Source organism: Nycticebus coucang, chromosome 13, assembly GCF_027406575.1.
Source record: "Nycticebus coucang isolate mNycCou1 chromosome 13, mNycCou1.pri, whole genome shotgun sequence".
Lineage (NCBI taxonomy): Eukaryota > Metazoa > Chordata > Mammalia > Primates > Lorisidae > Nycticebus > Nycticebus coucang.
In genome coordinates this window covers 8152295-8224383 of record NC_069792.1, presented here as the reverse complement: position 1 = coordinate 8224383, position 72089 = coordinate 8152295, and the positions used below count along the sequence as shown (strand labels likewise).

Genomic DNA, 72089 nt, shown 5'->3' with positions numbered 1-72089 from the left:
AGTCACCTAAAGCACATCCATTCACTTCTAGACATCACGCCACCCTTGCAATCCAATTATATATATTACTTATCATCAAAACTCAGGTTCCTTCACATTAAGGTGTTGGTGTTCATGGGGAGCCGAGGTAACAGGGTTATTTTCAGTGTTTTAGCAGGTGTGGGTAGGTGCGTCCTCTGATTTCTGATCAAATGGGATAGAGAGGTGTATTGAGAGGACTGTTAGGCATTTGAGATATTAATTCTTTGCGCAACTAGGCCCGACTCAATCTACAAAAAAGTGCAACAAAGGAGTAAGTTAACAGGAAAAACTCCAACTCTGTAAAATAAAGAGTTTTATTCTGAGCCTATTATGTGTGGCCATGGCCCAGAACACATGGCCTCAAGCAATCCTGAGAAAGTGTGTGCCTCAGGCAGCTGAATTACAGTTTGGTTTTACACATTCATGGAGATAAGAATTGTACATCAAATCATAAGTCAATACATGGAAGGTATACATCAGTTTGTCCCCCCAACAACAGGACTTTCAGGAGGTATTGCAGATTTAAAGATTCTTTGAATGATGAAATAGACTTTTGTCTGCAGGCTTGTCATATTTTAAGTTATGACAAGGAAGTCTGTTAATCAAAGACAAGCTACAATACACTGATTCAAGTGATCTCTGAAGCAAATTGACAGCCTGCAGACAGTTTCACCTTTCCTTGCGTGGCCTCAGATCCTGTTAATAAGTTAGTACGTTATTGTCCCAGGAGTGTCAGGTCCAACCTTCCCTCCCTTCATGGCCAGGAACTGTTTTAAAGTGGAGGGATCCCATTGGCCAAGAAGAGGCCCATTCAGTCAGTGGGGCTGGGGTGAGAGTTTTATTTTAGTTCCCAAGTACTAGAATAGAGCAATATAACAAGTGCTGTTGAGAGGTTTGGCTTTGGAGGGGTCATGAGGGATGAGTAAATAATAAAGGTTGAATGATGTGCCTCAGAGGAACAATGAGGTTGGTGATGCAGTTTCTCCCAATAGGTGCCTGGGTTAGTCCCAAACCACAACCCCAGGTAATATGGATGGTGAGGTGCACATTTCTCTTCACACCCTACCGCCAGAAGGCTAAAAGATAGCCACCCTCAGGGCTAAGGTAAGAAAAGACTGAGACATACTGTTGGTATCTTAAGGCTGGGGAGGAAAGGAGGTCTCTTTTAACATAGTAAAAATAAAAATAGCTATGATCTGTTCTCCAGCATTACACTTACGACTCACAGGTCTTAACTTTCACTGTAGACTTCTTGGACTCATCTTGGCCCCTGAACTAAGAACCTTGTCCCTTCACCCTTTCCTGCTAGTAGATTTTTTCTTTCAATATAACTTATTGATTTCTGAATGCTTAAGTGCATAGACCATCAATTTTGAGATTCAGAATTCTTACATCTCAATATTCACTAATATTTCATTAAGAAAGTTACTTCTAGGCTGGGTGTGGTGGCTTACTCCTATAATCCTAGCACTCTGGGAGGCTGAAATGGGAGGATCACTTGAGCTCAAGAGTTCAAGATCAGTCTCAGCAAGAGCAAGACCCTGTCTCTACTAAAAAAAAAAAAAAAATTAGTGGGTGCTGTGGCAGGAGGCTGAGGCATGAGGATTGCTTGAGCCCAGGAGTTGGAGGTTGCTGTGAGCTATGATGACACCCCTGCACTCTAACCTGGGCACGACAATGAGACTATGTCTAAAAAAAAAAACAAAAAACAAAAAACAAAAAAAGGTTACTTCTAATTTGCATATTGCAAAAAGAAAATTCATCTCCAAACCCAAGGACATCTAGATTCTCTTCTATATTATCTTATAGAACTTTTATAAGTTTGAGTTTTATATCTAGGTCTATAATCCATTTTGAGTTAGTTCTTCTTTTTTTGCAGTTTTTGGCAGGGGCTGGGTTCGAACCTGCCACCTCCAGCATATGGGGCTGGCACCCTACCCCTTTGAGCCACAGGCACCACCCCCATTTTGAATTAGTTCTTGTGAAGGTTATAAGGTCTGTGTCTGGATTCATTTTTTCATTCATTTTTTTTTTTTAGACATGGATGTTTAGCTATTCCAGCAATATTTGTTGAAAAGACTGTCTTTTCTCCATTGTTTCACCTTGCTTAAAGATCAGTTGACTTTCTCTATATGTGTTTATTTCTAGACACTCTGTGCTTCCCCTTTAATCTATTTCTCTATTCTTTCACCACTAGCACAGTGTCTTTATTACTGTAGCTTTATATAAAGTCTTCAAGTCAGATAGTGTCAATCTCCCATTGAAAGTTTCTCTCTTTCAGTGTTGTGTTAGCTAGTCTAGGTCTTTTGCTTCTCCATATAAAGTTTGAAATCAGTTTGTCAATATCTACAAAATAATTTGCTGGAACTTTGTTTGGCATTGCGTTGAATCTGTAGATCAAGTTGGGAAGAACTGTCATCATGACAATATTGAGTCTCTCTATCCATGAATATGGAGTGTCTCACTAACATTTCTATTTTAAAATTAGAAAATAGGTTTAAAGTATATGCTGCTAAATTTCTGCTGACTATGTGGACAAACTAGAAAATGTATGGCAAAGGCAGCACATCTGGCTGGGTGCAGTGACTCATACCTGTAGTCCTAGCACTCTGGAAGGCCAAGGTGGAAGGATTGTTTGAGATCAGGAGTTCAAGACCACCCTGAGCAGGAATAAGACCCTATCTCCACTAAAAATGGAAAAATTATTTGTGGCAAGCCCTTGTAGTCTCAGCTACTCTGGAAGCTGAGCCCAGGAGTTAGAGGTTGCTGTGAGCTAGGCTGACACCACAGCACTCTAGCCTGGGGAAACAGTGAGACTCCGCCTCAAAAAACAAAAAAGGTAGCTAGCACTTCTTACATTTGATTTTATTTCTCTTCTCTCCACAATTCAGACTGGCCTCAGACCCAGAAACCTATAGTAGAAAAGGAGGAAACGTGGGTAGGTCATCATTCTCCTAGCACTAGCTCAACACAGAGGGAGAAATAGCTGTGAGGGTTTATATGCTGGTGCTGTGGTTTGGCTCTGCTGCTCTCTGGGTGGCAGAGGCCAGACTCTGGATTCTCTCCTTGGGCACTTTTCTGGGTTCTCTTGAGACCACCAAACCTATTCTTTCTGCTGGGAAACTTTGACCCCAGTTTCATGGTGTGGGTGATGTGTTCTCTAGTCTCTGCCTAGGCAGCTTCATCTCAAAGAGGTCCTTGTCAATCACCTCATCCCACCAAGAGATCCCAGCCTGCCTACTCCTTGGCACCACTTTGTCCAGGGAAGAAAACCCAACTCTGTGGGCCAAGGCCAGTCCACACAGGCCTCTGGTGGGTTTGCTTTCTCAAGTCTCCCGTGGCAAATTTTCTCCTTTAGGCTTTTCTACTCCCTGCGCCCTTACACTCCAAGTGACTCCATCTGAAGCTCTCTCATTCTGTCTAAGGTAGAGACGTGGGGATGGCGGTATGAGCGTATCCAGTAACTAGCGTTAGAGAAATTCTCACTCACACTCACCCACCTCCTCTAATCACACGCCTATATTTACAGGTGGGAGGGAATCATTAGTCAGGTTTGCTAGCGACCCCGACAGAGAGTCCAGGGACATGATCTGGCTTATTCTATGTTGAGAATGAGTGAGCAACTCTCAGCCTTTGTTCTCAGCTTCTGAATCTCAGCTAAAACTACAAGACAAGAAGAAAGCTTACATCTAATGTCCCTTGAATATGGTTATTATATGGGCAATCCCCTCTCATTTTTGGTGCAGGTACAAGGCAGCCCGTTATCCATTCACAACTACATCTGGCTAGGTCTGTGGCAGGTACTGAGGAAGTTATAAGAGATGACTAGATAACCAGATTGCAAACCCTAATCATTCTAATAAATAAAACAAACGGCTTTAATTTAAAATATATTAAGTTAACAGCAGAATTGTGCCAGTTGGCACAGTCTTATTAGGCTGGTTAGACCAGGCACATGAAAATAGGGTTTTAGGAGCTGCCTCTGAGGCCAGAGTCCCTGGAGGGGCAGTGGGAAGTGATGTCACCATGGTCATGGAGTATCCTTTAACAACCCACAGGACAGGGGTCCCACAACCAAAGGCAAGAAGGGGACAGGGCACAAGGAAGGAAAGTAGGGAGCAGCCTGCCCAGCCATGCTGGCTAATAAGGAAGAGGTCAAATACAGGAAGCAGACACAAGGTCACATCAGCCTTACCTGGGTCTCCACTTCTTCAAGGAAGGGACTTCCTCAGTCAGGGAAAGCTGACACGTATGTTCCAAGTGTCAAGGAAAGGGAATGGAAGAGTAAAACATGGCCTTCCCAGTGTAAGAAATGCAAGTAAAGAATGAGAATTTGGGGGAAGCAATCTTTTTGGTTGCTGGACTGTTTCTTTGCATGAGAAGACCATGTTGGTGACGTGTTATAAGTGCTGTGTACAAATAATTAGGAAGATAATGGAGTGCTAAGTGGGACAAAGATTATGAGCACAGCAGAAATTCTGAAGAGTGTGCTGGTAAGTGTAGACTGGAGTGGAGAGGAGACCAAATTCATGGGGCTAGAGGACACTTAAATTTGGTTAGGTCAACAAGGGCAGCGAGATCGCACATGCCAGGAGAGAAAACCATGCTAGTAACCAAAGTAACACCATTGTCAAAAATCTTACACCAGTTAAGAAAAACAAAACACTGTAATTTTCATGCACGTCTTTGTTCTCTCTTTAGTCTCAGCCTCAGCAGCCCTTTCCTGAGCGTGGTGGTTTCAGCTGAAGTCTGCCCGAAGCGCTCCAGGTAGGAAAAGTAGTGTGCTTTATCCCCTCCTGTTGGCCTGTACCTGCTGCAAGGGATGTAGGTGTGTGGCGTTCGTTTTAAATGTTGCTCAAGGTTTTCTTAATTCAGGTCAATCTTTGAAAGACCTTAGGTCACAAGCGCAGCCAAACTGGGACTTCTTCCCCCTCAGAATTAAGTTTACCAATTTTAGGTGTACAATGTGATAAATTTTGGCAAATATGTAAAGTCACCCACCATCATGATACAGAAGGTTTCTGCCACTCCAGATGTCCCCTCAGAGGCCCTGCAATCAATTCCCTTCTCCCAGCTCTGTCCCTAGGACAATTTTGTTCCATTCTTAAATATGAAGAGGGATGTTAGTCTAATAATAGGATGGTCGTGTAAATATCCCCTAAGGTTTCTCATTCTTAATCCTCAGTGTTTTCTGTCTGCTAGTCCCTTCCTAATTGACATGCTGAACAGTCAGAAATCATTAACATCCATCCACCTTTCCCCCGCTTATTAGAAGCCACCAGCTGTATCCATCGGCTTCTTGCCTTGATCCATGTGTATCAAAGCAATGTCAGCGTAACTGACATCCCCTCAGCGGCTGAAAATGAGCACTCCAAGCTTACGGAAAACAAAACGTGCAATTGCAATTAAATGTAGTAAAGCCATGTTTCGTCTCCTGCTACAAGTCCTTTAAAAAATGCTTTAGGGGTGGCGCCTGTGGCTCAAAGGAGTAGGGCACCGGCCCCATATACCGGTGGTGGTGGGTTCAAACCCGGCCCGGGCCAAAAACTGCAAAATAAAATAAAATAAAATAAATAAATAAATGCTTTAGGATCTTGATCCTACTTGTCTAAAATTTCCACTGAAATCTCTTTTCTGCGCTGATCCGGACACAATGGTTTTGGCACCCATTGAGTGAAAAGTTTGCTCAACTTCAGGTTTTCGGTCACAATTGTATAAGCTGAACCGACTGAGATGGGGTTAGCTACAGTTTCTGCTGTTAATCATGGGTCTTCTTCAATTAGGGTATGAAAAAAGATGAATTTTTCCTCACAAACTGATATGAATGGACTGTTGCTGGGGGCTGCATATTTAAGACCATCTTCTCCATTCTTAAAATGAATTACCCATTTATAAACTAGTCATTTCTTTGGGGTGTTGTCCCCTCAAAGCTTTTCATGCAGCATCAGTGATCTCACCATTCTTCCACTCAAGCTGCACCTTCCATTTGGTGTTTGTTCTTGCTTCAATGTTTGCAGAATCCATGTTGCTCTGACAGGGGATCTTCAAACTGAATCCTGCTCAGACATGTTCTAACAAGTTAGTAGGAGTTTATTTTGACACAGAAAAATCTTTAAGTTCCTGCGTGGTTTTTTCATAGTACATATTTTCCATGAACTTTTTGAAGAACTTACGTGACGAGATGAAAAAACGCATTATAAATTACTCATATTATGTGTCAGGTGCAATGCTGGGTTCTGGGATATCAAACCAGGTTAAGCTGTGAGTCCTGCCCACAAGTTTACAGCCCAGTAAGGGAGGCAGCCAGGGGAGCAGGCAGAGACATAAGTGATCTGTGTAACGACAAGGACAAACACTGCTTGCCACGGGAGCACACACAAAGAAGAGGAGGCCCAGTCTCATGGTCAGGGAAGCTTCCTAGAGACTGTGATCTAAAACTAGGCTAGAAAAACATAAGAAATATGAAACCTGAGAATTTGTTTGTATGTGGAGGACATTTAAAATTATGTAGCACCATTCAGAAGCACTCAAGAAGTGGGCAAAAAAAATTAAAAGTATAATCTATATCAGATCATGTGCAAATATAAAGAGATCAACTTGAATTGTAAAAACACAGAGCAAGAGACAGTGAATGAGAGAGACAAGAAGAACACAATGTGTTCCACCTCCATGGAACAGGCCTTCCGACAGGGGGGTCAAAACCCAGGTGCTGTGTTTGAGGGGCTGACACATGCTACCTTCACTGGGGGATTACCATCTATCTCTGGACAGCTGGCAGAAATCGTGCTAAAGAGTCCTCTAACTATGGCCCGCGGGCCACATGCGGTGGTGTGATTGTATTTGTTCCTGTTTTGTTTTTTTACTTCAAAATAAGATATGTACAGTGTGCATAGGAATTTGTTCATAGTTTTTTTTTTTTTTTAACTATAGTCCGGCCCTCCAATCATCTGACGGACAGTGAACTGGCCCCCTGTTTAAAAAGTGTGAGGACCCCTGCAGGCTTCCCATCCGGCTCAGTCTTTGAGGAACTCAGTTGACTCACGCAAAATCAAAAGATGGAGCTAAATTATCTCTCTAGCGCCCTAACCTCCCAAATTTTCTCACTTGACTTTCACTTGGCAGGTGTTTACAACTTTGTCATGAAGTATAAAGATGTGAAGATATTTGTAGGGAAATTATTTAGAGGGGTCATGGTGCTGATATCCACCCATGGTTGTCTTCAAAGGAGAGCAACATTAGGCAATTCTGTTTCTTCAAGTTGCGACGGCTTTTTGCACGCGTGTGCATATAAAATGAAAGTAGCCCTGCTACCCTGGCTGACATACTCCACTAGATCCAAAGACACCTCTGTAAATAGACGTGAGAACGCTAACATGCCGAGGAGCTTGGCATGAAACACAACCAATAGGAGCCACCCAGCGAGAGCTCATCATGCTGGTGTGAACATGACGCACCGAAGAAAAGGTGGGTAACTAGAGCTGTTTTCGTGTTCTTCCTGACTGCAAGCCGTTCTGTAAACACTTCACGAGAGCTGAGCAATACAGTTTTTGAAGCGCTGAGACACAGGATGACTCCACAGTTACCGAACACGCTCCTCGGGTTCCTCCTTAACTGCAGATATTCTTACACAAACCCCCCTCACCAGAGCAGGTGTGCCTTTTCTTTTCTAAACTATGAAAACCACAGGGGGAAGCAGGAGGCTGCCTGCGTCTGAATGAGGCTTATGGAAGACAGATGAGTAAGAAGCTTATTTGTGCCAAAGGAATAGGTGATTCAGGGAGATGAAGCATAATACAGAATTAGCTATTTAATGCTGCAGATCTACGTAGGTTCTATTGGCTTTGGGATGAAGATGAAGGAATACATTAGAAAAGTGGGTTTTAGCACTCAATTAACTTGCGTTGGGTTTTATTTATTGACTTCTGAGTAGAATTTTCTTCAAACTCATGAACTTAGGTTTTGCTATAAGAAAAACTAGCTTTGCTATTGATCCCTTTGGGGTCAATGGGTGGGCATGGTAAGTAGTCTGTATATGAAATAACATCATCTGGAAAAATGTGTCTTATTTTATGATTCAATTTTGCTTAAAAATCGAGGGGAGTTACAAAAATTCTGAGTCATCTCTGAAGAAATCTGGATTTTTAAAAAATGTCCTCTCTCTTGGGATTATCCCTTAACTTTCAAGTGTCTCTTTTTCTTTTTCTCTTAACTTGAGGGCATAGTGAATTCTCAATGGGGACAAGATTAAAACCTTGCATGGAGTGTACAGAAGGGTTTCCAAAATGTGGAGAATGTGACTATCAAGAATGTGAAAGTTCTGAGGTTTTACCCTACTTGCAAGCTAAGAGGTGGGCCTGCTAATTTCACAGATAAAGTCACCAGACTCTAGACCAGTGATTTTCAACCAGTGTGCCATGAGAAGATATATATTGATATATATTTTGTTTTACTCTTTTTTTTTTTTTTTTGCAGTTTTTGACCAGTGGGGCCAGCGCCCCACTCCTTTGAGCCACAGGCACCGCCCGACTTTTTTTTTTTTTTTTTTTTTTTACTCTTTTTAAATCAACATATTTTAAGCGTGCCACGGAAGTTTAACTATAAGTTGAAGTATGCCGTGAGATTAAAAAATTTGAAAAACTCCGCTCGGTGCTTATAAGCAAAGCCATTGTGGCATTCAGAGTGTCAGGACTTTCACCTGTTCCTCAAGCCCCAGTTTCCACTGGGCGACACTCAGAGGGCCTCCACTTCTGCACATACGATGGGATGGAGGAGGAACATTGAGTTTAGGGATCCTGGATATTTTACACTTGGCAATTACCAGATGACCTGCCTGACCTTTGCCCCTGAGGGAGCTTTTATACATTATAATATTATATAAATGAAACCAGCTTGTCCTTTGCTCTAGACAAAGGGAGACATCATTTCCGTTTTTCTAAGACTGCTATACAAACATCCTTGGAAAGGCAACATCCTTTAAAAGGGAGTCAGTCCTTCTGCAGGAGAGACCGACAGAAACAGAGGAGACTGTAAGAGAACTGTTTCCCAGCAATGACCCACTAATCAACTTAAAGGATTTAAAAACATGTAAGAATATTTCATGTAGTAAGGGTAAATGCTGCTTAGTAAAGCTTTTGTTGCTATCTCTACATGTGAAATATAAAATTTTTCACCTTTTATCGCTGGCAAGAAGTTTGGAAAATCTGCCCATGTTTGCTGACTTCTTATTTTCCAAGTGGCATGACTTGAGTTATTTTATATCCAAATCTGTGTGATACCAATATGCATTATATTGGAATTCTTCTGAAACATAAATCAGGTGCACACTTCCATAAACTAAGTACCCTAATCATGATTGATGAACACAAGCAAATGCAATTCTCTGCAGATTAAAAAAATTCTAGGTGCCACACCTAAAAAATTCTAGGTATTTTTTAAAATAGATGAAGTTTTAAGAAGATAATTTTACCTCAGGTTTCAAGTAGATAGCAGGCAAAATGTGTCATGTAAGTTCAGATTACCTAGAGAATAAAACAGAATGTGGTAAGATTTACATTTCTGATTGAATTGATGCTTTGCTAAGGATTAGGATTTAATGAAGAGGACACACAAAAAGTAACAAATACTTATATCTTAACAAAGCAAAAACAAATACGTATTTCAGCTTACTGGTATGCTGGTGAAACAAGTGTTTTAAACAGACAAAATGAGTTCTGGGTCCTTAACGTATTTATTAAATTCAATTTTTTTAAGACATCCTTTATATGATAGCCAACATTTCATTAAAACTAGTTTTTAGAAGTCCAGTTTCATGAATAATTTCTGAGTTCTTGCTCTATGCAAAGGAGTTATGTCAGAGGATATAAAGATATATAAAATCTCTACCTGGCTCCACCCTATGCAATTTCAAAGGGTTGTAATTATATCCAGTTTTCTGTTGTATAAATAGTTGGTGACCTTCCATATCCATGGGTTCCACATGCATGGACTCAACCAACTAAATCAAAAATATTTGAAATAAAAACAACTAAAAATGCAATAAAAGAATACAACATTTAAAAATGTAGTATAATGATCATTCATACAGCATTATATCAGATTAGGTACTATAAGTAATATAGAGATGATTTAAAGTATATGTGAGGATGTGCGTAAGCTATATGTAAATATTACACCATTTTTTATGAAGGATTTGAGCATCCTTCAATTTTGTTATCTGTAGACGTCCTGGAATCAATCCCCCACAAATGCCTAGGGACAACTATACCTGCAGCATCACCCCGGTTTAATAAGCATTCTCTGTTACTGTTGCTAAGATCAGGGCCATAGTGAGATGGTACAATGCTAACACAATTCTTTTACCTTAATTGAAAAGTCGCTCATTTATTTATTTCTAAATCTTGGGGGGAAACAACTTTAAGAATAGATATAGATCCTCTTTTAGAAACAGGCTGTCTACAATTGTAGCAAATTTAAGTCCTTGCTCTCAGACCTATCTGCCAAAAAAGGACATTTAACAACAGAACTAAATACCATGTGACTGATTCGTTAACAGAATGGGAACTGGGCAAGGTGGCTCGCACCTCTCATCCCAGCACTCTGGGAGGTGAGGTGAGAGGAACCCTGGAGCTCAGTTCAAGACTAGCGTGAGCAGGAGTGAAACCCCATCTCTACCAAAAATAGAAAAATTAGCCAGGCATCTTGGCTGGCTCCTGTTGTCCCAGCTACTTGGGAGGATGAGGCCGGAGATTCACTTACACCCAGAAGTTTGAGGTTGCTATGAGCTATGCTGACTCTATGGCACTCTAGACTAGGCAACAGAGTGAGACTCTGTTTCAAAAAACAACAAACAAAAAACCCTAGAATTATGTTTGTAATAGGATAGAATCACTCAGGGGAAGAACTGCAAATAATATCCTTTTTTGGAAGATTTATACTTTAAACAGAAAAATTGCATTAGTTGGTTGTTTGGTTTTGTTTCTCAGAAAAATAGTAAAACCTGTCTTAATTAGGGTTCAGCTAGCCTAAACCTTTCATTAATTACATTGTACTCTGAAATGCATATTTTAAAGGAAAAAAGAAAAATATGGGAAAATAACTGGCAGAGATTAAAACAAGACAGTTTTATTCTAGAGTAATTTTGGGGGTGAGGAGTCACTCAGACAAACCAAAATTTCCTCAATATTTAAGATGCTAATACTGTTTCATAAATGGGTAAACTTATTTCATACATAATGGAAAGCATAAGGAAAAGTAAACTTTGTAGGAAAAGTAGCATGAAGAAGAGATCCTTTGTGGGATGTAATTGGAATTGGGGTGGGCCAGGTAAATGAGAAAATCTGAATTGAAGTGGGGAACTACAGAAAAAACTAGCCATCTTAATCATTTAAACTTAAAAGAAGTAAACATATTAATTTATCTACCTTTCAATACAAAGCAAGTGCTTTTCATTGACTATAGTCACTAGTTGCAATTTCAAGCTGTCTTGAGTCAACCACAGGTGTAACGCACCCTCTAGAGCAGGGGTCCCCAAACTTTTTAAACAGGGGACCAGTTCACTGTCCCTCAGACCGTTGGAGGGCCTAACTATAGTTAAAAAAAAAAAAAAAAAAAACTATTAACAAATTCCTATGCACACTGCACATATCTTTTTTTTTTTTTTTTTTTTGGTAGAGACAGAGTCTCACTGTACCGCCCTCGGGTAGAGTGCCGTGGCGTCACATGGCTCACCGCAACCTCTAACTCTTGGGTCCACGCGATTCTCTTGCCTCAGCCTCCCGAGCAGCTGGGACTATAGGCGCCCGCCACAATGCCCGGCTATTTCTTTTTTTTGTTGTTGCAGTTTGGCCGGGGCTGGGTTTGAACCCGCCACCCTTGGCATATGGGGCCGGCGCCCTACTCACTGAGCCACAGGCGCCGCCCCACACTGCACATATCTTATTTTGAAATAAAAAAAAAAAAGGGAACAAATACAATATTTAAAATGAAGAACAAGTAAAGTTAAATCAACAAACTTACCAGTATTTCAATGGAAACTATGGGCCTGCTTTTGGCTAATGAGATGGTCAATGTCTGGTTCCATATTGGTCACTGCTAGTCGTAACAAGTGATGCAAGTGTGCATCAGTTTGTCTAGATCTGGTTGGAGATTTCAGATGTTTCATTCTGGAAAAAGTCTGTTCACAGACATAAGTGCTGCCAAAGATGGTTGCCATTTTGAGTGCATGGTTCCTGAAATTATGATGTCTCAGAGGGGAGAGATGCATAGAAATTATGAAGGCTGCTTGACTTGAATGCGTCTTTCAGAGAGCCACAATTCTGCAGTTCAGCCAGTTCCATTTGGTAAATCGTATCCACATTTTCAATGTTAATAGAAAATGGGTTACAGAAAAGTTGTATGTCCTGTTCATGGAGATGAAACTCTTTTTTTTTTTTTTTATAGAGACAGAGTCTCACTGTACCGCCCTTGGGTAGAGTGCCATGGCGTCACACGGCTCACAGCAACCTCTAACTCTTGGGCTTACACGATTCTCTTGCCTCAGCCACCCAAGCAGCTGGGACTACAGGCGCCTGCCACAACACCCAGCTATTTTATTGTTGCAGTTTGGCCGGGGCTGGATTTGAACCCGCCACCCTCGGCATATGAGGCTGGCACTCTACTCACTGAGCCACAGGCACCGCCCTTTTTTTTTTTTTTGAGTATTTTCGCTGGGGCTGGGTTTGAACCCGCCACCTCCGGCATATGGGCCGGTGCTCTACTCCTTTGAGCCACAGGCACCTCCCGGAGATGAAACTCTTTAAATCTAAATTGGAACTCCTTTTGCAACTTTTCCAGTGAATCCACACCTTTTATTTGGGAATGCAACCAATGGATTCTCCGCTAACAGATTTCTAGTTGTGGGGAGATGGCAGAAATTTTCCTCTTTCACTTGTTTGATGAGGAGGCCTGATTTTACTTCAAATGCATTCACATGTGATATTGCATATCACAGATGAGCTTCCCCTTTTCTTGAAGTTGCACACTGAAACTGTTGAGTAGCTCTGTTACATCTGTCAGAAAGGCAAGGTGCCATTTCCATTCTACATCATTGATTTCTGGTACTTTTTTGTTTTTTGAAAGCAGAAAAGCTGTTATCTGTGGAAGCAAGTCATAGAAATGTTTCAAAACTCTCCCCTTGACTCAGCCAATGGACTTCTCTGTAGTACAGAACAACTTCATAGGCAACATTTAGCTCAGACAGAAATTCCTGAAATTGTCTGTGGTTTAGTGCATTAGGTCAAATGAAGTTAACACAAGATACCACAGTTTTCATAACAGAGTCCCACTTCAGTGATTTACTACACAGCATTTGTTGGTGGATGAGGCAGTGTATGGCTATTGGATGAGAATGGTTATGTTTGTCCATCTCTTGGTTAATGTGAACAATTACTCTTTTCTTAGACCCCACCATGCTAGGAGCACTATCAGTTGTCACACTGGCTAGGTTTGCCCAGTCCAGCTCCAAACTATTCACAGTTTGGCAAACCTTTTCATAAAAATCCTCTCCTGTAGTTGTTCCTTTGATGCTTTGCAGTTCAGCAAGCTCTTCTGTGACTTCGAAATAGTCATTCGTCCCACGAATAAAAATTAGAAGTTGTGCAGAATCACGAACATCACTACTTTCTTCAAGTGCCAAGGAAAAATAGGAAAGTTTTTTTGCGGAGTTTTGCAAATGCTGATGCAAATTGTCTCCCATTCTTCAATTCTTTGAGTAATTGAGGGTCCTGAAAGACTCACTATACTAAATAAATTGGCCTTCTCTGGACACATCTCTTTGGGAACAGAAAGAAGGCATTCTTTAACAAATTCTCCCTCCACGAATGGTCTGCCAGTGCACGCTATTAGCTTGGCAACTTGAAAATTTGCTCACAGTGATGAAGTATTTAGCTGTTTCTGCTTCACAAAAGTATTTTGCTGAGTTGTCAATGTATATTTCAGATTTAATATTTTATCTTTTCTCACTTCTCCGACCAATCATATTTATCTTTATGTTGAGTTTGATAGTGTCGATGCAAATTGTATTCTTTGAACACAGACACTATATTCTGGCATATCAAACACACAGTCTTTCCTTGTACTGCATGAAAAAGTAATCATAAGTCCACTGTTCTTTGAATATCCTACACTTCGAGTCAATTTTTCTCTTTCTTGATATCATTGTTTCCTAGGGATTCCAAATTGCTGTTAGTAAAATACACACATATATATACATTGCTCCAAAAACAATATACCAGCAATAACTTTGCCCCACAGAGACATATAGACTGCACTGCCCATCACTGCAGTCTGATCAGTGTCCATCAATGCAGCCCTGCCAGTCCACATCATTTCAGCCTCGCCAGTGCCCATGTGGTGGAACTCCGCTTTTACCTCAGGTTCACACTGGTGTGGTACAGGAACAGGCACAATTACAGAGCCAGTTCCTCCACCACCTCTCCAGTTCACACTACCCTGTGTGAACCGCACTGCGATCTGTGAACTTGAGCAGGAATCTGATCGCATGGGTAAGAAGACCCATGCCATCAGATTCCACTGTAGGAAAAAAGAAGTCACGTATGCCTTTTTTCTTCTGAATCTAATGCGAGTTCAGCCATACAAGCATATGGCTGTACTTGCACTGCTCAGAGATTGCAACAGTGTGAACTGGGGCTTACACAGCACACAACATACAACATCATACACAACTGAATAGCAATCAGAATATAAATGCACTTACTGTCAATTAAATTGGGTTTCCTACTCCTGGGCTGTCTGCAGAGCCAAATTAAGTTCCCATGGGGCCCTAGGAAGATTACCAGTTTGGGGCCCCCATGCAATAACACTGACCACTGACCATTTGCATTAACACTGACCACTGACCATTTGTGATAACACTGAGCACTGACCATTTGCATTAACACTGACCACTGACCATTTGCGATAACACAGACTGCTGACAATTTGCATTAATACTGAGCACTAAGTATTTGCATTACCACTGAGCTCTTACAATTATCATTACCACTGAGCACTGACTATTTGCATTACCTCTGAGCTCTGACCATTTGAATTACCTCTGAGCACTGACAATTTGCATTAGCACTGAGTGCTGACTATTTGTGTTATCATTTGATGCAACCCCCCTAGAAACCACCCCCAACCAATTAACCAACTTTAAAAAAAAAGCTTTCCTACCTTCAAAAAAAGGCTCTTTTAACTTCAAAAAAAGGCACCCCCATTTGCAAAAAAAAAAAGACCTCCTAACTTCAGGAAAAAAAGGCCCCCCTTAACCACAAAAAAAAAGGTCCTAATAACTGCAAAATAAAAAAAAAAAGAAATAGACCGCCTCGCTTCAAAATAAATAAATAAATAAAATAAATCCTAACTTGTTCTTACCTTGGTCCTTAGGCAGCAGCGGGCTCTGCACCAACAACCTGGTGACTCCTCCAATTACACCAGAGACTGAGGAGTTGGAGAGTAGGAGGGGAGTCGGAGAGTGTAGGGCACATTCCACACATGCGCACTGGAGGCCAGGATGAGCAGGCTGCTAAGCAGGATGGCAAAAACACAGGGCGGGGAGAGACAGAGAGAAGGAGGGGTGAAGAGACAGAAGGAGTGTCGGAGGGTTGGCGCACATTCCACACATGCGCATTGCAGCCCGGGTGAGTTGGCTGCTAAGCAGGATAGGCAGCTGTGGCAAAAACACCCAGTGGGCCAGATAATTGTCCTCAGTGGGCCGCATGTGGCCCGCAGGCCATAGTTTGAGGACCCTTGCTCTAGGGTCAGCAGTTTTGCTTTCTTAAAAGTGGGTTGGAAATTTCAAGATTCTCTTAAAGCAATCTGATTTCAGCATCTGCTTGTAATTGTATGATTCCTTTTCTTCCCAATCAGCTTCCGTATTTTTGTTTTTGAGACAGAGTCTCACTTTGTTGCTCTTGGTAGAGTGTTGTGGTGTCATAGCTCATAGCAACTTCAAATTCTTGGGCCCAAGAGATTCTCTTGCCTCAGCCTCCCTGGTGCGTGGGACTACAGGCACCTGCCACAGTGCCAGACCATTTTTAGAGACAAGGTTTCTCTCTGGCTCAGGCTGGTCTCAAACTCATGAACTCAGGTGATCTAACTGCCTCCGCCTCCCAGACTGCTAGGATTACAGGCGTGAGCCACCGTGCCTGCCCTCAGCTGCAGTTTTTACTGGAACACTTTTATCAAGTCACCCCAAGCTTTCCCCTTTGTATTTATACTCATATGTGGGTTTACATGATATTTAATATGTAAGTCATGTGACACGTAATGATGTTTTGGTTAATGACAGACCACGTATATAATAGTGGTCCCATAAGATTATATTACCATAGTTTTACTGCATCTTTTCTATGTTTAGATGTGTCTTGATACACAAATACCACTGTGCTACAAATGCCAATAGTATTCAGTACAGTAACGCGCCTCATGGGTTTGTAGTCTAGGAGCAACAGACTGTACCACATAGCCTAGGTATTAGACCCTTTAGGTTTGTGTAAGTTTACTCTGTAATGACAAAATTTGCATAATGACAAAATCACCTAATAATACATTTATTAGAATATATATCCAGTCCTTGAGTGATGCATGGCTATATTTATAAGTTTATATTTATAAGTCACAGTGGCAAAAAGAAGTTAGAAATACAGGCAGTCCCTGGGTTAGAAAGGAGTTTGGCTCTGATATGTGTGCTCTTAAGTTAATTTTGCATGTAAGTTGGAACAGGTACATTTACCCATTACCATTACCTATAATAGCTTCCATTCATAAGTGTGAGTTTTAAGTAAGTTGGATGTTTATAACTCAGTCACTGCCTGTAAACTGACTCCTGAGAAACATATCATGTGTGAGCCTACAGAGGATCTGGGTGTCAGTAAGTGGGCTTAATAAAAGGAGTGGGAGCAAGTGCCTGGTAAGTTGGTTAAGTAGAAGTTGATTGGGGAACTTTCTGTTGTGTATTACGTCTTAGTTGCTTTCAATATTCACACAGAAGAAATTCGTAGGACTAGGCTGTCTGCATCTTCTTCAATACCTAGGGGGAAAATTATTTTTGAAAGACTAGTATTACCTCAAAATCACAAACCTATTATCTTACATTTACTTTCATATAATTATCATTAGTAGATATGCATTTTTTTGAAGCTTCAGAAAACTTGTTCCTAATAAAGCTAGTTTTTTTCAATCAAGTTCCTTATGAAGATTGTTTTAAAACAAGGTCACTGTCCCACATATAATTAGTTTCCTTTTTATCAGTTTCTCTTGATGATTGAATTTTATCTGTTAATAATATCTACTACCTATTAACAATTATCACCTCAGTATTAGAACACCTTTTGGAACTATGATCTCTAAACCCATTCTCCTTTTCATATGCCTTGGCATTTTCTCCTTGGAGTCTTAAATCCTGTCTTGCAGCGGAAATGTTTCAGAGCTTTTAGTAACTTTCTTGGTGGTTTTGCTGATACTAGGTATAGTGTCATAGTGAAAGTGGGGCTACATTCTTTTCCAGTATCCTTGGAAAACTTTATCCAGTTCATTTTGATAAACCTTAGGTAGTCTTCCTGATGATGCTTTCAATATTTCCATGATTACCACTCAACTCAAATCTTTTGTTGATCTCATAGTGCAATTTGCAGTGATTCTGTAAGGCTTTCATATTTTGACTCTGATCTTTATTTTTATTACTAGGATGGGTATCCATGATTACCCCATGATCTTCCCTTTCACATTTCTTTTGAGAGTAGTTTTGCTTAATTGCAAAGTTGCTCTGAAAGCTGAGAAGAACAATGCCGGCTCCTTAAGTTCTGGTACTGTTGTCACCCTAAGGATTGTTCTTCCATTGATTTGTATTTGTACCTGATTTTGTGCTGGGGTTATTTGTAAGCTACTTATAGATTGCAGGCAGGGAAACCAAGACATCAATAGTCAGTGTTTATTGTATCTGTATAAGTACACCCAAATTCTAGAGATCCCTGGACTCTAAGGAAGCAGTAAAGATTAGTTCTGCATGACTTGCTCAGCAACGGATGTTCAGAACTTTGGTATACTTCTGTGTGTTGTTTTAATACTTGCGGTTTTTAAAGTGGATAATATCAAAACTCACTTAAAAACAATGCCACTTAACTAGGAACAGTTAAATAGGCTGCATTTTGATGTTATATAAATATTTTAACATTTAAGAATAATACTGCATATCTTAATATTGACTTTTAAGATTAAAGAGAAACATGAATATTTTAGTAAGTATTCACTATCACTGCTAAGATCGGTGGCACAGTAGAAGGCAGTTATTTCTGTTAAATATTTCTATATGGTACATTTGGAGGGCCTATATTGACTCAAAGATTACATATTTTAAGTTGACCATCTTAGAACAACCTTTACTTTAACTCGTCTCTGTCAAGCAACTTCTTTCCCCCCTCAACCTCTGGTAGGAGGGCAGGGCTGAAGTGTCCTGGAAGTAAGAGAAACCAGTGTATTTTCTTTCACTATGGAAGCGCAGGATCAAGGTATGTTTTTCAGCTGCTTAGAGAATGGTTTATTTTGGCAGGTGGAGGCAAAGCGAAACTATATATTATATACACCTAAGCGTTTAGATCCCGACAAAGACATGCCAACGAAATAAAGAGCCAAGAAAAATTCTTGCCCTCACTGCCCGGGCCCGCCCTGCCTGGAAGAGCGTCGAGACGCGATTTAAAGACACAGGCTTTGGGCACACATACGCCAGCAGAAACAAGCTTATAGATCTTTTAAAAAATGGCTTTATCATCTTTTCCTCTATTCTTCAATCATTTGAGAGATGGATGGGAGTGATAGATTATCACTGTGGCTTACTTTCAGCCGTCCAAACTCGTACAAAGGGAGTTTTAATTTGAATATTCTCAAGGCATCCAGTCCTCTCTCCTGCGTAGGAAGCAGCTTGCCACGTCTAGTTTTTCAAAAAGCCAAATTCGGTCTGATCCCGACCAAAGAGCCGCGCCTCCAAGGAGCTGGGAGCTGGTCGCCCGCCCCGCCCCGCCCCGCCCACTGCACTAGCCCCGCCCCCGCCCTAGCCCCGCCCCTCGCGTAACCCGGATACACACCCACGCTCCCCTTTCACCTCGCGGCGGTTGGCTAACGTGGAAGTCTAATCCGCCGGCCGGCGGGGCAGCCAGGGCTGTGCTGCCCGGGGTCTGGCGCGCGGCGGCGGCGGCGGCGGCGGTGGTAGTCTTCGCGGCGCGGCTCGGCCTTTCCTGGGAGGGAGTGATGGGGCGCACGGGCGCCGGTCAGCGGCCGCCGGTGTAGCTCGCGCGGCGCCCGGCCCGGAGCGAGGCGGTAGCGGCGGGCGCGGGAGGCCTGTGAGGGCCGCTGCCCCGGGAGCCCGGCCTTCCGCGCCATGGCTCCTATGGGCATCCGCCTGTCCCCGCTGGGGGTGGCCGTCTTTTGCCTGCTGGGGCTCGGCGTGCTCTACCACCTCTACTCGAGCTTCCTGGCCGGCCACTTTAGCTTCTTCGGTCTGGGTGGCGAGCCGAGCAGTGGCGCGGCGGGGCCCGTTGCCGTGGCCGACGGGGGGACCGTGGACTTGCGCGAGATGCTGGCCGTGTCCGTGCTGGCCGCCGTCCGCGGCGGCGACGAGGTCAGGCGCGTCCGCGAGAGCAATGTCCTCCACGAGAAGTCCAAGGGGAAGACGCGAGAGGGAGCCGAGGACAAGATGACCAGCGGCGACGTGCTGTCCAACCGCAAGATGTTCTACCTGCTCAAGACCGCCTTCCCCAGCGTGCAGGTGGGTGCCGCGAGCTCCGGTCAAGGTGGGAGCCGACAGGCGGAAGGCTCGCTCGGGTCGGGAACCCGGGCGCTTGGGAACGTGTCTTGGCGCGTTGAGTCTTTGTGACAGCCCGGTCGTGGATCCCATTGTGTGGATGGGGACATTGACACGCAGAAGTAAAAGTGCACAGGGTCATACACACTTTGCGAAGGAGCGGAGTGAAGTTGCAAGTAGTCTGACTCAGGCCGAGTGCCCCTTGGCCTCTCCTCGGTTGTGTGGGAGCCCGAAGTGTACCTGGGATCAGGAGCTCTGAGTTCTGGATGGGCTTTGATACCAAAATGCTGAGAAAGTTGATTGCACCCCCTGCTTCATGCTCCTCTGTAAAATGAAGGGTTGGACTAAAATCTCCACGGCCTTCTATCCTTGATTTCTTCAGTGGAAGGTTCGAGACTGTAGATACGCCTTTAAAGGATAAGAGCCAGTCTTGTTGCAGAGCTTGTTAGTATTATTCAGGGCATTTGGATGTATGTGTGTTGGGGGTGGGGGGGGTGGGCAGTATGCTCATGTATTAAGTTGTAATTTTATCAGGACGCTCTTAATGGTATTTAGTTTGGAAGTCCTTCAGAGAAATACAGTATTTGGAAATGTGCTTTCCAGCAACTTCATTTCAGCGCGGATCTCTGCTGCCACTTGGTTAAAGATCACTATTTACTCCAGAGAGTAAGAATTGAATAACATTTGCATTTGCTTTTGGTAGGCTTCTGGAGAAGGAGTTGACATTTTTTTAGGGAAATCCAGGCATTTTGGATTTGTTATTAATACTTTTTGAATTCATCATTTCAGTGGAGTTGCAGTTACATTGAATAAAACTTTAAAAAATTTATTGCAATTCAGAGGAAGCCCTTAACATAGCATAACAGTACTTTATAAATGTACCTTAACTCATCCTAACAGTACTATGAGGAAAAAAATGTTTCCAGAGGAATGTTGTTAATTAGATAAACAGTGATATCGAAACCCACAGTTCTTTGGCTGATATCTAACTGAACTTTTACTATATTCTTGGAAAAGTTGGGAGAGTATTGTCAGTGTTGAATTAGGAGTTTTGTGTAACCCTTTTTTCAGTCTCTCATAGTGCTTGGGGGTTTTTTTCTCTCCTCTCCCCCTCATCTTCCTTTGTTTTTTCTCTAATTTTTTTTTTCCCAGCAAAAAGGAACATTGGATTTTTTATCATAAGCTGCTGGACACCAGATGTAGTTGAAATTAGTAGAATTGTTCTCACATTTCAACTCAAACAAAACACAAAATATTTCCTCTTTTTTTCTTTGCTTTGTTTTATTATCACAAATACTACTACTTTTTTTGCATCTAAATGTAGAGCGTGCTTGTGAAGTAGCTTTCTCTCTTTTCTAAAACACACACGCTTCCTTCCCTAAGAATTTATAGACGAAACAATTTCAGAGACGATATATAATGGTTACAACAGTACTAATAATAATCAATTATTGAATGTATTCTAGGTGCCCAAATACTGGCCACACAGACTTTTATTTGATCCTTATGGCAACTTTAGGAAGAAAAATTTTATTTGTGCCAACTTTACATGTAGAAAATCTGAGATTCATACACTCCACAGCATATACAAAACTAAGTTAACTAGATTTAGGAGGCTACTTAAAACTTACAGTATGACTTCCTAAAGAAAGCATACAATTGTAAAGCTTAAAAGCAGTTATATTGAAATATGGCAAACAGAGTTGAATTTTTTTTAAAACTTGAGACAAAAATATCTTAAATATTGAAAACATATCTGTATTCTCACTTATTAGCAAACAATAAGGGAATAGCTGCCAAGGATAATGAGCTGCATTTTATTCCACACAAAAGCTAAGCTTTCGGAATTGCAGATGTAAGTCTCTGACTTAATATAAAATAACTTTTTGTTTTCTTGTGACGATTTGAATGTTTCCATGAACATCTGTAGTATGCATGTTGGGGTAGTGATTAATGGAATAGAGGAGATTGTGTTCATTTATGCAGAGTCAAAGCAGGGATGGTGTCATGTTGCGCTGTCTCCTTATACCCGTATGTTATTTAACTAGAGGCAAAATGTAGCCATCTGAGAAGTAAAGTCAGCCTAAGAGTCTTCCCTCATTTTCCTCAACACTCAGAAGTATAGTCTTAAGTGTCAGGCTGTTTTTCAAGCCTCACTCGAACTTTTTTGGTAAAAAACTTAAATTGTGTCCTACTCATTTTACTTTGTAATGGAAAATGACCATTGAGAAGCAACATACACCCCTTTCTTTCATCCTAGTGCCCTGTATAATTGGGGAAAGGTCTATTTTCTCCCATTACTTTCCTGTGATTTCGTTACGTCAAAGTAATAGGAACTACAGCCAAGTTGTCTCTGATTGTATCCTTGTACATAACAGTGAAAATGAAGGCTGTGGATAGTTTTTTGGAGTGAGTTTGCAGCCACAGAACAAACTTAGATTAATAGTTTTGATTTAATGGATAGGTGACTTTATATTTGAGAGGCTCCTGTCCTCGACTTGTTCAGGTTTTGCAAACTTTGACTTATTTGAAGATAAAGCATGATACTCCTGGCTGTTAGCCACAGCTTTGGTCTCTGCTTTCCTTAATCTATAGGGTGAGAGTTAGTCTGTTGTGTAACAGAAGTACTCACTGGAAAAGTTTGAGAGCACTAATGTAATGCAAAGAACACTTGATTGATTTAACATCTTATCCAGTTACTAGCCTAGTCATTTAACTTCTTTGAGCCTTAGTGTTCTCTTTGGAATAACTAGTAATTGGTGTAGATATTAAGTATGGAAGGCAGATGAAAAAGAACTAGTTCAAAGGAGCAGACCCAAAAGAGGTGGTGGCACAGCAAATTCAAGTAATGGGATGAGTTTCAGAAAGATGCATTTGGGTGAATTCAAAAGATAACCATAGGCAAGATCATATTTTAAGCCCTAAGGAATTTGGACATGATCTTTAGTCTTCTGTTAGATTACTAAAAGAATCTCAACTTCCTTGACTTTTCTTAAGGCCTGCAATGTGCCATACTTTGGGTTGTGGGCATTTGAAGGTAGATGAGACTAATTAAGAGACTATTAGAATAGGCCATGTGAGAGACGTGGACTAGAACTCAGACAGTGGGAAGTTACGCTTGGCTTGTTATATTAGATATCCCTTAGCAAGTAGCTGAATTAGACTTTTTTTTTTTTTTTTTTTAATCATTCTCCCACACCTGGTTTCACTGTATTTGGAGAGATGTATGTGTGGCGGGGGGAAGCTATTGTTAAGAATAGAAGAGAAGGGGGGGGCAGCGCCTGTGGCTCAGTGAGCAGGGCGCCGGCCCCATATACCGAGGGTGGCCAGTTCAAACCAAATAGCTGGGCGTTGTGGCGGGCGCCTGTAGTCCCAGCAACTCTGGAGGCTGAGGCAGGAGAATAGCCTAAGCCCAGGAGTTGGAGGTTGCTGTGAGCTGTGTGATGCCACGGCACTGTACTGAGGACAATAAAGTGAAACTCTGTCTCTACAAAAAGAAAGAATAGAAGATAACGGGTGGCGCCTGTGGGTGAAAGGAATAGGGTGCTGGCCCCATATATAGAGGTGGTGGGTGGCGAAAAAAACTGCCCCCTCCTCAAAATCATTTAGTTGAAAGAGTTTCCCTGCGCCCCCCCGCCCCCTCCCCCACATATGCCAGAGGTGGCGGGTTCAAACCCAGCCCCGGCCAAAAACTGGAAAAGGAAAGGAGGGAGGGAGGGGTAGTTCAGTGCCTGTGGCTCAGAGGAGGAGGGAGGGAGGGAGGGAGGGAAAAGTAGTTCAGTGCCTGTGGCTCAGAGGAGTAGGGCACCGGCCCCATATACTGGAGGTGGCATGTTCAAACCCAGCCCCAGTCAAAAACGGAAGAAGAAAATATTCTGGGGTGGAGTGCGGGGGTGGTGCATAGCACAGTGGTTAAGGCACCAACCACATCCACCGAGGAGGCTGGCGGATTCCAGCCCTGCCTGGCAAGCTAAACAACAATGACAACTGCTATTAGTAATTTATTTTCACAGCGACATAAATAAGAGGTTATTTTCCTTAGCCTCCAATTTTAGATAAAGAAATCAAAGCTTGGAAAGGTTAAATAAATTGCTAAAGGTTGCACAGCTAGAAAATAATCTTAGGCTCACCAAGATTCATTTAGTGGTCAGAGAATCATCTCAGGTTTGTCTAATTCAGCATAGAAGAGGTGTAACAAAAGTTTACTCGTAACTATAGTATTTTAAATGAATGGGAGAACTCAGAGGAGATGCTTAGAGAATAATTTGAAGATGAGCAAAGTAGGCGCAAAGAGAGCAATTGTAGACTTTTCTGGGTAAGAGATATGTTTTGAATTGGAGTTATGGTTGTAGAGGAGATACATGAAGGATATGAAAGAATTTTTAGGGATCTGTCAAAAAGTAACTCCTATTTGATAACTTTCACAATTTGGTATTTTATTAGTGGTGAAGGAGATTGGGGGATGACAGATTGTGTGGGGGTGTATTATGAGCTCCATTTTAGACTTGTTACATTAAATATGCCTTTGATTTGTCCAAGGGAAGATGTTAGAGCTCTTAAATGTATGGGTTTGAAGCTCTGAAGACATATCTGAATTGGAAATTACAAATTTGTGAGTCTATTTTACAATTCGTCTTTTTCAGCTATAGATTGCTTTGCTGTTTCTAGTTCTTCATCAATTCCTGCATCCATTTCTTCTTCATCTTGCTGTGTGTTTTCTGTTGTTTCTTTAGGTTTTTCTTCTGGGAGATAACTTGTTCTGGATGCTCCCCCAATCCTTTTCTTCCCTACACTATTAAAATGTTGAGACTGTGGGTTACAAGAAGAAGCAGGTTTTTTAGTTGAAAAAATTTTTAACATTCTTCGTGAATGTAAATTTGTACTATTTATGTACTGACTAGTCTTGGTGTAAAATCTTGTCATGTGTATAAAAATAAAAAAGATCCCCCCCCCCAAAAAAAAGAAACACAACAAATTTGTGAATCATCAGTGTTGTAATGTTAATTGAAGCTATTTGTGGGCAGGATTGTTTAAGCAGAGAACATAACTTGAAAGAGAAAGAAACATTCAGGGCCTAGGACCAAGGTAATGAAATCTAGAGATAATCATTTAACAAGAATAATACAGCCAGCCTTTATTAAATGCTTATCCTGTGTAAAGCACTATGCTAAGATTGTTTTACCTTTATCTATTTCATCAATTTCTTTTTAAGAACCTTATAAGGAAGTCTATATTTTATCCCCTTTTACCAGTGAGGTAACTGCATCTGGGAAAGGTTAGACCAGGCATCCTCAAACTTTTTAAACAGGGGGCCAATTCACTGTCCCTCAGACCGTTGGAGGGCCGGACTATAGTTTAAAAAAAAAAAAACAAAAATCTATGAACAAATTCCTATATACACTGCACATATCTTATTTTGAAGTAAAAAACAAAATGGGAACAAATACAATTCATACCACTTCATGTGGCCCGCAGGCCGCAGTTTGAGGACGCCTGGGTTAGAAGATTAGTCTAAGTTGGTCCCATACCAAATAAATGGAAGAGCTAGAATTTGAACTCAGGCAATATGTGATTGGGAGGTAAGGAAGTAGAGGAAGTGAGTAAAAACAAGTTGTTCAAGAAATCGGACTCCTAAGGAAGTTGACTGTGGTGTTGTGTGGGACTAAGAGACAGTTCTGTGGATTTTCTTTGTTTTCTTTTTGGTGTATTTGTTTTTAAGGTATGTGTCATTACATAGATTTTATATACTGAAACATTACTGTGTTTTTTGATGACTTCTAAGAGTCTTGTGGTTGTCTTTAGGGTCCTCTAAGTATAAGATCATGTCATCAGCAAAGAGGGAGAGTTTGACCTCCTCTGCTTCCATTTGGATGCCCTTTATTTCCTTGTCTTGTCTAATTGTATTGGCTAGAACTTCCGGCACTATGTTGAATAGTAATGGTAACAGAGGACAACCTTGTCTGCTTCCAGTTCTAAGAGGACAAGCTTTCAGTTTTATTCCATTTAGTAAAATATTCTCTGTGGGTTTGTCATAGATAGCTTTGATCAGTTTAAGAAATGAACCACCTATGCCTGTACTCCTCAGTATTCTAATTAGAAAAGGATGCTGGATTTTTATCGAATGCTTTTTCTGCATCTATTGAGAGGATCTTATAGTCTTTGTTTTTTTTCTGTTAATATGGTGAATAACATTTATAGACTTGCGTATATTAAACCAGCCTTGCATCCCTGGGATGAAACCTACTTGATTGTGATGTATGATTTTTTTGATGATAAGATTTAATCTATTGCCTAAGATTTTGTTGAGAATTTTTGCATCTATATTCATTAGCGAAATTGGTCTGAAATTCTCCTTTTAAGATAGGTCTTTTCCTGGTTTTGGTATCAGTGATGTTTGCTTCATAGAACGTGTTGGGGAAAATTCCTTAATCTTTTGGAATAATTTCTGCAGTATAGGAATAGTATAGTATACCTACAGTATAGGTCCACAAGTCAGTTGCTTTTGTATATGCCAACAACAGCCAAAATGAGAGGTTAATTAAAGACACAACTCCTTTCACCATAGCCCTAAAGAAAATGAAATACTTAGGAATATACCTAACAAAAGAGGTGAAGGACCTCTATAAAGAAAATTATGAAACCTTAAGAAAAGAAATAGCAGAGGACTTTAACAAATGGAAGAACATACCATACTCATGGTTGGGAAGAATCAACATTGTTAAATGTCTATACTTCCCAAAGCAATTTACCGATTCAGTGCCATCCCTAATAAAATACCAACATCCTATTTTTAAGACTTGGAAAAAAATGATACTGCATTTTGTATGGAACCAGAAAAAAACCCCATATGGCTAAGGCAGTTCTTAGTAATAAAAACAAAACCGGGGGTATCACCATACCAGATTGTAGGCTGTACTACAAGGCCATAGTGGTCAAGACAGCATGGTACTGGCACAAAATAGAGACATAAACAGAAAATCCAACAGAAAACCAGAAATTGAAACCAGCAACTTACAGCCACCTAATCTTCGATAAACCTAACAAGAGAATATCCCCTGGGGGAAAGACTCCCTATTCTATAAATGGTGCTGGGAGAAGGATATCCACATGTAAAAGACTGAAACTGGACCTGCACCTTTCTCTACTCCCAAAACTTGATTCAAGATGGATAAAATAAAAATCCTCCAAGAAAGCATAGGAAAAACACAAAGATAACGGCCTGGGGGAAGATTTTATGAAGAAGACTGCCATGGCAATAGCAACAACAGCAACAATAAACAAATGGAACTTCATTAAACTGAAAAGCTTCTGTACAGCTAAGGAGACAACAACCAAAGCAAATAGACAACCTACCCAATGGGAGAGGATATTTGCATATTTTGAATCAGAAGAAAGCTTAGTAACTAGGATCTATGCAGAACTTCAATTAATTCACAAGGAAAAAAACCAACAATCACATACATCAAGGGGAAGAGAGATGAATAGAACCTTCTCTAAAGACGACAGATGAATGGCCAGCAAACGCCTGAAAAAATGCTCATCATCCCTAATTATTAGAGAAATGCAAATTAAAACCACCCTGAGATACCATCTAACCCCAGCGAGAATGGCCTATATCACAAAATCTCAAAACTGCAGATGCTGGTGCGGATGTACAGAGAAAGGAACACTTTTTTTTTTTTTTTTTTGTAGAGACAGAGTCTCACTGTACCGCCCTCGGGTAGAGTGCCGTGGCGTCACACGGCTCACGGCAACCTCTAACTCTTGGGCTTACCCGATTCTCTTGCCTCAGCCTCCCGAGCAGCTGGGACTACAGGCGCCCGCCACAACGCCCGGCTATTTTTTTGTTGCAGTTTGGTCGGGGCTGGGTTTGAACCCACCACCCTCGGCATATGGGGCTGGCGCCCTACTCACTGAGCCACAGGCGCCGCCCTGAGAAAGGAACACTTTTACACTGCTTGTGGGACTGCAAACAAATACAACCTTTTTGGAAGGAAGTATGGAGAACCCTCAAAGAACTCAACCTAGACCTCCCATTTGATCCTGCAATCCTGTACTGGGCATCTATACAGAAGGAAAAAAAAGCCTTTTATTGTAAAGATATTTGTACTAGGCTGTTTATTGCAGCCCAATTTACAATTGCTAAAATGTGGAAACAGCCTAAATGCCCTTCAACCCAGGAATGGATTGGCAAGCTGTGGTATATGTATACCATGGAATATTATTCAGCTATAAAAAAAAAATGGAGATTTAACAGTGTTTGTACTAACCTGGATGGAGGTGGAACACATTTTCCTTAGTGAAGCATCACAGGAATGGAGAAGTATGCATCCTATGTATTCAACTTTGATATGAGGACAGTTAATGACAATCAGTGACATGGTGAGGCATGGGGGAAGGGGTGAGCAGACAGAGAAAGAGGGAGGGGGTGAGGGTAAGGAAAAGAAAAAGAAAAAAAAAGAAAAGTGACATTCTCACATAAATAGGATTTGATTTTGACTAAAGTATATTACTTAAACATTAATTTTTACTTCAACTTGTTAATATGTTGTTTAAGATACAGGATACTGCATCCTCATTTACAAGTGAATTATGTTTGTAATTTCCCCTTCATAATAATATATTTTTTCTATCTTTTTTTTTTTTTTTTTTGCAGTTTTTGGCCGGGGCTGGGTTTGAACCTGCCACCTCCGGCATATGGGGCTGGCGCCCTACTCCTTTGAGCCACAGGCGCCACCCTATTTTTTCTAATTTTAATATCAATTGTATCCAGATTAAGTAGAATGATTTTGAAGCATTTTTTTTCTATTGTCTATAAGATTTGGCATGATCTATTTCTTGTAATTATTTTCATCTTTATTTATAAATATTAGTTGTCTATTCTTTGATACTTTGGGAAAAAATAGTAAGAAGTAGTTAATTGATGACTCCATACTGAACCTCACAGTCAAAGCATTCTATAATAGATATACTCTTAATTGACTATGTGAATGTTACTTTCTTTGCATTACTATTATTATAATTGCTTAATATTTCGTTGCAGCAATCGTCTGATTTCTTTTCTGAATGTATTTGTCTTCGTTCGTTCTTTGTGAGGTTTTTGTTTCTGGTCCCTATTTTGAACATTGTTATTGTTGTTAAAGTTTAAGCCTTTTTAGTTTTGTAAAGGCAAAAAGTGGAAGCCTAATGAACACATGTATATGTGAAAATAAAAAAAAATCAAAAAGATAAATATGTGTCACTACAGCATGTTTAATTATTTATAGTGATATGTTTGAGAGATGGTAGTTGATAATGAAAAGGCTTCTAAAAAGGTAGGAAGGGAATAGGGGACAGGTCAAGGGATGTTTATACATTTAGAAAATAGCTTTGAATACCTACTGTACTGATGGAGGTTCTTCAAAGAAACAGAACCAATAGAAACTTACTATAAGAAATTGGTTCATATGATTGTGGAGATGGAGAAGTCCCATGATCTGTCACCTGCAAGCTAAACTGATGGTATTCAGTTTAAGCCCGAAGGCCTAAGAACCAGGGTAGCCAGTGGTGGAAGTCTCACTTGGAGGGCAGCAGAAGACTGATGCACCAGCTCAGCTGTCAGGCAGAAGAAGTTGCAAATTCTCTATTCCTCCCCCTTTTATGTTCTTTTCAGGCCCTCAAAGGAGTGAATGCTGCCACCCACTATAGGGAGGGCAATCTATTTTACTGAGTCTACTGATGGACATGCTAATTTCATCCAGAAGCACCCTCACAAACACAAATAATGTTTAGGCCAGAAAAAATGTTTAGCCGTTTTCTGGGCTCCCTGTGATCCAGTCAAGTTAACAGATAAAATTAACCATCGTACCTAGTGTGTGATAGACACTGTGTGAAGTATTATATCCCAGAACTTATTAGGATATAATGATTTACAGAGAAGGACAGTAAGTGGTTGATTTACATTAACCAAAAGTCTCTTCAACTTCAGAGTATCTGAATTGTCATTACTAATGGCATTAATTGTGTTTGGAGCCTTGAGCTTTGACAGTATTGATGAAGAATAGTTTCCTTCCCCTTTCTGGAGCCTGAGATACAAGCCTAGCCTAAATACATGTATGTGTGTGTGTACATGTATACTTGTATGTACATATGAGTAAATAGTAGGCACACTTGTCTTAAGAACCTTTGTATAGATGATGGTCCTCAACTTAAGATGATTTGACTTGACAATTTTTCGACTTTATGATGGTGCAAAAGCAATATGCAATCAGTTAGAAACCTTAGTTTGAGTACCTGCATAACCTTCTGCTTTTCATTTTCAGTATGATAATCAATAAATTACATGAGATAGTCAATATTTTATTATAAAATAGGCTTCGTGTGAGGTTATCTTGTCCAACGGTTGACCGTTGTAAGTGTTCTGTGGATGTTTAAGGCTATTCTAAGCTATGCTGTCGGGAAGGTTAGATGTATCAAATTCATTTCAATGTAAGATATTTTTAATTTATGATGGGCCCATCAGGATTATTGGGGTTCCCGGTTCCCCAAATCTAGTTGACCTGATTCAATTACTTGGCTGAGCTAGAAAGTGCAACTGAGGCACAGCAATAACGGAAAGTAAAAGTGAGTGGAAACTGGAAAGAAAACTGGATGGACAAGGGCAGTGTGGATAGAAAGTAAAAGTAACTTACACAAGTTTCAGAATAACACAGATTTTATTTAGGAAGAATAAAAAGACAGTTTAGAGCATGTCCAAAGAGAATTGGAAGTGGATCCTTCTCTTGCAGGAATAGGAGAGGTGAGAGGGGAGAGAGAGATGCAAAGACCTGCACACATAGTAAGTGCTCTCTCTATGTTTGAAATTGGCTGCAAGTCTTTCACTGGGTTTTCTGCGCCTCTAAGCGGTATTTAATGCCTTTTTCTATCTGTCATTGTTCATCTAGGTTACTTCATATTCATATTCTTGTGGGCCCTTTAGACTTGCTGGTTCAGCAAGCCAGCTTTTTCTCCCACCTCCTTAAAGCCCCTTTCTTAGTGTCTCAAGAATATAGTCCCATTGCAAGTTGAAGAACGTCCGTATTCAACAAGTATTTGATTACTGATCCTGATGTGGCTGTATTCATTTGGGTATTGTTAACATATAGATTAAACAAAACATGATCACTCTTTCTGGCTTTTTGTGCTACCAAGTAAATTTCAGAAATGGCTTGTTCAGTTTCCGAGGAGGAGGAGAAAACTGTAGGGAGTTTGATTGGAGTGGCATTTATGTGCAAGCTTTTCTTGATTTTTCTTAGTGCTTAGTAATCAACTGCATATTAATGGTTGTCTTTCTAATCTTTCTGCTCCCCACATGCTTCCCTCCTCTCTATCTTTAGTTGACTGCAGTGGCTAGGACCCTTTGCACATGTTAATAGAGGTAATGGTGGAGGGCACCTGGCTCTGTGCTATGACCCATAAGGTCCATTACCTTCTGGCTTTCATTAAGGTCTGACCTCATCTCCAGTGCCTTTCTCCTTGGCTTCCTCTGCTCTAGCCTGCTGGACTCCTTCCTGCCCTCTGAACACACCAGGCATTCCCACCTTAGAATCTTAAGAGTATTTGCGTTTGTTATTCATTGGGCTGGAAGTACTTTTCCCTAGTGCCTGCCAGGCTCACTTCCTTTCTGTCTTCACTGAAATACCACCTTTTCAGTGAGAGCTTCCCTGACTGCCTTATCTTTTTTTCTTAAGCTATGTTATTACAGTATAATTTATATATCATATAATTTGCCTATTTTTTCCTGAAGACAAGGTCTCACTCTGCTGCCTGGGCTAGATATAATGCAGTGGTATAATCATAGCTCACTGCATTCTCAAACTCCAGGGCTCCATTGGTCCTCTCTGGCTTCCATAGTAGCTGGAAATACAGGAGCTGGGCCACCACACCCAGCTTAATTTGCTTATTTCAAATGTTTGTTCAGTGATCTGCCAGATGTGCAACTATTGTTATTCATGAGTTTCAGAACTTTTTCATCACCCTAGTAGTATCTCTGTGCATGTTTACTATTAATTCTTATTTCTACCACCTGCCCTAGGCAACCACTAATCTATCTCCATAAATTTGCCTATTCTGGCAAATTACATTTACAATAGGCAGAATTTGCCTATTCTGGCAAATTGCTGTTTACATTATTGGAATCATATAGTATATGGTCTTCTTGTGTCTTGCTTCTTTTACAAAGCAAGAGGGTTTATCCATGCTCTGTTATGAATCAAACTGCATTACTATTTATGGCTGAATAAATTCCCATTGTATGGATATGTTTATCCAACAGTTGATAAACTGTTGTTTCCAATTTGGGAAACAATGAATAATCCTAGCCACCCTTCCTTAAAGAGTAACTCTACTCTCCAACAATACACTTTCTGTCCTTTTCCTTATTTCCTCCTCCTCATCAACCGTCCCACATACTGTTTTACTCATGTATTTTATTTATAGTTTATCTACATTCAAATCTGGGTTCCACAAAGCAGAATTTTTTGTCCCACACTAATCACCATTATAACTTTAGGCCTTGGAACTATGTCTGGCATATAGTAAGCAATCAATAAGCTTATGCTGAGTTAGTAAAGGCCTAAGTGAGTGGATGAATTGGATGTTAACTGTGCTGTATACTAAGGAATGTTTTATGTTTTAAGAGGTTTGATGTTTCTTGACTATTACTATTTTTAACCTCCCCTGTGATAATTTGGGACATTTCAGGGTACCTTCCAGAGATTGCGATAGTGTGGGGTTTTTACCTTGCTTGTGATTTTTTACTTATGTTATTATTGGTCTTGTGATCTGTCTGGCAGGGTAGCATGGGGTCTAGGCATGATGTCAGGTGCAGTATAAACTTGGAGGGAACTTGGCAGAAGCACAGGACCCAGCAGCCTATCCTGTTTAGAGGTTCAGGCCTTAACTGAAATCTACATTTTGAGTACATTTTGCTTGAGTATGTAAATATTATTATCTGAGAGAGGAAGTTTTGTGATGATGATGCAGGACAAGGTGGTGCCACAACTGGCCGCCTTAGCCCTGGTGGTGTTGATGCTGCTGTGGCTGGAAGGGTGGGACACCTGTGGGGGAGACACTGGCACCTTGCTGTCTCCTTCCGGTGCACTTCTGGCTGGTCAGTTTCATGGATGGCACCTTGCTGTCTTCTCCTGTGAGTTTCCAGGGCCTGAGAGTTCCGGCACCTTGCTGCTGATTGGACAACTGGCTGTAACTGGCTAAGACCCACGCCCTAAAAGTCAACATTGAGTTCTGGCAAAACAACCCCCTGCCACTATATAACCCCCTGAGCAGAGAGCCGAGGACAGACCTGGAGGAGGGAGCAGGAGAGCTTGTTCCCGTCTTGGGTTCTTTCTCCCGGAGCTTTGGTTTTTTGTAAGTTGTAAGTTTTGTTTCTGTGAATAAACCCTGTCTTACCACTATTCCTGTGGTCTGTGGATTCATTCTTTGAATTGCCGAGACCAAGAACCTGAAATACTGGTATCAATGAGATAGTATTTGAGTTTAAGGTTGGCGGTTTGTATTAACTTAATTCTTGAAGTACAGTCAAGTTTTAGATTGGTCCATGCTGTTTATCAGTTTACAAAGTGCAGTTCTAAAACACTATTTTAAAAACATTTTACAAATCAGAGTATATTTTAAGTATGCATTAAGAAGCTTACTATTTAAAGTAGCGGTTCTCCACACAGGATGGGGCAAAGACATATTTGGAAATGTCTGGAGACATTTCTGATTGTCAAAACTGAGGGCTGGTGCTTCAGGCATCTAGCTATGGATGCCATTAACCATCCACTAATACTCAGGACAGCCCCATAACAAAGTATCAAACTGTCAGTAGTGCTAAGAAATCTCAAAGAAATCAGCAGTGTTTTTGTGAATGAATAGAATACTTACTATATAAGCTCACACACATACCCATATATATTCTGTGAGGACCCATATCCTTATACATATCAGTGTGGTAAATCAAATGTATTTTATATTTTAATTTTGTTCTGTAGTAAAATAAGAAGTCAAAATTTGACTTTATCTCTATTCTCTGACATCTTTGGTGTATAGTGAAGACTGATCTTTTGTTTATTTCTGTTATATTTAGAGTTCATAGCTTAGCTGTTTTATCATTTCCAGTTTTCCTTTTACTTACTTGTCATTTGCATAATCAGTTTTCTAGAATATTTTATCTCCTAACATTCTTAATTCCCCATTTTTAAGGTATATTGTTTAAGTCCATTGTCATTTTTCTCCTTCTGACTCTAGTTGCTTCTAACCCTAGGTACTTGTGGTCAGTGTTCCAGAATATTGTCACTCTTTAGAGATTCTATTTTTCATAAATCATCATTAACTTTAACATGTTTCTTTGATGCTTAGTTTCTCTAAATTTTTCTGTTCGAGTTCTCTGTCTTAGCCAACTAAATATTAGATTGGAAAATCACTGGAATTTATTTTCATTTTTTCAATCAGAAGCCTTGATATAGGAATTTACTTATTTATGATTTATGTGATTTTGTCTGAAATGTTCTTTTCTTTTGTGTTTTTTTAAATCGTGATTTTTTTTTCATATTTTTAACTATTTTTAATGTTTAACTGTTTTTAATGCAGATAAATACTGAGGAACATGTGGATGCAGCTGATCAGGAGGTTATCTTGTGGGATCATAAGATTCCTGAAGATATCCTAAAGGAAGTCACTACTCCTAAAGAGGTGCCAGCAGAAAGCGTTACTGTCTGGATTGATCCACTAGATGCCACACAAGAATATACAGGTAATTTTATAATTGATCTCGAACTTTCACTTGTCATATTAAAGAACTCAAACAAGGGCAGGTGATATGTATGTGGTGGTAGATATTTTGTAATTCAAGGTAACTTTAACAATTAGATTTTGAGACAGAAAGGTGGATTAATAACCACATTGTAGGAAACATTACTCACATTAGTGATTCACAACCTTTTTTCTTCCTTTTTGCCTCAAATTGCCATATTGTGGAATGCTTTGGGTAGATGACAAGGGCAAACTAAGAATCAGTGAAAGGAACATTTTTTTATTTGCCCAGCTATTTTTTTGTTGTGATTGTCATAGTTGTTTGTCAGGCCCGGATTAGGTTCGAACCCACGTGTATGTGGCTGGCGCCCTAGCGGCTGAGCTATAGGTACTGAGCCTATAGCTGAGGAACATTTTTTAACAGTACCAGCAAAATGCTTTCTGTTGGACAAGTATAATTGAGGAAATTTATTTAGTCAGAATGTAATTACTTGGGATATTGGGAATTTACGTTTTATAGCACATACATCTGACCTTGGAATTCAAAATAGTAAATTCTAAGTCCACAGAAAGCAGAAACGTAGCAAAAACAGAATTACTACTCCCAAGTCTCTTTTTACCTAGTCCTAGCTCAGATTTCATGTTTATGAATCTTCTCTCAGGCCCTGTTTCTTACCAAGAATACCTAATTTCTGTTTTTTCTCTCTCTTTTCTTAGTAATTATGCTGTAGTTATTGAAGTGTTTGTCCTGCTAGCTGGTCAGTTCACTGAATGTGAGGGCTTCTACTTGTTCATCTTTGTATTCTAGAGTATTTGCCAGAATGTGAACCATAATAAACAGTCAACAGGTAGCTATTTGGGGAAGAGGGAGAAGACACTAGGTGTATATAGCTAATAGTAACTGAAATTATAAAACAGTTCTTTGTAGGAGTAGGTAATAGAAATATGGAATATTGAGGAGTGTTTTTACAGTTTTACCTAAACTTGAGATTGGTCCGATCTTATAAATATTCAGTAAACACATCCCTATGTTGGGACTATCTTAAATGCCTAATTGATTTTTAAATTTTCTTTTCTTTTTTTATTTTATTGAGACAGAGTCTCACTTTGTCCCCCTCGGGAGAATGCTGTGGTGTCACAGCTCACAGCAACCTCCAACTCTTGGGCTTAAGTGATTGTCTTTTCTCAGCCTCCCTAGTAGCTGGAACTACAGGTGCCTGCCACATTGCCCAGCTTTTTTTTTTTTTTGTTTGTTTGTTTGTTTGTTTAGCAGACCCAGGCCAGGTTCAAACCCACCAGCCCTGGAGCATGTAGCCGGCACCCTAGCCACTGAGTTACGGGTGCCCTGTACCTAAACCTGAGTGCTTAATTACTGTTTGTATTGTATAGATGAGAGAGCTGAATTTAAGAAGTTTGCCCCAAAATATTAATAAAATAGTGGGCTGGGAGAATAACCCAGGTAATCTAGCCTATAGAACCAGAACTTTTTTTTTTTGGAGACAGTGTCTCATTACATTACTCTCAGTAAAGTTCATTGGTATCATAGCTCACAGCAACCTAAGACTCTTGGGCCCAAGCGATTCTCTTGCCTCAGCCTCCCAAGTAGCTGGGACTACAGGCAGCCGCCACAATGCCTGGGGATGGAGTTTCATTCTTGCTCAGGCTGTTCTTGAACCTGTGAGCTCAGGCAATCCACCCACCTCAGCCTCCCAGAGTGCTAGGATTACAAGTGTGAGCCACAGCACCCATCCAGTATCAGAACTCTTAACTACTCCCTTAAACTGGCTTTCTTCCCTAGAATCATTTGCTTGAGTGGATTTATTGTCTTGGAAAGACATTTCATATACATAACATTTTCATGAAATCAAGTAACATCCTGAATTTATGCTTATTACTTTAATAATTGTGTATTTTGTTTTTTCTTATAGAGGATCTTCGAAAGTATGTCACTACTATGGTATGTGTGGCCGTAAATGGTAAACCTGTGCTGGGTGTTATACACAAGCCATTTTCTGAATATACAGGTAAGAAATGTGGTAGAGTCATTTGTCTATAGTACCTACCATTGGGTCCCCAAATTCATGTCTACTCCTTCATTAGTTTCCTAAGGCTGCTGTAACAAAAGCCCGCAAATTCTGTATCTTAAACAACAGAAACGTAGTTTCTCACAGTTTGGAGGTTACTGGGCCAAACTCAAGGTGCTGGCATATCCATGCTGTCTGAAACCTGTAAGGGACGATCCTTTCATGTTTTTCTCTTAGCTTCTCATGGTTTGCCAGCATCTATGGTATTCCTGGGCTTGCAAGGACATCACTCCAGTCTCTGCCTCCGTCACAATTGTGGCATTCGCTCTGTGTCTGTCTCTTCTTATAAGGACACCAGTCATATTGGATTAAAGGCCCACCCTACTCCGGTGTGACTTTATCTTAATTCAGTGCATCTGCAATGACCCTTTTTTCCAAATAAGGCTAGATTCAGAGTTAGGACTTCAATATACATTTTGGGCCACACAGTTCAACCCATATAACAACCCATGAAGTTATAGTTAGGTACTGAGATGAGATCATACTGGATTAGAGTAGCCCCTTAAGCCAATGAGAGTGTTTTTGTAAGAAACAAAAAAGACATAGACACAGCTCACATGGGATGAGATGATGGGAAGGTGGTGTAGACAGAGACTGGACTGATTCCCCTGCTAAGCTGAGCACTACCAGCAGCCCCAGGAGCTAGGAGAGAGGCATGAAACTTATTTTCCCGCCGACCCTCTTGAAGAAACCAGCCTTGCCAATATTTTGATTTCAGACTTTTGGACTCTAGAACTATGAAAAAAAAACTGCTTTTGTTGTAAGTCATCAGGCTTATGGTAAAGATTGAGTGTCCCTTATCCAAAATGCTTGAGGTAAGAAGTGTTTCAGATTTCACTTTTTTTTGGATTTTGGAATATTTGAACATATGTAATGAGGTATCTTGGGATTGGGACCCAAATCTAAATCTAAAATTCATTTGTGTTTTCTATATCCCTTTACACATAGCCTGAAGGTAATTTTATACAATATTTTTAATAATTTTGTACGTGAAACAAAATATCAACTGTCTTTTGACTGTGACTTCCTCCTAGGTTTAGGTATGGAATTTTCCATGTGTAGTATCGTGCAGTGCTCAAAGAGTTACAGATTTTGGAACATTTCGTATTCTGTTTTTTTTGGTTAGTATACTTAGCCTATAATTTTTTTATGACAACCTTAGGAAATTAATATAACAGGCTTCCCATGTAATTCTTGGCATTTACTCCAGCCATCCTTTCGTATCTCAGCGGTGTGGCCAAACTACACAAAAGGAGTGTAGAGGGAAACAAAGAGACAAGGTTACTTTCTGATTACTTTCAAGTTATTTATTTGCTTTGCTAAATAACTGTGGATGCCAAATTCCAGCTGCCCTGATGGGCTAAATATATATTTGTTGGCTTTGCATTTCAAGGTCAGATCTGCTTTGGACTATCTCACCTTTTATCTCCTTTTTATAATTCAGATAGTTTTTAGAGTTGACAGTTTGATAAACTACAAAAGACTTATGCCATTGCTGTGATAGTGTACCTTGAGATTAATTGTATAATTGCTTCATGGTTTATGGGTTACTTTCACATATTTTCTTTAATCCTTACTAAATTAGTTAGGACACAGTTTACCAGAACATAGGAGGTTTAACGAAATAGTTTGTTTTTTATAACAAACAGTATTTAAAGCAATCTAGAACGGTCATTGTAGTTCCCTGCTACCAGGCCTGAGGCCTCTCTCTTACTGCTTTGCTGTGCTCTCCTCTGCATGACAGAGAATGGCTCACGACATCTGATTTCACCAATTGAGAGGGTAAAAAGGGAGAAATGAAGGTTATTACCCACTAAGGATTTGACCTGTGAGTTACACACATCAGTTCAGCTCACATCCCATTCATTCAGGCATAGCTAGAACCTATTCACTGGGGAAGATGAGAATTAAGGTCTTTATTTTCAATTGCCATTCAAACTGAAGTTTGGGAATTCTGTCATTCAGGGAAATAGGGGACAATGGGTAGTAGGGTACAACTTAGCAGGAGTACTATAGTTAGAATAGCCTGTGAAAGAGGAACACGATTACTTAAACACAGAGGAGAAAATGAGACTCAGAAACGTAATACATTCCTCCAGGTCATCCAGCTAAATTGGTGATAGTGTCATCATTTGTAGTAATTTTATATAAATCAGTATATCATACCATTTTCAAAATACTACCTCCATGATTCCTAACATTTAAGTATAGTAATACTCATTCGAACATTTTGGTAATGGTATAACAGGGAAAGACATTGTTGTTATTATTTTTGTATGTAGTTGAGAAAATGCACTTAGTAGCTCCTGTCATGAAGACCATACAGCTTAAAATGTAACTGCAAGAACTAACTCCTCCTTATTAGTTTCTTGCAATTATTTAGTATTTTTACAGTTTTTGAAGTATGTTGACATGAATTTTTTTCAACCTCAAAGAACTCTGGGAGGAATGTAAAACAAGAATTATGGTAGCTTTCCTTTAAATTAAAAAAAAAGGTGTATAAACGTTAAGTACTGAGCTTAAGTCTCTGAAGCCCTGTTTTTCTTCTGACATTGACTTTCATTACCTCTATATCAGCTAGGATTGCAATTAGCTATACATAATGTAAACTTGATTACAGTGGATTAGGAAGTAACCACTAACAAGAGGGCTGAAAGTTAGGGTGATTCAGTGGCTTCTTGCTATTTTTAAGGACCTGACACCTTAGAAGGTGGCTTTTTGTTTGCATGATTACAAAGGAGGGTCCTTTTATATACATGGAGCTCAATTCTCAGCAGGAAGAAGGGGGAAAGAAGAGGAAAAAAGGTCTATCCCAGACATTCTTTGTCTTAGGAAAAAATAAGTTAAAGCTTTATCTATTACATCTCTGCCTCATCTCATTGGCCAAATATCACTTACACCCCTAATTGGAAACAGAGCCTACAACTCCAAAGAAGAAGTTGATATTAGATAGGCAAATAGATTCATTTTCTTTGGGCCTTGATTTACACATCTGTTCATAAAATGGAGGAGAATAGGAATAGTAATATGCCCCTTTAAAAAAACCTGTATTGATAGAACACAACTATAGCCCAGGATGAAGGGGAAAAATGGAGTGGGAAGGGAGGGGGAGGGAGAGGTTTGACAAAGGGAGGGTCAAAGGCAGGACCACACCTATGGAGCATGTGACAAGGGTACAAGTCACATCTGTCAAGTGTAGGACATAGATGTTTTGGCACAATAATCAAATAAATGAGGTGAAAGCTATGTTGATTGGTTTGAACTAACCACATCAGATTGTATAAAAAGAAAGAAAATCAGCACATCATACCCCCACATATGCATGAATGTATTCATGATCTATGTGTATTTGACTTAATAAAAATAAATAAATAAATAAATAAATAAATTTACCATGGTGAAAACAAAACAAACCTTTATTTAATAAGAATATGTGCATGTTTTCCACCTCTGTAGGCTTACCTACCTTAAAATAAATAAACCAAAAGTCTACAACTTAGAATAGTTGTTTCCAACCGTGTCTTTATACGTTAGTATTAAAACACCCCATTCTTCCATACTGCCGCTAACTTGCTCAGTGTAGTGGAACATAAAGGTGCTTTCTGGTCAGCAGATACTCTGAAGAATCCATAGGTTTATAATTGTGTGTGGGTTGACTTTTCATTTCTAGTTCATTTTTGCCTTGCGTCTTCCTCTTGGGCTTTTATTTTCAGGTCCGTCCTGTATGTTCATGTTGGCAGAATCCAGTTGTTGTGTGTTACATGTTTACCAGCATTTAGCTGTACTTGACAGCCATGAGAACAAGATGTTATTGTTAGAAGAAGTTTGATCAGAGTCTTTATCAGACTTAATTAGAATTTATTTCTTTAATTTAGAATTCTTAGAAGCAAGAGATACTTGAACAGTATTTTAATTAAGTAATGTATAAATACATAAGTATGTACAGGTACAGTTGACCCTTTAACAATTGTAGGGCTTGGGGCACTGACCTTGCACAGTTGAAAATCCACATAAAACTTTTGACTCTTAAGAATTAACTGTGAATAACCTACTGTTGACCAGAAGTCTTACCAGTAACATGGTCAATTAACACATTTAATATGTTATCAGTCATACGTACTGTATTTTAAAGTAAGCTAGAAAAAAGAAAATGTTACTAAGAAAATCATAAGGAAGAGAAAATATATTTATGATTCATTAAGTGGAAGTGAGTTATCATAAAGGTCTTTATCTTTTTTATCTTCATGGTGAGTGTAGCTGAGGAAGAAGAGGAGGAGAGTTTGTTCTTGCTGTTCTGAAGGGGCAGAGCCAGAAGAGGTGCAGGAGTAATTTCTGTCTGACATCTTTGCCTTTTCATTTCCCTAAGAACGTTTCTGTGTGGTACCAATATTTCTTCCACCATTCGTTTTAGTTTAAGTGCCTATATCTTAGAAGAGCCTATATTGTAAAATAAGTCAAAAGCAGTCTTGAATAATTAGAACATTTCTGCCAAATTGTCTGAGGTCAGTTTGTTCTCTGGGATGGCTTCTTCTAAGTCTTCTTCCTTGTCTGGAACTGGTTCAGAAGCACTCATCTCCATCAACAAGTCTTCTGTTAATTACTGTGGTGTGGTGTCTGTTACTACCTGAATTTCTCTAAGATCCATATCTTATAACTTTTCACTTACTGCCTTTTTGCCATATTCACAGGCTCTTTCCTGATTTCCTTAATTGGCTCTGTTATAAATCCTATAAAGTCAGGCACAGCATCTGGACGTAGTTTTCTCTAGCAGGAATTTGTTTCATGCTGGATGGCTTTCATGGCTTTTTCTATAACAGCAATAACGTCTTCCATGGTGTAATCCTTCCAGACTCTCACGATGTTCTCTCTAACAGGATTCTAAACCACAGTGACAGTCCTTTCCATAGAGTACCATATGTAATGGACCTTAAAAGTCCTGATGAATCCTTGATCTAGAGGCTGAAACGGAGACTTAGTGTTTAGGGGCAAGTAGACCACTTTAATTCATGGAGTTCTGGATGACTAGGTGCATTATCTAAAATCAAAAGAACTTTAGAAAGGAGTCCCTTACCAGCAAAGTACTTCCTTACTTCAGGGACAAAGTGTTGATGGAACCAATCCATTGATTGGCTGAATTAGTTGGACAAGGAGAAAAAGTGTTCTCATTGTCCACACCTTCCTAATACAAGCCAAAGACTGGCAGCTGGTGTTATCTTTTCCTTTCAAGGCTTCTAGGTTAGGGCCATCCTGATCATAAACCCACCTGTATTTGCACAAAACTAGAGTTAACCACCTATACCTTGCTGCCTTAAATCCTGGTGCTCACTTCTCTTATTAACATCTTTTTTGGCTTTATTTGTCCAGAACAGGACACTTTCTTCTGCATTAAAAACCAGTTTAGACTGATAGACTTTCTCCTCAATACTTTCTTTGTTTTTTTTAATGGTATCTGAGAGATGTTATGCTCTCTTGAGCAGCAGCAGCTGTTTCTCCTATTACCTTGACATTTTTAAAGGCAGACTTGTTTCTAAAATTTTCAGACTATCCTTTGCTGTCATTAAATATTTCAGCTTTAAATTCTTCACCTTCCTTTTTCTTTGAGTTGTTGTATAATGATGACTCCACTTTTTCTTGAATCACGTTAGAGTCTGTAGGTATGCCTTTCTTATAGCAATCCTGCACCCACACAAAAGCTTTCGATACAGGTTAAAAAGGATTTCACAGAAAAGGGCAAGGTTTTTATACCTGCTGGTGTAGCTGCAGCTATGCCTTCACAGATTTCCTTTCTTTTTTATAATATAGTGGTCCTTATACTGGATTTATTTATTTTGAAATGGTGGACAACCACAGATGCAGACCACACTCTGTGGTATATATCAAGCAATTCCACTTTTTCTTGGTCCAGGCGCGTGGCTCACACCTGTAATCCTAGCACTCTGGGGGACTGAGGTGGGTGGATTGTTTCAGCTCAGGAGTTAAAGACCAGCCTGAGCAAGACCCCATATCTAAAAATAGCAGGGGGTTGTGGTGGGCATTTGTAGTCCCAGCTACTCAGGAGGCTGAGGCAAGAGAATTACATGAGTCCCAGAGTTTGAGGTTGCTGTGAGCTGTGATGCCAGGGCTCTCTACCAAAGGCAACAAAGTGAGACTCTTGTCTCCAAAAAAAAAGAAAACTTTTTTGTGTGAGGTCATGATTTTTCCCTGCTTCTTGGAAGCACTTCCTGCGTCACTAGTGGCACTTCAGTGGGTCCTATGGTATTATTCAAGGTTTATAGTATCACTCTAAACACAATGAAAAATATCTGAGAAGAGCTCTCCCACAAGAGCTCACTGTCTACTGTGATAAGTAATTTTTCTCAAGAAATAAACTGCTTACATGGAGATGATTAGCATCCTGTGGTGTTGTAAGGGGTTACTAGCAACTTGAGCTCACCACAATAGCAACAAATAGCTACAAAATTATTAAGGTAATACAGTGTGTACTACTTAATTTATGTGGTTATGATTTAATACTGACTCTGCATATTTATTTAACTTTGTCTAAACTTCCAGTGGGGCCATGTGTGGTCTTTTAAGTGCTTGTGTACATAGTACATTTTTAATTTTTTATAAGATGTATTTTTTTTTTGTAGAAAATGATAAAATAGACTAGTATTACATATATTTTATGTACTCTTAACAATGTTTTAAAAAACATTGTTTCCTATTTCTAGGCTACATGATTTATCCATAAGTTTTTGGAATTGTAGCAAATCTCAAAAAAATGTTTTAAATATATTTATTGAAAAAAATTTGGGTATATGTGGACCCGCACATTTCAAACCCAAGTTGTTCAAGGGTCAGCTTCACATTTACTCAGTGGAAATTTATAGCTTTTAATAATAAGTTATAATGTCTGAAGTCTGTAGGAAAGTACCAACCATTTTTTATTTACTAGTGGGTTTTTTAGCATTTCTTACAAGTAAAATAAACACATTTCATAGCTACTATTTTAATATTACTTTATCATCATCAATTATTTATATTTATTTAAGCACTTACTGTATTTTTTTAGGCACTTAAAAAAATTGTGTTCACCTAAGCGTTAATGATTTGAATGTAGCAAGTACAATTTTTAAAATATTAAGTTAGTAATTCTTACCTAAAATTTTTCTGGTAGAATCTACTGTGATATACTATTTTTATTCTCTTACAAAATACTGACCTCTAGAGATACAGTATTGTAAATTCACTTCTTAGTAAAACCATGTTTTTTGAACATTTATAAAAATAATTTGAGGGATTTTTTCCCCCTCATTTCTTTTTTTACTTTTTTACTTTTATTATAAATAAATCCAAACAAACATAAAATTATAATGATTACTCATTATTTCATTGAGATTTAACATTTGATAACATTTTTATGTATTTGTTTTTTTTATTTTTTGGCCTATATATTTTTTTAAAAATTGCAAGTATCATAACATTTTGCCCCTATATACTTCAGTACAAGTCTCTAAAAAATAAGGGCATTACAGGGCGGTGCCTGTGGCTCAAAGCAGTAGGGCGCCAGCCCCATATGCCAGAGGTTGCGGGTTCAAACCCAGGCCTGGCCCAAAACTGCAAAATAAATAAATAAATAAATAAGGGCATTACATGAGAATAGTACCATTAATGTAATAAAGTGTCATCTACTATTTGTATTTCTCAGATTATTACTAAAGTGGATTTTACAGCTGATTACTTTAAACTGAAGTCCACTCAAGCACAAGCATTTTTTGGTGTGATAGGTTGTTATTGTTAAGGTCTCTTAGTTTAGAACAACCTCCAGGCCCTTTGTCCTCCCATGACATTCACTTGTTGAGAAAAAGTCATTTCTTTTATAAATGTTCTGCCTTTTGGATTTGTTTCCTCAAGTGTCATTTTGCTTATTTTTATATCCTCTTTTTCTTATAAAGTACACATTAGATCTGAAGACTTGATTGGAATGAGGTTAAAACGTTTTTGTTAAAAACACATGGTAGGTATTCACGTATTTCCTGCGACTACGTGTTACATGACATACATCAGTATCTCTTTGTCTCACCATTAGTGACGCTCAGATGGTTAAAGTCATCATGACCAGACCCCTCATGATAAAGTTATTTTGATTTTCTTTGTGCCAGATGGTAATTTGGATACAGATGGCATTGAGACATATCATTTGAGACCCAATGTCCATTAACCTTTCACGTAATAGTTTTCCATCTATTAAAGATGTTGTAGAATGAGATCTTCTAATTATGTTATGTTTTTACATTTATTAGCATGAATTTTCTATGGATAACTTTTCTCTGTCAACTGGAGTTGTTTATCGTGAAATAAAGTTTCTTCTAGAATGGCAGGATAAATGTTTAATTCTTCTATTTACCATTTTCAGAATAAGGTACAAACCACCTATAGTAGGAACAGAACACTTTCTTTACTAGGAAAGAACAGACTTTCTTTTGTTTTTAAAATAGCATGATGATGTCATGGATTTTATATGTTCAATGTGATTCAGATATCAACCCAAATAAATTACTGGGACAAAAATATCAAACAGTGGAGGTTTATTAAGCCAAGATTTTGAGAACACGTCTAGGGGAAAAAAAAGAACCACAGACAAGCTGCGTCTTTCCAAAGAGGAGATTGGAACTTTCAGCATTTAAAAGGCAATAGAGAGAAGGGAAAAGGTGGAAGTGGGGGACTGATAAGATAGTAGTTAGATGCTTGTGAGGCCCAAGAAATCTACATCTTACATAGAATAAGAGTGAAAGAAGATGTCCCAGGATAGGTGGAAGAATGTCTGAATCTGTCTCATCTCCAGTTCTGTTATCTGCAAGATTAACTTGTAATTCGTTATTAGCGTGGAATAAAACAGGCTTTAGTTTTGGTGCTAGATATAGGTGTAATTTGCATGTTCTCAAATTTAAAAAAAATGCATGTTTTTGCTAATGGGAAGTTGGCAAGAAATTAAGTAGTATTAATTTTGCAGTATTTGCAATACTTCATGAAGTAGCAAAGAAAATAATTTTATGGTTGGAGGTCACCACAACGTGAACTGTATTAAAGGGTTGTGGCATTTGGAAGGTTGAGAACCACTGCTCTAATAGATAACTTCAGAAGAGCTAGCTCATGGGTGTGGTATTCACGTCAGTACATGTTAAACCTTTTTTTATATAGCCTTGGTACTTGAAACACTACTTGGTTAGTTCTGCAGTCTGTAATTCACCTTACGTTAGTTTTCTAGAGCTGCTGTAACAAATTATCAGACTGCTCTCTCGAATTCTGGAGGTCAGAGTCTAATATCAAGAGACCACAGGACCACACCTCTCTGCAGGCTTAGGGGAAGAATCCTCCCTTCCCTCTGGCAGGTTCTGAGGTCTCCAGACATTCTTGGCCTTCCTTAGTTGGTAGCTGTGTCACTTCCATCTCGGCCTCTGTCTTCACACAGCTGTCTCTCTCTTGCTCCTTTCCTTCTCTTATAAGGACACCCGTCATTAGATTTAGGACCCACCCTACTCTATAATGACCTCAACTAATTACATCTGCAAAGACCCTCTTTCCAAATGAGGTCACATTCTGAAGGTCCTATGTGGACATGAAGTTTGGTAGGACACTGTTCAACCCACTAACTTTGTCTTTAAAGTCTAAAAATATAACTATTGTGTATCTCAGAGTTAGCATTCTGGGCCCATTCCCCAGGTACTCAGTATGTCTTCCAGTATAGACATTTAGGTCCTCTTTTCAAGAATATTTCTTTGAATCATGATTTTAAAGATTAGTTCTATCCCATTAATTTTTCTTTTTCAAGAATTCCTTATATAGGTATGTTGACTTTTTTTTCATTCATTTCCATAACTGTCCCTTTCTCTCTGGACTCTTTATTTGTTTCACTTTTTCTTATTTTTCTCACCATTTGCTATACTTTTGAACAAATCTATATAGTCCTTTTATATCCTGTGATTTAGTACTAAGTCTGCAGTGATTTTGTCCGTTTCCCTCCCCAGTTTCTTACTTGTGTTATGTGAGTTCCCGTCTCAAATCTTCCCGTTGCTTTTTGTCTTTTCTGAGTTGTTGCTTTTTTGTTTCATGTCATTCCTTTCCTATTTCCTTGCTTATTGTTAATTATGTTGGAATATTGGTTTTTAGTTTTCCTCCGCAATGTGGAAATCTTCAGGTAGGCTGAAATATTTTAATCTTGCATCTGTGTCTCCCCTTAGCTTCTGGGGAGAGGCCTGAAGCACTGGAGTTCTCTGGCTATAATCCCCCAGCGCTTGTTGTGCTGATCCTCGCTATTTCCTCTTTGCTTACTAATAGATTTATGTTGAGGTCTTCCTTGTCTCCTGGTTACTCTGGAGGAAGAGATCATGAGTGTTTGTATTTGTGCTCCTCAGTGCTGTGGGTGATTTTTACCAGGAGGTGTGAAAAGAGTCCAGGGGACTGCCATCATCTTTGGGGAAATTGGAGACCCAGATTCTGCAAATTTTTTTTATATTTTTTTCTGTAGCCAGAAATAAACTGGCGATGGAGCTGCTTTCATTGCTAGCCACCATGGACCGTATTTTATCCTGTAATGAATGACTGCTAGAACAGTCTACTTGGGATAAGTCTGAGGAGTTGTTTTCTTATATAGTTTGACAGTCAATGAAGAAAACTTTCAAACTGAGAATATCTGAAGCTACTACTGACATCCCTTTCCCTTTAAAAAGTTTTATTCTATTTTGAAATCAAAGGCTGTTTCTTTTTTATGCACTCTGATAAAGCTGATATGTAAACCTCATTTATTTAATTTACCTCTTCAACACTTTTTTTTGTTTATAAAGTTACCTAGGAGATTGAGCTAATGTGCACATAATTCAAATCATGGATATACATATAAGAATAGGGGTAATGTGGAGAAAAATGAATTTTAAAATTGGAATTAGCCAGGAAGTTAGTTGTGCTTATGTTACAAGTTGTGTTCCGTAGGATTCAGACTTCGAGATGGATGTGTATTAATTAAGGAGTGCTCTTGGGATTAAATTGTGGAAGGGAGGGAAGGAAGCTAGATAGATGCAAAGAGAAGTTGAAGTGCGATGCAGTCCCAGGAGACTGAGTCAGTGCCCCACGGGCAGCTCTGGAGCGTGGACATTCTTGAGCCAGATATTTAAAAGCCATTATCTCTGCCTGGGCAGAGTTATAAGGCCTTTTTAAACTTTGTCTTAATACATGTCTATTTTAATGTAAATAAAATATTACTTTTATACTCAGCTAAAAAGATAACATTTTCTGTTTTAGAAAAAATATATTTAAATCTTTAGAAGAGACTATTTTATCAATCATTTGGTGCTTTGGGTTTCAAAAAGTGTAACTTTTAGTTTTAAAGCTTTAATAATATTAATGGATATTATACTTGCTTTTCAGCTTGGGCCATGGTAGACGGTGGTTCAAATGTGAAAGCCCGTTCTTCCTACAACGAGAAGACCCCAAAGATCGTTGTGTCTCGTTCCCATTCAGGGATGGTTAAACAGGTTGCTCTTCAGACTTTTGGAAACCAGACTACGATTATCCCAGCTGGTGGTGCTGGTACGTTCTTATTCCCTTGTGATTCCAGACAGTGTTCCCAACATGGTCAAGACTATATAGGGAAACTGATTTGCTTGTCCCGCGCTGCGGAAGAAAGTGAGAAAGAATAGGCACTCTCAAGGCAGGCTTGGGCTCCTACTCGGGTGAGATTTCAGTCATACTGGCCTGTCTTTTCAGAAAGAAACAATTGTAGTAATCCTTGATTACTATGAAAGGACTTCCCCATCAGTGATACCATCAGTGCTTGTACTATGTACAGTCTGTTTCCAGAGTCATTGTTCTGTTAGTTTACCTGTGGGAATATCAGGAAGGAAGACCAAGCACTTAAGACAGATGTTTTGTATGACATCATAGGTATTGTGGGGATGATTAATCCCCAGATCACGGATGATTAATCCCCAGATCACTTTTAACACCCCTGAACTCTTTAACTTGCATGTCTAGGATGAGCAAGAGAGTGGTGTGCACCCAGCTTACTGTACAATGTGCACTACTATGTTACCTAATTATAGATGAGAAGTCAGCCCAGTTTTTCTGAAAGAGACAGTATTTCAGGCCTTGTAAGCCATATACAGTCTCTATTGTATAATATTCTATTATTTTATTTTTTTTAAATCACCTTTAAAAATATATTTTTTGAGTTTTTATCTTGAGAGCCATATAAGCACAGGCCATGACTGGAATTTGGCCCATGGGCTATTTGATGATTTTCCATATAAATGCTGTTTAACATGTCAGAAGTATTTTAATTTAGATAAATAACAAGTTATGGGTCAGAAAACATTTATGTTGGAAAACATTTTTGGCACAGTAGTAAACAGAGGCATTAACAGTTTTTTAACTTTTAAGACTAATAGTTTTAATTTGCTGATTCCATATGCCAGCCTTCCTTAATATGGATTTATTATTTCTTATAGGCTGTCTGTTAGGTTGGTTAGGAAAGGTAATATCCAAAATACTCAGCAGGGATGAGATAAACTAGATTCTAGGCCGAGTTTCTTCTGCAGTTATTTTATTTTTAAAATTTTGTCTCATTACAAAAAAGGACTTAGGGTGGTAGTGTTAAATTTTTTGTTCACGTCTTTCAAATCAAGCCTGCCTAGATATTTAAATGAAACGTGTAGGTGTAATTTGTCATTCTACGAAAAATAGCAGCACTGAATTTGTCATTCCATAGGAGGCAACTAGAAAGTAGATTTGTATTTAAAAACTTATAGGCATGTGTTGGTTATACTTGAGACTAGCTTATTCTGCAGTGTATTTTTGTTCTATTGAGTTCAATGCTTATACTATTACTTTAACTTTTAAAATTTGAAATAATTTTAGTGTTAGGAGCAGTTGGAAAGATAGCACAGCAAGCTCTTGCACATCCTTTCTTGTTATTTTTAACAATATACTTAATCAAAAAATTGTGCCACTTTCTTAAAATCTTCCGAACACCTAACTTCTGTGTTTATCTTTTAGGTTACAAAGTCTTAGCCCTCTTGGATGTGCCTGATAAGAGTCAAGAAAAAGCTGATCTGTATATCCATGTGACATACATCAAAAAGTGGGATATATGTGCTGGCAATGCCATCTTAAAAGCCCTTGGGGGACATATGACTACCCTGAGTGGTGAAGAAATCAGTTACACCGGTTCAGATGGCATTGAAGGGGGACTCCTTGCTAGCATCAGAATGAACCACCAGGCTTTGGTCAGAAAACTCCCAGATCTAGAAAAGACAGGTCATAAGTAAGCATACCCGATTACAGGGTACCATTCTTCAAGAGCTGAAATGGTTAGGCTGAAGTGCTGGAAGCTTCAAAGGATTGGTGGAGACTGCATGGTTAACACCATCCCAAACTTTTAAAAGTATTTATGAAGCATCAGAGACTTATTTTCCCTGTAATAGGATGCAAGATCCGGGAAAATGGGTTGCTTCATGTCTTTGAGTATTGTCTTTGAGACTATTTTCGTACAGTTGTCATACACAAGGCACATATATATTTGTGAATTAAAATCTACAGCCACATCTACACTGTTATGGGTCACCATTTTCACACAACATCATGAATCTTCACTATTTGTTAAAGCTTTCATATAAAATTGGACTGAAGGAAAGATTGATTTTGTGTAAATATTTAATACAACTTTATAGTTACAGCTCATTGAAAATTAATTGGGGATTTTTGCCTTTAATTTGGATAGAAAGCACAAGAAGTCACACATTTATTAATATGCAACACGTATTGTATTTATGTTACTGAATAGTCTGTGGATTAAAATAGAAAAGGCTTAAATTGATGTTTTCTTCGAAAATTTAATACAGGTTCACCAGTTAGTAGAAAATATAAACATATGATGAGTTTCCATTGTAATCATAATTTCTGCGTGTGTGTGTATGTGTATGTATTTTGTTTTTATAAAAAGTGTATGTGTACCCATGAGTTCAACATTGCTGCCATCTTGCTGTTGATTTTCATTTTCCCTATGGAAGAAGCATGGTTATCCTTTCTCTTCTGACCAATATTTTAGTCGTTAACTTGTAAAGTTTGATTTAAGGTTTCAGGTTAGCACCATATATGATTCTGGTACATTTTCTTTTGGGGGATAAAATATGATATAAAGCACTCAAAGAATATAAATGATTCTTATTATAATTGAAAGTTACTTGACATTACATGAATTGAACAAGCTTTTATTATTTTCAAAAACTTTGTTTTAATAATTTTTTTTTTTAATGTGCCAGGTTTGTATATAGAAGTTTTTCTCATTATCAGGAATGAGTCTGGTTGCTTTTGCCATGACTGGTTTTACTATTAATAAATGTATTTAACCTTACCAAACTATTAAAGTAGTAACTTTTGAGATACTCTATAATTTTCCTTCAGATGAAAATAATGAAGGTTAAGGTTACTCTTTGATGAAATTTTTTTCTATTCAGTCTGCAGAATCTAGTTGGAAAAAAAGATTATGACATATTCATTGTGTCATCAAAGTAGAGCCTTGTTTTGTGAACTATCTTTTGTTAGGATGTGTGGTTTCTCTCAGTGCAATATTTGTAAACTTCATATAAACAATCACATTATTTCATGTGACTTCAATGCCCTTGTATTCCATAGCACACTAAAGAGATTTCTCATGGTCTTCCTTTCTCTCTCTCTCTCTCTCTCTCTCTCTCTCTCCCCCCCCCCTTTTCCCACTCCCTCCATCTCCATTCATCTTCCTGTTGTAGAGGTAAAATTCACCAAAGAATGTGCATTCTAGGCTGGTAGAGTGTGCATACTTTAGGTTAGTATGTTACATTGTCCAAAGCCCTTTAATGCATCATTAATAAACTGAATTCAGTTATGATATGGAAGTTTTCGCTTGATCTGTAGCAGCTGGTCAGAAACTTGGCCTCGTTAGATAGGCCTTTTGTTCAGTGAAAATGTATTCAGAGTTTTGGTAGTTGGAACACTTGATATTTAAACAGGCCTTGAGAATTTTGAAAATAGTATGAGAAATCTCATCTTTTTTACTTTGCAGTAAGTTGAGGAGATCTCTTATTCCCCAGGAGAGATGGCAAAGACATACACTGTTGCCAGAGTCCTATGGAATAAGCGTTTGTTTTAACTGTAGTATGTCAGAGTTAGAGAAATGGAATGAGAAAATGGAATTTAATGGAATTTTTTTCAGTATTATATGGAAATTTTAAGCTTTTGTGGAAACAAAACCAGTTCATTTTTTAATCAGTTTTAATTTTATTAACTGCATATAGATAATGTTTGTGAAGGATATGTATTGTGTGCAAAAATTAAGATATTGGCTAAGAGTTAACTACATTATTTTTCTAATTTGTTAGGTGCAGTGTAGTGGTTATTTTTAAGTGTTTTTATAGAAAGTTCATTTTTTTTAATTTTGTTTCTAAAAGCCAATATACTTTGCAGAACTAGTGCAAGTCCAAGGGGCAGTATTTACATGAGACGCCACTGCGCCACAGCGCATCAGTAAAGCAGCTCCATGAATAAGGCATGTAATATTTTCTAGAATTACAAAAAATGATTTCGGAAAAGTACCAAAATAAGTACCGTTTTTCTATTAGTGATCTCACCTTCCCAGCTCCTAGCCTTCTCTTTTCTTCTTCTTTGCCCTTTTTTAAAGGATAGTTCCTCTTAAAATTGAGTTTGATCATCACATTTAGTAGAAGCAGTGACATCTATAATCTTAGTATTCCTCAGCTGCCCCCATGCCCTCTACCTGCGACCATCTCTCCTGCCCATTAACATTCTCCTTCTATCTCTGCTTCTCTTCCCTAGCCAGGATGTTTTCCCCAGATTCTTCTATGTACACATTCTTCTCTAGATTGGCTGTGAAACCCATCTCTCAAGAATGTACATGTAGAAAATACAAGAGAGCTGGGTGGGTAAGCCTGCTAGAGCACGTGTGCTTTTCCTGGATTCCTGCTTGTAGCCACCATTGTAGTTGAATGTACAAGGGCCTTCGAGACAGACAGATATATGTGTCTTTAGTATGTGATTGTCTCCTTACCCCAATTTTAGTGTTTCTTGATTTTTAAATCAAAAATATTCAGATAATTGTTCATGACTAGAATGAAGTAACAGAAACATTTTGCTTTATATGTTTAAGTGACAGTTGTGCAAATTCTTTGTTTGCTGGTGCTCCCCTTGGGTGTTTTGTAAGTTGTGTCAGAAGAGGTGGGGCAGGGCAGCAGCCAAGAAGAGCGGGAAAGAAGATCCAGGGACGCTGAGTAAGAGGGAAGAGGCAAAGCACACAGCTGCCCTGACTTCGGGATCAAGAACTCTGCTCTTGTCTCTGATGTTGAACTACTCAAAAATTGGATTTCACTCAGGCTTTGAAGGTGACAGCTACCTCTGATAGCCCGAGCATAAGTAAAAAAAGGTGTAGTGCCACTGCAGAAAAGAAAATATCCAGCCCTCCTCTCCTGGATCACACCTTGAAGATGGCCTTCTGGAGACAGTGTGACAGGTTAAAAGAGGAACTGTTGGGATGATTATTCTAGCTGCAACTACCTATCTTGGCTATGTGTTGACTCATCCTAGATAGAAACACTGATTTTTCATTTTAGATTTTTGTTGAATTCAGATGTATTTAATTATATGTCTACAAAAAGTCTGTCTTTAACTGTTGTGTAAAATAAACCTAATCTATGGTTTTATTTTTATCATTAAAAAAGTTGTGCCTTAACAAAGGGCATTGTATGTTAATAAGGGAAAACCTTTTTTTAGTAGGTGGGGAAAATAGGAACTTTTGCCATTAAAGTTTTAAGTTCTTTTAATGTTTTTAATGTTAGAGATAGGGGAAATTCATTAAAATTAAATAAAATTGATATAAATTATTTTTTCATAACAGCATTTACAACTAAAGTATGTTTTTATAAGAACTGGCATCTTTGATGTATATAGGTCTGAAATGATACTTCATCTTTTGATTTTTAATTTTAATATTAGACCAGGATAGATCGCACTTTTACCAATCTTTTAAATAAACCATTTCAGTATGCTATTCTGTTCTCCTAGTTCCCTAGAGTCATATTCGTCTAAAAAATAACTGTTTATTCACAATAGCATATCAATAATTTGTTAATGTTAAAAAATACTGTACATATTATAACACTATAAACCAGAGCAGTTCCTCAGGGGAGGAGGATTCTAATTCTGATTAGTAGTAGCTGAGAGGGCAAGAAGGATTGAACTCTGTACTTCAGAAGGAGATGTTGGTTTTACTAGGTGCTGGTTATGTAAGTTGTTTATTTCATTAAAGCTTGGCAGGTATATGAATTCCAGTTTACTGTTTGCAAAGCTTTATTTATTTTTAATGTTTAAAATAGGGTGGTTAGGGTGGCGCCTGTGGCTCAAGGAGTAGGGCGCCGGTCCCATATGCCGGAGGTGGCGGGTTCAAACCCAGCCCCGGCCAAAAAAAAAAATAGGGTGGTTAATTTTGTGGGAAAATGAGATTTATAAGTAGTTTTCATTTGAGATAGTATAAGCCAAACTTTCAGAAGTTAAGGATAATGAATAATATTAAGACAACTGTTATATATTGTGTTTGTAAGTGTTCCCCAAAGTATTATAATTAACATAATTTGTGTAAATTGCAAAAGCAAAATCTGTGATGTTTGTTTAGTAGCATGTTCCATTAAAATTTATTTTGAGGTGTATGTTACAGACATAGTAAATTTTTATTCAGGAACAACTCTCTCATCCTGTTTTTTTTTTTTTTTAATAGGAGATAACAGCATCTGAGTTAATCATTAGATCAATTAACTTACAAAAGGATGTCTATTTCATCTCTCTCCTAAATTATCTCTTTAGCCCTCTTCTTCACTCACATGTTACGAGGAAATATTTATGGACTATTATTTTCCTGAGCCCTGTTGCCTACTATTGGCAGGAGCCAAAGGTGGCTTTTTCAGTCCCACAGGAGATACCATGTTCTGCCACAAACCATGGCACTGCCAGGGTGGTTTTTTCTAGTTTAACATGAACTTCACCAACTAGATGTGTTTGCTCAAGGGGTTGCATTTATACTGGAACTAGGAAGTTGAGTTTCTTGTCTGTGTCCCTGCCTCTTCAGTCATCATTTCTTGTCATTCTCACTTGTTAATCCCTTTTTTATACTGGGCTAACAATGATAAGAGAAATTAAGATAAAAATACTCTCCCTTTGAATACTCCTTCCCCTTTCACATATTTGAAGCGATGGAGGAACTAGCATGTTTGTTGTTGCCAACACATGCCTATACACCTTCCAGCCTCGTCCCCTGCCACTGCATTCGAGGGGATCCTGATTTCAACCCTGCTAGGACGTGAACTCTCCTCCATGTTTTTAGAGCAGATTTTTTTTGCACCTCAGCAGCACCATTTTTATGTGCTGTTACTAGATTATGAACCTCTTGGGAATTACATCTTGATGATATTTTGTGTTTTCCCCTAACCCTGCCACTAAGCCCAATCTCCTGCACAAGTTAGGTGCTCGTGTGTTAAGCTGGATTGAATAAAGGATTGTGAGTAGCATGTTCATCCCTCAGTTGTATAAACTGGTTGTTTTATGTCCTTTGCAAATCTTTATGATTAGCACCCCAGGCACTAAATTGGTTTTAAAAGTTGTTGCCTCTTCAGATACTACCCTAGGCCAATTCACCTTAGAAAATGTGGCTGCTTCCAATGAGATAATTATATCAAACTCTGCCCCTGGATATACTTAGTCAAAGAAAATTTGAATTCTCTCAATAAATTGGTCATGTCTGACAGATGGTAGACATTTTTTCTCTTTTTTTATACTAAAATTTACCATTTTAATCATTTTAAGTGTACAGATCACTGGCATTGAGTCCATCTATAATGTGCAACTTCACCACTATCCGTTTCCAGAACCTATTCATCATTTCCACACTGAAACTGGGCTGAAGTGGTCTATACCATTGAACGGCAACTCCCCATTCTCTGTTGCCCTTACCAGCTCCTGGTAACCGTATTCTGCTTTTTGTCTGTGGAGTCACCTGCTTTTTTTTTTATTATTATTATTAAATCATAGCTGTGTACATAATTGTAATCATAGGGTACAATGTGCTGGTTTTATTTACAATTTGAAATATTTTCATCAAACTGGTTAACAGCCTTCATGGCACCCTCTTAGTTACTGTGTTAAGACATGTATATTCTACATTTAGTGAATTTCACATGTGCCCTTGTAAGATGCACCGTAGTTGTGGTCCCAACAATTACCCTCCCTCCACCTATCCTCCCTCTCTTCTCCCCTTTCCCCATATTCTTGGGCTATAATTGGGTTATAGCTGTCATATGAAAGCTATAAATTAGTTTCATAGTAGGGCTGAGTACATTGGATACTTTTTCTTCCATTCTTGAGATACTTTGCTAAGAAGAGTATGTTCCAGCTCCATCCATGTAAGCATGAAAGAGGTAAAGTCTCCATCTTTTCTTAAGGCTGCGTAATATTCCATGGTGTACATCTACCACAATTTATTGATCCATTTGTGGGTCGATGGGCACTTGGGCTTCTTCCATGACTTAGCAATTATGAATTGGGCTGCAATAAACATGACAACTTCTTTCTCACCATGTATGGAGAAGGTGTCTGTTTGAGAATGGTTGTACATGACAAACAAAACAAAACTAAACTTGAATCCATTATTAGATTTTTTTAGTGTAAGATGGAGCATAGAAAAAGCAAAAGAAAAGACTTTGTTCTCAAGTCTTACAGGTGATGAACAGATGTCATCCAGCCTCTTTAAGGTTTTTATTACCCACCACATTATCTGAATTCAGCTATACTTCTTAAGTATAAATTGGCATCTGTCAGAGCAGTTTTTCTTGAGAAAGCATTTGTCAGCTTGTAAAGATGGCATGATGGGGGACACTGGACGGGCTCCCAGATCTGGCCAGCCCTGTCAGAGCTGCGAATGTCTGGGCGGCCAGTGTTCTGAGTTGGCTCCCACTCCTTCCGTGTCCATGCAAGCACACTTCAGGCTGCAGTTAGAGAGGCAGAAATACTCGCATGAATAGTGTGAGAAGAACATGCCTTCTTGATGTGTCTGAGATAATGATTTTAGCTTGCTTCTGAGTCCTTTGGAATCTTGGGTTCATATTAAATACACTCCAATGGTGGTATTTATTGTTCTCAATGCAATGTTGAGGAAAGGGCAAGTGGAGTGGGTGTGCTTTGTTTATCTAGCTCCCCTTCACTTACTTTTCCTTCTCTAACCACTGGTGAGATAGGGGAGATTTAAATCCCTTGCCCCCACTTTCAAGTCTGTGCCATCTACCAAGTAAATACCAGGCATTTGCATGGTTGCTAGTGTGTTTGTTCACAGTATGTTTGAAGTTCACGGAATGCTGCTACAGATCACCTCTCTGTGGCTCTCTTTTGTGATTCTGTTGCCATGCCTGTCACATACCCTGACATGAAAAAAAAAAAAGTCTGGTTCTTAAAAGCCAACATAATAAGGTAGCATCGTTTGCTCTGGCCCTGTGCCCCTGCGCAGGTGTAAGGAGAGTCCAGCCTCTTGCTCTGGATCAGCTATGATAGAGGAGTCTGCAGAAGCAAGGAAGGTAAGCTGGTAAAGGGCAGAGTGGGTGCCTGGCTGGCTTCACTCATCCTGGAAAGTGTCTTGATCCCTTCTACTTCAGTGACCTCTTCTGGTTTTCTTCTTATCTCTGACTTCAGTTTCTTCGCTGGCTCATCAGATACTGCTCATCCCTGCAATGTTCGTGTTTCCAGAGGCTTCATTCTTGGGCTGCTATTCATCATATTCAGCATATTTTCCTAGGGCAATCTTCATCTATCACCAATGCGCCAGTGACCCCAAGTTTGTATCTCCCTGCTTTAAATTTCTCCTACATCTTAGACCCATATTTCAAAGCAAACCTTTGACTATATTGCATGATCCTCAAATTCAGCAGTTCAAATCTAAAATAATTATATTTCAATATATAACTTCTAGTAGTCCCCTTAGCTAAAGACATTAGTGTCCCAAAGTCTCCCAAATTAGAAAACTTAAGAGATTCATTCGTTCACTTTCTCTAGTTGCCGACCCCTGTTTGCACTCTACCTCTGAACTTGTTAACTCCACTTATGTCCTTACTCTCTTTTCCATTTTCACTGAACAATTTTAGACTCTATCACTAAATTAGTTTAAGAGATTTTAAAATTTATTGTGGGGGAAGTGCTGTAGGCAATTTTTATTTTAAGTAAGTTTTCTTCCTAAGTATAAACAATGCATGATCCAAAAGAAAATGAGTAAAATACAGATAAGCACAAAAGATGAAAAACCACCTTGATCCCACCACTCACAGATAACCATGATCTACACTTTTATGGCTGTATTCTCATCTATATACTTCTTTCAACAATAATAGAAATGTATTTTTCTCTGCTTTTCCACATAAGTAACATAACTTGGGCATTTTCATGTCAACAGATAGGCTTTACAGCATATGTTTTGATGGTTAATTACAGAAAAGCCAAAATTGCAGAATCTCCTATATGTAAATTTTTTTTTACTGCCTAAAGACTGTTTATCATGGAATTTCATCAGTTTATGTGATATCATCTTCTTTCTGCTTGTTTGAGGTTTGTTGACCTTGGATTTGTGGTTGGGATACTTTAGAATAAATATTTACAAAGTGTGCTCATTAAGTCTCCAAATACTATGCAGTCCTCCCATCTCATCTTCTCTCCTTCTGTTATTTCAGTTTCTTTTAAGTTGGGATGCTTAAAGTTGCCCCAGAGGCCATTGAAGTTCTACTCATTTTTTTTAAGCCTCTTTCTGCTTAAATTTAGATAATTTTTATTGTCAAGTCTTCCAACTTATTTCTGTTGCCCTGTACTACTCCTGCAGCATCTATTAATTCTATCCAGGAACTTCTTTATTCTGATACTATGACTTTCAGCTTCAAAGTTTCCTGTTAATTTTTTAGACTTTCTATTTGCCTTCTGATTTTATTCATGTTTTACTTTAAATTCTTGAACATATTTCTAATATGTTTTAAAGTCTTGTCTGATTATCTGTTAACGCTGCCATTTTGACATCTTTTCTACTGGTTTATATTTTCTTCTAATTATGTACAATATTTTCCTGACTCTTTGTGTAATACCTTTTGATTTTAAGAAGTGACCATCTTGGGTGGCACCTGGGGCTTAAAGGAGTAGAGCGCCAGTCCCATATACTGGAGGTGGCAGGTTCAAACCCAGCTCCAGCCAAAAACTGCAAAAAAAAAACAAGAAATGACCATCTTATAATAAAATATTATTTCAACAAAATTCTAAGTTAGTTTTAAAAAGACACACATCTTTTAGAGGACATAATATTTACCCTAACTTTCTTTTATTCTGTTGAGACAGGGTCTTGCTCTGTCACCCACACTAAAGTGCAGTGGCATCATCATTTGGTCTCAAGGGATCCTCTTGCCTTATCTGCCTGAGTAGCTGGGACTACAAGCACATGCCACTGCTATTTTCTTTGTAAATTTTTTAAAGAGAAAGGTCTTGCTATGTTGCCCAGGCTGTTCTTGTACTCCTAGGTGTAAGTGATCCTCCCGCCTTGGCCTCCCAAAGTGCTGAGATTACAAGTGTGAGCCACCTCACCTGGCCTTCTCTATATTTCACCATTTTGTTGGATATCAATCTTTTGTCATTTGATTGTTATAAAACATCAGACAAAAAATAAAGCATGATCTACAAATAAAGTAGTTTCTTTACTATATTTTTCCTTTAGGACAACAAATGATGGGTTAAGTTATAATAAATGAGATTTGATAATCACTGCTTTGAGAATTAATATGCATTTTGAGTTTAAACACGTAGTCCAATTTAAGCCATTTAGTCATTGTAATACATAATAAATTTTACACTCTAGACTTTGATTTTCTGAAGATGAACCTCTTCTATTTTTATAATTTGCATGAACTTGAGTTGTATATTGAATTTAAAAGCTATTTATATGGTAATAAAAGCAGAATAACAGTCAAGTTAGAGCTTAAGCTCTGTCATTTGTGAAGACAATAAAAAGCATTACAAACTAGAAAAGAAGAAATTTATTTTTTCCCAGAAAGCGTGTCTTTTTTTTTTTTTAATCTGTAGTTCATTCAGAGACAATGTTTAAGTACACTAGCAATTTGTTAGTCATTGAAGTCGGAGGGAAATAATCATCTCTAAGTATATCAAGAGGGTTCTAGGTCCACTTTCTCTTTTTCATTTTTTTTAAAATCATAAGCACATAGATCACGTATACATTAATGCATTTATGGGGTACACTGTGCTGATTTCATATAGAATTAGAAGACTTATATCACACTGGCTAATATATACCTCATCTCGTTTACTTAATTATTGTGTTAAGACATTTATACTCTATACTAATAGATCCAACATGTACCCTTGCATTATGCACCATAGATGTGATCCCACCATTCACCCTCCCTCGATCTGACCTCCCCCCTCCCCAGGTCTACTTCTTAGAAAAAATTTTTTTTGCTTAAATGAAGAAAGAAATTAGTAAAACCTGGTATGCACTATACAAATACAAGAAAAGGATGTTTGGACAAACATTAAATGAAATATTAAAGTAAGCATTGGCAAAAATATATAGACACAGTGACTGACTTCTGGATAGCAAGACAAAGAATAGCTCATAGTAGTCACTGTGCAAGCCACGTGCATGGCGTCCTCTGCCTTCTGTAAGGGAAACCACTTGCTCTTTCTCCCTCTTTAGCCCTGGATCTGTTCCAAAATGATCACATGAGTTACGCCATCAAGATATTGCTATGTAGCAATAACAAAAAGTGATTCAGTTTGGTACTTCATGAAAACAATGATTTTCCAAGGGCTTCCTCACCACACTATGTAACAAGAACAAGCTTTAGGGTAGTGTAGGTTACCTATGTGCAACAACTATGAAGGCTTTCGGGGGGATTCTAGTTGTAATTTATTGTTCCATCCTCAAAGAACTATTAAAAACAGTGACAAACCTTTATGTGCCAGGTACAGCAGTCCAGAGAGATGTCTCTGCTTCTTTGAAGTAGTGTGGTGTAGTGGCTAAAGAAGCTCAGGGAAGTTTACCCCAGAATATGACTCCCTGGAGTATTTTGAATTAAAGACCCTTAGAGATCAGCAGGCATTGGAAGGAGCTGTTCATCTATCTTGCTAAAGACCAGCAGGATCCATCAAGGGGAGCAGTTGCCTTTTCTTCCCCTCCCTGGCATCTCAATATATGTTTCAGGAAAGAAGGTCAAGAGTGAAACCTTACCCCAACCATTTAAAAATAGTGCATGTCCCTCAGGTTAATTTTATTTCCAAGGAATCATTTATAAGTCAATGTGTTTCCCCCATCCATCCATTCTCCCCAGTATATATTCATCCTCTCTAGTAATCACTTTTTGCCCCTCAACAGAATTACTTATTCCTCAGCCCTCCCCCCCCAAAACGAGGGGGGTATGTAAGCTTCTGGACTCCACTGAGATAGTGGGCAGTCTGTGATTCTTCCATGCACACAGTGAATACATTTGTAATTCTTTTCTCTTATTAATCTGCCTTATCATGGGTTGATCTTCCAGCAAAACTTCTGAGGCCAAAACAGAGGTTTTCCCTTTACACCAACATGGTAAACACAGGTGTAGAAATCAGATGGGATAGCTTCCCATCTAGTTGGCCTTGAACAAATGATTTTTCCCTCTATATGCCTTGAGAAGGGACACAGAGAAAGGGGCTTCAAGAGGCCTGGGAGAAAGCCCAGCCTGCTGAACAAGGAAGTCTGGAGGGCCCATAGGAATATTTACCCCTCAGCAACTCTCACCAAAAAAGAGGAGGAAAGAATGTAGGTATGAAGTAACCCAGGTAACCAATGATCCATAGAAAAAGGCAATAATCAATGACCAATAGAAAAGGGCAATAATTCCTGGAGGCGCAGAGAGGCCAGTGAAAGAGTTATAACTAATTTCAAACAAAAAGCAGGCTTTATGCCTCCGTACTGCCTATGTGTTTCTGCCTCTTTCACTTCTGTTCATTCACGAGAGAGGTCCCCCTCCCCCTTCCAACTCTCTTTGGAGGGGCTGTAAACTGTCTCTTTGTCCTTAATAAAATTTCTGTTTGTTACACTGAGACTTGTGCAGGTTGCCTTGCTCTCTATTCATGCTGCCTGTGCTGGTCCACTTTTATTTTCCATTTCCACCCACTTTTGCTTCCCATCCCTGCCATACTTAGTTGAACTTTCTAGCTCAACTGAGTAATTGAACCAAGTCAACTGGGTTCCGGGAACAGTGACCCTCCACCTCCACAGTAGCTCGGTATTCTTTTCTGCAAAATGAGGATAATTTTCCCCATTGGGCTTATCATGAGGCATGACATTGCCTTTAGAAGTTAGCTATTGTTAACATTTTTAAGTTTTCTGATCCAGCCTTATGGGTGGGCCCCATGTAGTCCGTGTCTCAAAGGAACCAGAATTGCCGCACTCCTTTTACTGAATCTGTGCCTCCTGTTTAACTGGAGAACACTCCCAGTTTCTCAGAATGTGAGTAGTCTAATTCCAGACCTTACATTCAGAGCTTTCATTGATTACTTAAAGAAAGTTGCTTTCCTCTAACTAAGCACTAGCCACATGCTTCTCATTACCATCGGAATGGTTCCTTGTATCTCCTCCATCAGGCAGGCTTTAATTTCTCCTTGAGGGTCCTTTTTATGACCCTCTGCCTTTTAGGATCCATTTTCAGCTTTATGTTGTCACAAGAAAGAGGGTTTTAACTCCCTGATTTCTGGGGAGTATAGAGGAGCACAAATCCTTTCACACTGGGTGTGAGCTGGGTGCCCTCTGGGAAGAGATCCGGGTGCTGGTATGCTTTCTGTAGGTTTAAATGCCTTTCCTGTACCTGGCAGCTCAGCTTCCGATTTGGTATTTAACCATTTTACATACATCATCATAAGGACCATCGTAAGTTTGTCTGGTCTAAATGTGTAGGAAAAGCATTGACTGATAATTGCAAAAATCATACTATAAACTGTAGGAGTGAGGGGAAACGTGCCTTTTCTCCCCAAAGTTTGCTGAAATATCAACTCACAATTAAGGCAAATTAATATGAGAAAGCATTTATTTACCATGTGCATGGGAAGATATCACAGAGTAATAACCCAATTTTCCAATGGAGTTCAGGTGTTTTTATACATGCCTTTTAGGGGCAAGGGAGAAATTGAGAATATAGGACAATAAAAATAGTTGCTAGGGAAGAAAAAACAGATGAAGGAAATAGATTGACTTGTAAATTAACCTGAAGACAGGTACCTCTGTCTTAAGTAATTTGGGCCAGGTCTGCTTGCCTTGTTATTTTTTTTTTTTTCTATATTGAGACAGAATCTCACTCTCTCACCCTGGGTAGAGTCCTGTGGTGTCATGAGAGCTCACAGCACCTTCACTCTCCCGGTTTCAAGAGATCCTCTTGCCTCAGCTTCCTGAGTAGCTGGGATTATAGGTGCCTAACACCATGCCAGGCTAGTTTTTCTATGTTTAGTAGAGATGGGGTCTTGCTCTTGCTCAGGCTGGTCTTGAACTCCTGAGCTCAAGCAATCCACACACTTCAGTCTCCTAGAGTGCTGGGATTACAGGCATGAGCCAGCGAGCCCTGCTATCTTCACATTCTTGACCTTCATTCTTGCAATACTTTGAGATAACAGGAAGAGGAGAAGACAATTGTTCTTTTGATGCCTCTGTTTAGTTTTAAGCAGATGGAGGCCCTTTCAGTGCTTCTTGACTTTTAATGGCCTTTAATTTAAAATATCCTTTATATGAGGAAGTCATACTTGGGGGTGAAATTTCCTAAATTCCTTCAATATAAATAATTTGGTATAAAAATTAAAGAGTATGACGGGAATTTGCATATAGGTAGAATTACCTATGTCCCTGTTACTCAGAACAACCCTTATTAAGGCCTGTTGTCTAGGTATTCCATTCAGTCAAGTATTGGCCCTAGGTATTTAAAACATTTTAATGAAGCATTTACTAGTTGCATTAAAATTAGCCTAGATAGTTTCGGTAGGCTTCCACCTTGTATTTCCTGCTTCTGTGTATCTTTTCTGCTAGCATCTGAGGTGAATGTGCAATGCATACAGTGCTCACTTTAACATATGATTAAATTTAAAAAACAAGTGACTGTTTTAATCAGCTCTGGTTGTTGTAATAAAATAGCACAGACTGGATGCTTAAACAACAAACGTAGATCTCACAGTTCTAGACATTGTAAGGCCAAAGTCAGGGTACCAACAGGGTCAGGTCTTGGTGACAGCCTTCTTCCTGGTTTATAGACATCTGCCTTCTCGCTGTGTCCTCGCGTGGTAGAAAGGGCACTAATCGGCTATCTGGCTTCTAAGTGCAATAATCCCTTTCATGGGGCCTTCAATCTCCTGACCTAATTACTTCCCCAAACCCACCGTCTAATACCATTACATTGGGATTAAGGTTCAATATATAAATTTGGGTGGAGGGGGCCACAAACATTCAGTTTATTGAACGATCCACTCTCTTTTCCAGATTTTTTCTGAGGTAGAAAAACTGTAGGCCTTACTGAATAAAGAGTCATAAGACTCAGAAGCAAGGCCTCTGATAAAGCAGGAGGTAGTAGAGAAATTGGACAAAACCAGTTAGACTGAAGACGGCCACAAAAATGACCTCAGCTTGCCCTCACGGCTTTTAAGAGGCTGCATCAGCATACTGAAAGAAATCCTCAACAGTACCGCAACAATTTACAAATGCCATGGCAACTCCCTGAAGTTACCCTGCATGGGTTAGGAAGAGGACAACCGTCAGATATGGGAACTTTACACCCTTTTCCCAGAAATCTTACGAATAATCCTTCCTCTCTGCTTAACATAAAATGAAATAGAATGTATAAAATATGACCCTGGAAACTCACAAAGTGCTGTCCTATATTACTTTAAGTGTAAGAGATAGACACTGCTCAGTCTATAGAGCAACTACCTTTCTTTTCTTTTTCTTGCCTCAACAAACTTGCTTTTGCCTTACTCCGTGGGCTCACTCTTGAATTCTTTCCTGCCCAAAGCCAAAGACCCACTTGGCCTTCAGGCCAGACCCTAGTTTGGAGATCCACTTTCCTATATCACCAGCATAACTGGTACCTTTCTTTCACAAAAGGGTAGCTTGTAGAATACTTTTTAACCGAACAAAGTGCTCCTACATCAGAGTGGCTGGTGACAGCTAACTTTCTGATCTTTAAAGGTATAAAAAGTCTCAAAGGCTGTGCCCTTGCCAGCTACCCACTATGTCCCCCTGTTTTGCCTTGACCTGGACACAACCTGTTCAACCACAAAGCTACCAGACTGCCATCCTACCAAGTCAGTAGGAAACGTGGGAAATGATGTTATTTATCCTTTAAATATTTGTGGTAAAGAGAGACTGAATACAGCCAAGAACATAGTGTAATCTGAATGCTCTTCATATAGAGAATTTATTATTTATTTCAAAGGAAAAATCTAAAGCCATATATTTTATCATTTCTAATCTCTACATTTTTCAGTAGGTCTTTTTGATGGCAATGGGCTCAAAAAGTACATATGTAATAAAAAATTAAAAACTAAATTTTAATTTCTCAAGTTGATAATGAATAGTGTTATTTGTAGGGAATAACAAACATAAAAACTATAAGACAAAAAAGTCAAAGAAACGGAGGCGGAGCAAGATGGCAGCCGAGTAACAGCTTCCTTGCATCTGGGCACCGTGAGTCTGGGGAGATAGGACTCCAGGCATCTCTGGCTGGTGGGAACTGCCTATCATCACTCCTATGAAAATACAGGGAGTCAGCGAGAGACTTCTGGACCCCAAGAGGAGGACTAAAACAGTGGAAAGCCGGCAAGTGGTCGCGTGTGTTCAATCCGTCTAAACCCGCCCACAACTGTAAGTTCAGTAGCAGCGAGACTGCAAACCAGAAAGGCCTTACCTGTGAACTGTTTTGATGTCCTTGGACTTGGCACTGAGTTGAACTGCCTTGGGGAAGGCCTGAGCGGGAGTGCGGAGAACTTTGGCCGTTGTCTAGGGCCCCAGTCTGAGCCGCTGAGCCAGACGGAGCTGATAGTGTTTGGTGGTGGGTCACACGGATCCATTGTCAGTGATCTGCCCCGGCAAGCTCTGCCCTCAGGGTCGCAGAGCTAGAAACGGGTGGGAGCTGGTAACCCAGCAACCAAGTAGCCTAAGGGTGGGGTCTGAGCCGCCTTGCAGCCCTAACCCTCAGGGGCAGAGTGAGATCGGTTTTGGCACACTGAGTAAGTGCATAGCCACTTCAGCAGCGATTCCAGCGAGAAAGCTGGGAAAGCTTCTGCTCAGCAAGTTTACAAGTTCAAAGTGCCTTTTAAGTAGGCTGAAGAGAGATTTAGGGTGTCTACCTGCTGGGGTTTCAGAAATCAGCAGCCTCCAGTGGTATCAGAACTGTGACTAACATCTCATACCCCAGAAGACCACATGTTGCCCAGACAATATTCAATAACAAACTGCTTTGTTTTTGGTTGTGTATTTTTTTCTTCTTTTTTTTTTTTGGTTTGGTTGTTTTTTTTGTTTGTTTATTTTGACGTTGCTGATGTTCTTTTGTTTTTTTAATTTCAATCTTTTCCACACAGATCCCTTTTTCTTTCTCAATTTTCCTAGTTTAATTATAATTTCCCATTGCTGCCTTTTTTAATAACTTCAACTTCATTTTTGCTAGTGTTTCTACCGATATAATTTGGTTTTTCACCCAATTTTATCCCCGTAAAGTTTTCTGTTTGCTTCTTTTGGTTTGATTTATAGCATTTTTGTCTTTCCTCTCTACTTGGTGGAGGTGGGGTACTGTGTCTGATCAGGTTAGCAAAGAGCTGCTGACCTCAAGGGAACCACGCAACTGGGCACCCCCAGAAGGTGGGGTTTTTTTAAGGTTGTGTCAAAGTACCCTACTGTACACCTATATTGCCCTGTCTCCCTCTTTCTGTGCCTCTCTTCTTTTTGTCAATATTCCTTATACCCACCCCCTCTCCTTTCTCTATCTTTCTTTTTTTCTTATCACTCGGTCCTCCTTTCTTTCATCCCCTTTTTTTGCTCTTCAACCTTCTCACCCTTCTGGTCCTATAACCCTTAGTCCACAGGCATAAGAACTTAAAGAGCAAGAGGAAGTGAAAGGAAAATTAGGGCAAGGAAACAGATAAAAGAAATCACTCATGAGGAAGAATCAGCAGAAAACTCCAGGCAACATGAAGAACCAGTCTAGAACAACCCCACCAAGGGACCATGAGGTAGCTACTGCAGATGATTCCACCAGTATAGAAATGTTAGGAATGACAGAAAGGGAATTTAGAATACACATGTTGAAAACAATGAAAGAAATGATGGAAACAATGAAGGAAATTGCTAATAAAGTGGAAAATAACCAAAAGGAAATCCAAAAACAGAATCAAATAAGAGATGAACGATATGAAGAATATAAAAAGGATATAGCAGACCTGAAGGAACTGAAACAGTCAATTAGGGAACTTAAAGATACAATGGAAAGTATCAGCAACAGGTTAGACCATGCAGAAGAAAGAATTTCAGAGGTAGAAGACAAAGTTCTTGAGATAACTCAGACAGTAAAAGAGGCAGAAAAGAAGAGAGAGAAAGCAGAACGTTCACTGTCAGAATTATGGGACTTTATGAAGCGTTCCAACATACGAGTTATAGGAATTCCAGAAGGGGAAGAAGAATGCCCCAGAGGAATGGAAGCCATACTAGAGAATATTATAAAAGAAAATTTCCCAAACATCACCAAAGAGTCTGACACACTGCTTTCAGAGGGATATCGGACCCCAGGTCGCCTCAACTCTAACCGAGCTTCTCCAAGACACATTGTGATGAACCTGTCCAAAGTCAAGACAAAAGAAAAGATTCTGCAAGCTGCCAGGAGTAAGCGCCAGTTGACCTACAGGGGCAAATCCATCAGAGTTACCGCAGACTTCTCTAATGAAACTTTCCAAGCAAGAAGACAATGGTCATCTACCTTTAATCTACTTAAACAGAACAATTTTCAGCCCAGAATTCTGTACCCTGCTAAGCTAAGCTTCAGAATTGACGGAGAAATCAAATCATTTACGGATATACAAACATTGAGGAAATTCGCCACAACAAGACCAGCTCTACAGGAAATACTTCAACCTGTTCTGCACACTGACCACCACAATGGATCAGCAGCAAAGTAAGAACTCAGAAATCAAAGGACAAAACCTAACCTCCACACTGATGCAAAAGATAAAATTAAGCAATGGACTCTCACCAAATAAGACGAATAGAATACTACCACACTTATCAATTATCTCAATAAATGTTAATGGCTTGAATTCCCCACTGAAGAGACATAGATTGGCTGACTGGATTAAAAAACACAAGCCATCCATTTGCTGTCTGCAAGAAACACACCTGGCCTCAAAAGACAAATTAAAGCTCCGAGTCAAGGGTTGGAAGACAATTTTTCAGGCAAACGGAATTCAGAAGAAAAGAGGAGTTGCAATCTTATTTTCAGATACATGTGGATTTAAAGCAACTAAAGTCAAAAAAGACAAAGATGGTCACTTTATATTGGTCAAGGGAAAACTACAACAAGAAGACATTTCAATTCTAAATATTTATGCACCCAATTTAAATGCTCCCAGATTCCTGAAGCAGACCTTACTCAGTCTGAGCAATATGATATCTGATAATACCATCATAACAGGGGACTTTAACACACCTCTTACAGAGCTGGACAGATCCTCTAAACAGAAATTAAACAAAGATGTAAGAGATTTAAATGAGACCCTAGAACAACTATGCTTGATAGATGCATATAGAACACTCCACCCCAAAGATAAAGAATATACATTCTTCTCATCACCCCATGGAACATTCTCCAAAATTGATCATATCCTGGGACACAAAACAAATATCAACAGAATCAGAAGAATTGAAATTTTACCTTGTATCTTTTCAGACCATAAGGCACTAAAGGTGGAACTCAACTCTAACAAAAATGCTCAAGCCCACCCAAAGGCATGGAAATTAAACAATCTTCTCTTGAATAACAGATGGGTGAAGGAAGAAATAAAACAGGAAATCATTAACTTCCTTGAGCATAACAACAATGAAGACACAAGCTACCAAAACCTGTGGGATACTGCAAAAGCAGTTTTGAGAGGAAAATTCATCGCTTTAGATGCCTACATTCGAAAAACAGAAAGAGAGCACATCAACAATCTCACAAGAGATCTTATGGAATTGGAAAAAGAAGAACAATCTAAGCCTAAACTCAGTAGAAGAAAAGAAATATCCAAAATCAAATCAGAGATCAATGAAATTGAAAACAAAAGAATCATTCAGAAAATTAATGAAACAAGGAGTTGTTTTTTTGAAAAAATAAATAAAATAGATAAACCATTAGCCAGACTAACTAGAAATAGAAAAGTAAAATCTCTAATAACCTCAATCAGAAATGATAAAGGGGAAATAACAACTGATCCCACAGAGATACAAGAGATCATCTCTGAATACTACCAGAAACTCTATGCCCAGAAATTTGACAATGTGAAGGAAATGGATCAATATTTGGAATCACACCCTCTCCCTAGACTTAGCCAAGAAGAAATAGACCTCCTGAACAGACCAATTTCAAGCACTGAGATCAAAGAAACAATAAAAAAGCTTCCAACTAAAAAATGCCCTGGTCCAGATGGCTTCACTCCAGAATTCTATCAAACCTTCAAGGAAGAGCTTATTCCTGTACTGCAGAAATTATTCCAAAAAACTGAGGAAGAAGGAATCTTCCCCAACACATTCTATGAAGCAAACATCACCCTGATACCAAAACCAGGAAAAGACCCAAACAAAAAGGAGAATTTCAGACCAATCTCACTCATGAACATAGACGCAAAAATTCTCAACAAAATCCTAGCCAATAGATTACAGCTTATCATCAAAAAAGTCATTCATCATGATCAAGTAGGCTTCATCCCAGGGATGCAAGGCTGGTTTAACATACGCAAGTCTATAAACGTTATCCACCATATTAACAGAGGCAGAAATAAAGATCACATGATCCTCTCAATAGATGCAGAAAAAGCATTTGATAAAATCCAGCATCCTTTTCTAATTAGAACTCTGAAGAGTATAGGCATAGGTGGCACATTTCTAAAACTGATTGAAGCTATCTATGACAAACCCACAGCCAATATTTTACTGAATGGAGTAAAACTGAAAGCTTTTCCTCTTAGAACTGGAACCAGACAAGGTTGTCCTCTGTCACCTTTACTATTCAACGTAGTGCTGGAAGTTCTAGCCAATACAATTAGGCAAGACAAGGAAATAAAGGGAATCCAAATGGGAGCAGAGGAGGTCAAACTCTCCCTCTTTGCTGACGACATGATCTTATACTTAGAGAACCCCAAAGACTCAACCACAAGACTCCTAGAAGTCATCAAAAAATACAGTAATGTTTCAGGATATAAAATCAATGTCCACAAGTCAGTAGCCTTTGTATACACCAATAACAGTCAAGATGAGAAGCTAATTAAGGACACAACTCCCTTCACCATAGTTTCAAAGAAAATGAAATACCTAGGAATATACCTAACGAAGGAGGTGAAGGACCTCTATAAAGAAAACTATGAAATCCTCAGAAAGGAAATAGCAGAGGATATTAACAAATGGAAGAACATACCATGCTCATGGATGGGAAGAATCAACATTGTTAAAATGTCTATACTTCCCAAAGCTATCTACCTATTCAATGCCATTCCTATCAAAGTACCTACATCGTACTTTCAAGATTTGGAAAAAATGATTCTGCGTCTTGTATGGAACCGGAAAAAACCCCGTATAGCTAAGGCAGTTCTTAGTAACAAAAATAAAGCTGGGGGCGTCAGCATACCAGATTTTAGTCTGTACTACAAAGCCATAGTGGTCAAGACAGCATGGTACTGGCACAAAAACAGAGACATAGACACTTGGAATCGAATTGAACACCAAGAAATGAAACTAACATCTTACAACCACCTAATCTTTGATAAACCAAACAAGAACTTACCTTGGGGGAAAGACTCCCTATTCAATAAATGGTGTTGGGAGAACTGGATGTCTACATGTAAAAGACTGAAACTGGACCCACACCTTTCCCCACTCACAAAAATTGATTCAAGATGGATAAAGGACTTAAATTTAAGGCATGAAACAATAAAAATCCTCAAAGAAAGCATAGGAAAAACACTGGAAGATATTGGCCTGGGGGAAGACTTCATGAAGAAGACTGCCATGGCAATTGCAACAACATCAAAAATAAACAAATGGGACTTCATTAAACTGAAAAGCTTCTGTACAGCTAAGGACACAATAACCAAAGCAAAGAGACAACCTACACAATGGGAAAGGATATTTGCATATTTTCAATCAGACAAAAGCTTGATAACCAGGATCTATAGAGAACTCAAATTAATCCACATGAAAAAAGCCAACAATCCCTTATATCAATGGGCAAGAGACATGAATAGAACTTTCTCTAAAGATGACAGACGAATGGCTAACAAACATATGAAAAAATGTTCATCATCTCTATATATTAGAGAAATGCAAATCAAAACAACCCTCAGATATCATCTAACCCCAGTGAGAATGGCCCACATCACAAAATCTCAAAACTGCAGATGCTGGCGTGGATGTGGAGAGAAGGGAACACTTTTACACTGCTGGTGGGACTGCAAACTAGTACAACCTTTCTGGAAGGAAGTATGGAGAAACCTCAAAGCACTCAACCTAGACCTCCCATTCGATCCTGCAATCCCATTACTGGGCATCTACCCAGAAGGAAAAAAATCCTTTTGTCATAAGGACACTTGTACTAGACTGTTTATGGCAGCTCAATTTACCATTGCCAAAATGTGGAAACAGCCTAAATGCCCACCAACCCAGGAATGGATTAACAAGCTGTGGTATATGTATACCATGGAATACTATTCAGCTATTAAAAAAAATGGAGACTTTACATCCTTCGTATTAACCTGGATGGAAGTGGAAGACATTATTCTTAGTAAAGCATCACAAGAATGGAGAAGCATGAATCCTATGTACTCAATCTTGATATGAGGACAATTAATGACAATTAAGTTTATGGGGGGGGGAAGCAGAAAGAGGGATGGAGGGAGGAGGGTGGGGCCTTAGTGTGTGTCACACTTTATGGGGGCAAGACATGATTGCAAGAGGGACTTTACCTAACAATTGCAATCAGTGTAACTGACTTATTGTACCCTCAATGAATCCCCAACAATAAAAA

General features: G+C 39.1%; 1 protein-coding gene across 1 annotated transcript; it reads left to right on the top strand.

The window, feature by feature from the left end:
- The first annotated feature begins 19148 nt into the window (after positions 1 to 19148).
- BPNT2 (3'(2'), 5'-bisphosphate nucleotidase 2) lies at positions 19149 to 54440 on the top strand. The gene is made up of 5 exons (XM_053559108.1): positions 19149 to 19819; positions 34466 to 34628; positions 36556 to 36651; positions 48118 to 48279; positions 49744 to 54440. Exons 1-5 carry the CDS (start codon positions 19433 to 19435, stop codon positions 50013 to 50015), a joined length of 1080 nt encoding a protein of 359 aa, XP_053415083.1. The 5' UTR covers positions 19149 to 19432; the 3' UTR covers positions 50016 to 54440.
- The last annotated feature ends 17649 nt before the right edge of the window (positions 54441 to 72089 follow it).

Coding starts and splice junctions, on each gene's coding strand:
- BPNT2 (XM_053559108.1), top strand. CDS start 19,433: ATGGCTCCTATGGGCATCCGCCTGTCCCCGCTGGGGGTGGCCGTCTTT. Junction 34,629..36,555: donor TGCCACACAAGAATATACAG/GTAATTTTATAA, acceptor TTTTTCTTATAG/AGGATCTTCGAAAGTATGTC. Junction 36,652..48,117: donor GCCATTTTCTGAATATACAG/GTAAGAAATGTG, acceptor CTTGCTTTTCAG/CTTGGGCCATGGTAGACGGT.